Below are 72089 nucleotides of genomic sequence, written 5' to 3' on the forward strand. Positions count from 1 at the left end.
TATTATAATTGTGTTATAATTGTGGCATAAAATTATAAATTACATAAACCATCATCTTCTAAACCTCTGTAATCCTGCTGTAATCCAAGAATTGAACACATAATGCAAAATGCCTCAGATCTCTTGCAAAATGAAGCACTGCATTCAAAATATCACAAACACATCTCTAAAGCAAACATTTGCCATAATATTACAGTTTTGTTCAACTGCTTACACGCAAATACTTCACTTGTCACACAGTTTCTGAAAGCTGGCACTCAAACAGCAGAAGCACACACCAAATCTGCAAAACAATACGCTAATTCTCAGCCTTTGACTCAGCTTAAATTTCATAAAACACTTTTTGCAAAACACAACACACAATTCTCTAACACACACAAATTGAACAGGAATTAATATTACGGCGAAGGTGTTGCGAATGTTTGCTTTTGAGATGTGTTTGTGATATTTTGAATGCAGTGCTTCATTTTGCAAGAGATGTGAGGCATTTTGTGTGTTCGATTCTTGGATATGTGTGTAAAGTTTAAAAAAAGAGGCAATGTTTTGAAAATGTGTGTAAGCAGCTGAGAAACGAACTGTAATTCCTGTTAGATTTTGTGTGCTGTGTTTTGCAAAAGTGCTTTATGAGTCAAAGTCAGAGAATTATATGGTTTTGCAGATTTGGTGTGTGCTTCTGCTGTTTGAGTGTCAGCTTTCAGAAATTGTGTGACAAGTAAAGATTTTGTGTGTGAGCAGTTTAAAAAAAACTGTAACAACTGCTTTATGTAACACTAGTAAAATAAGACATTACTTTTTAAATTACAGTTAAATATTTGAGTTACTTTTTCAAATTAGTAACGCAAGTTTTTGTTTTCCAAATTGTGTTTTCCCATTTATTGACTAACAGCTCTCCTGTTCCAATGTTGAGAAAAATCTGCAGTAAATACGATGGTAACTTTTCTAGAATAAATATGAACATGCATTTACTCATCTCACTTGCACAAAAACTGATTCAGGATTCCTCAAAGGGATAAAAACTGAAATGCAAACTCAGCAAATAACACAAACCCACAATAATTAAATATGTTAATAAATCAAGCGTAGCGTTAGTTCTGGCAGGTCACGTTAGTCAAGCTTGCATCAGCTGACTCTCATGCTGATCTCCATCTACCTATAGGAATACGACACCTGTCTACCCATATATAAGGTCGTCAGTATTATTAGCAGTTTTCACATTGCTCAGTAGCTAATTATCCTCCTCCATCCCCAACTCCTCCTCTGTCAGTCAGGATCCAGCCTTCTGATTCTCTTTTGAATCAGACAAATTTAAAACGTGTGTACATAAAATTACTGAACTTTTTTTAAATCTGCAATACTTTTTGTTGGTTCTGTTGTGTTTACCCTGGGGGGTTATCACTGCTCTCCCTGCTCTCATCCATGCTAGGCTGCCCAGAACAGAACTATACTGCCAATCCAAACTATATGCTAATTGTCAATCATCTTCGATGATAGTGGTCCTCACAGAACTGAATTTACATTTCAGTTTTAGTCTGAAAGTGCTTTAACATGATTGAACATGATGACAATTTATTGATTGATTTAAAGAAATTAATAATTAGAAAAAGCCAAAGATTATTTTTTCCTGTCAGACTTTTTCCTGATCCAGTTTTAACCAGAAGAAAGATCCTCAAATCACATGCTACAGAGAAATACAAAAATAAATAAAAATGTCTTAACATGTAAACACAAACATTAATGTGAATCAAAAGAAATTAAGAACATTCTATTGATTTACTGATTTGGCCCTTTGCCAATCTCGTTCTTCTCCCTTTTCTCATCACATATCAGATCAGAAAGATATTTACACTAAGTATAAATATCTTATAAGTACTATTTGCAAAGAAAATACAAGTATGTAAAATGTAAAAACTGTAACTTGAATGCAATGTAAGTCGCTTTGGATAAAAGTGTCTGCTAAATGCATAAATGTAAATGTAAAATATACTTTTACATAGTGTTAGTAGCATCTGTTGCTATTTGCAGTTAGTGCAAAGATTTTAACAAATGCAACCAAAGTTATAAAGTCTTAAAATAACTTGTGCTGATTGTAGACAACACGAATGTCACTAAGGTGTTTTTAGTGCTTGTTTTTCAAATGCTTGTTTTAGATCTTATGATAGACCATTTTATAATTAAATATCCATGTATGTATAATACATATTTAACTCAAGTACAGATTGAGCTTTAGATCCAGTAAATATGATACAAAGACTAAATAAAAATATGTTTGATGTTTCCTGTAATAGAAAGTGACACAGCGGCCGTGTTCACACAAATTCCTGACAACTGCATTTAGATCTGGAAGGAAACACAATGAGTCTCTATTGAAATGATGCCTGATGTAACGATTAATCTCAGCAGCATTCATGAAGCAGTTACCATGAGAGACTATTGAAATGACAAAAGAGTTCAGCTGTATGAAGCCGGTCGTCCCTGCACATTATCAACAAGTATTGACAAGGAATGTGTATTATAATTACAGAGAGCGTTATAGGCGTAAAACAAAGTTAAAGATCACAATGGAAACAAACACAGATCAGCTGTTCATCTAGATAAGCAGCACTACCTGTTCTTCACACATGTAACAGAACCTGTTCATCTGTCAATCTTTAATTCCTGCAAACCACTTAATGGTTTTGTTTATGTGAGCAATAACACACCTTACAGTTGAACCTGCTCAGCTGCGTATTTCACATGGGCGTTTTATGTTTTTCAGGGTACCGTTTACATTTACTGAAAAGACACACCAGGATAATAAGACAAAGCCATGACACACACTAGGAAAAACACAACAAAAGAAATTATTAAACATAACAAAAGACCACCGCTATTCACCTTTTCAAACCTGTTGCACACACTATATTGCCAAAAGTATTGGGTCACCCCCTTCTAAGGGGCAGTCGTGATCCCAACTAAAGCAAACACTGATCTCCATGATGGTGGCATCATTTTAACCAATAAAACATCAACATCTGATTCTCTGTAATTCTCAATAACAGTAGGTGTTCATCACTAATGCTCAATCATCATTTAATTAGTCACTTAATTATCTCATTAACTTTAATTCTTTGAGGACTTGGGATTTGACTTGAGACTTGCTTGTGACTTGGAAGGAATGTCTTGGTTCCTCCTCTGGAGAAATCAGCTGCTGAGTTCATGGGTGGAATAAACATATGGCAGGACTTTTACTTTCTGACCCCTGGACTATCCACCTCTGGAATTTTGTTCTGACTCCTCTAAACATATATACACTATTTCTACTCATCACATCTTTCTCATCACAATTTATGGAGGTTAAAAGAATCAAACAGCATGTTTTCTTTTTAGATTTCCATGTATATTTACATTCATCACTCAGCAGTTTTCATCCAAACTGACTTACAAATGAAGACAAAAGCATAAACACCAGCGATTCATCAAAAACAAAATAAACATTTTAAGTGCTGCACTGTGAGGTTACAGAAATTAGTACAGTTACATATGCAGAACTGCAGAAATGTACAAAACACATTAGATGCTTAATTTTTATGTTATGCATTGTACTGTTATTTTTTATTTTTTTTGTATCAATATATTAAACAAAATAACAGTTAGGTCAAATTTTACTCTGACAAATGACACAAAACACAAAGTCTAAAGTAGCTGTGAAAGTGAAAGTCTGTATGAATAAAAATTGAAACACAGATTATCTGCTTATCTGTTTCTGCATTAAACAGAAGAACCGGATCCACTGGATTCACTTGCTTTAAAACACTGAACACTTTTCATTATTGTTATGAATACTTACACAAAAGAAGCCAAGCCCTGTGTGTTTAATCTGTCTCAGCTGAATGTTTTACTGAGGTGTTGGTTTTTCTTGTTCTGAAGTATAATATCTCCATTTGGTCTTTGATCAGTGAAACACATCCAACCAAAGATCATCAATTCATGTCAGATTATTACAGAAACTCCAGAGAAAAAGACAAATGAACAAACAAAAAGAATGAATTGCTAATAACAGGATCAGTGTTGAGTGATGAAGGTTGATGTACACTCTCAGAAAAAAAAGGTACAAATCTGTACCTTTTAAATCACGTTTTGGGTACATAATGGTACCATTAAAGGTACACAATAGGTCCTTAGGGTACAATTAAATGTTTTGTTCCCCTAGGAACAAAATTGTACCTCTGCTGTACCTTTTGTACAGTGTAGTCAGTTAAATGGCATTCTATGAACTATACTAAATTTCATTAGGTCAAATGGTAATGTAAAGGTGGGGTAAGTTATTTCTGGTAGCTAATGTTGATATTTAAAATCACCAACACAAACGCGCCCCTATTCTGATAGCTCTGCCCCACACATATACATACGCAACCCACAGAAGCGACTGACAAGTTTTTTAGCATCGTCTTTGAATAGAGGTTCGCGGGGGGGGCGATTTGGCCTGAGAAACTCTAAGGCGGAGATACTCGAGAACGGCCTGGTAAGGTTGGATAGGAGAAGGGAGTTTGAAAATGTAAATTAAATGACCTTTCATGTCTTAGTCATGTCTTACTTTGTTTGATCAAAAATTAAATGGTTTCTCAATCGAGAACTGTTAGGTCTGAGATGGTGGGGTTGATGTCTGGATCGAATTTAGAGGAGATGGTGAGCTCTGAGCATCTCAGAAAACCGATAAAAGCTAAAATGAACATGACATCGAGTGTGCAGGCGGTACTGGGGGGCTGGTAATTAGTGCGGAGGGAGTGTATACATTTTGTGAGTATATCTAAAGTTATGGGTAATCTGGAATCGAGACGAGTTGGCCGGGATCGTTGGATCCCTCTGATCAACATGGAGGTTTGAGAATTGCTTATTTCGGGCGAGGGAGCACCGTACATTAGCTTATGGAAAAATTGGATGCCGCTTAGGGAACCTTTGATGGAACTGACTTGAAGGCCTTTGATGCTGTTGAGGAAAGAGATAAATTAGGTTATTGAGAGTAGAGAAAAAAACAGGGAATGGCATGTTGTAAGTGAGGAGGGGTTTTAATGGGTGAGTTACAGAAATATTAGTTCTGAATAATGAGGTACTGGAGTTGGGAATTGGTCTGCATCTGGAGCCAGCGTCCTGAATTTCTGAAACAGAAAGCGAGACAGAAAGTCAGCAATTGGATTTTCTGAACCTGCAACATCTTTAGGGAAGTCGTGGCCTAATGGTTAGAGAGTCGGACTCGTAATCCAAAGGTTGTGGGTTCGAGTCTCGGGCCGGCAGGGATTGTAGGTGGGGGGAGTGAATCTCCAGTGCTCTCTCCACCCTCAATACCACGACTGAGGTGCCCTTGAGCAAGGCACCGAACCCCCAACTGCTCCCCGGGCGCCGCAGCATAAATGCTGCCCACTGCTCCGGGTGTGTGTTCACAGTGTGTGTGTGTTCACTGCTGTGTGTGTGCACGTTGGATGGGTTAAATGCAGAGCACGAATTCTGAGTATGGGTCACCATACTTGGCAGTATGTCACTTCACTTTAGCAATTATTATGAATTGGTCGCATGCTGAGATGAGTCTACTGTTGCTACAGTAACGAATGTAACCTTGACAGGAACATTCTAAAATTCTTAACTTGGCTTAATTAACCTGCATTAATTGAGTGTTTTTAAAAGCATACACATTATTAGTAATGTACAGACAAGAAGATGAGCCCATAATAAGAACGTTAAGAGAATACTGTATGGACAATTCTATGTAGCCTACAGACAAGCAAATAAGCTTAATAATAAGAACGCAATGCTTTTAAAGCATCAAGCATTTTACCGAGAGAAATATAAGAAAAACACATTGCGTTGTCTTTTAAAACACTGTCTAACGCATTAAGAAACGTCAAGCGTTTTCGGAATGCCCCCTTTGATAACCATGCGCTCTTGTACTGTATCGTGTGGATTTTTCAGCAAATATGTTGCTTCACTTAGAAATAATGTCTACAATAAATAAAATAAATAGGCTAATCACTGCTGATTTTGTCCAGAGATAGGCTACGCTAAACATTTTTATTTGTGTAATTAACATGTTTAAATGATCTAACAACAAGCATTCAACACCGCGAACGCAGGCGGAGCGCCTTAGAAGAATACAAAGAAGAACTAACCTATTCTAAAAATCATAATCTGCTTGGATTAAACTCACTTAATTTTCCTCGTTCGTTTGAAATAAAATAACATTTAATAATATATTATAATAATTTGTTTGTGATTTTTAGTCATGTAGGATAGGCTGTGATATCATGTGCGTTACAAGCATGGATGCTGTTGTGTGTGTGTGTGTGTGATTTACAAAGAAATGTAGAAAATACTAAATAATTAAGCCACAACACTGTATAACATCATTGAACTAAATTATAACAACAACTTTTGTTATGTTGTGATCACGAGAAAACGAGAAGGTAAAAAATAAATAATAATAATGCATGGCCGCTTAGAACTTCCGTAGGCTGGTGAATATTTTTCAGTAGTTTACAATATGACCTCTAGTCAGTAATTCTCAAAGCACACCTCATAGTTCATAGTAAAGCTGTATTAACTATGCAAATGCTGCAAATGTGTGTGCTTTGCTCCATTTGGGCTATAGTGTGGGAAATCTTGTGGTCATCATCCAGAATCTTTAATGACATGTAATGATACCTGTAATGATAACAATTGATGTTAATAGTTGCAGTTTTAAACTAGGTTTAAGAGTTTTCAGAATGTAAAATCTGCTTTCAGACTTTGACTTAAACTATTTCATCAACATATATTTGCTTGGCAAAACAGTGTTTCTGTGACTTGATATCAGGTACAGTGTTTGAAATAAATCTCACCTTGACGTCTAATGTCAGAAATGACACTCGTCAGTCTTTGTGACACACCCTTCACAGTCTCTGGATCTATAAAAGCTGGAAGCAGATCAACATATCCTGGCCGACTGACATTATAATAGTTTGCACTATTATAGCACACAAGAAAGAAGACAGCAGATACCTCCAAATAAACGAAGAAAGATGTCTGACCCCCGTGATGAAGCACTGTCTGCAAGAAGTGAATGTAAGGGAAAGATGTTCATTTTTAACTTTTTTTTTCAGCATTTATATTTGACTCACTATTGGATCCTTTCAGCTCAGGAAAATATTTGATTCAATCTTATTCCATGAAAATAAATTGAAAAGGTGCACAAAAGTTTAATGTAATTGTGTTTTTGTGATGCCTTCCCTAATATTATTTCTTCAAACATTTTCCTCTCATTTTGCACCATACGGATCTTGTGTTTGTGTTAAGATAATTGTACACAGTACAGTGCAACAAGTCTAAGGCACATTATATGTTTCATCAAACATTTAAAAAATGTTCATAAGATTATTTAATATTTTGCAGTGTGTCAGTAGTAGTCTGTTAAATTCTATTTATCTATTAATTCTAAATAGCTATTCAAATTAAAATGTCAGACAATTTGCTTGACAAAGATATCACATTTAGGAAGCATGAATTTGAGCTAAAGTAAACCTTCACAAATGATGTAGCTTCAATACATACTGTAATCATTAATGTTCACGTTCAGAGGATTGTGCAGTTTGAAGCTGAAAATATCATTCACTTCATCCAGCTGTGCTTTGAATTGTTAAAAAAGTGTTATTGTTGGCTACTTATGTATATTTGGGTTTTTTTTCTGTTAAGTTATTTCTTACAATACATATCTAAAATGCTATTTAAATACCACAGAGAATAAAAAGAAGAACATTGGGGAGTCATCAAACAACGAAGGGAAATACTAATTTGAGCGTTCAACTGAAGTGAAGGTAAGAAACAAAACAAGTGAAAAATAAACTAGTGGTAACCAGCAAGCTGATACCACCTGATTCCATGTTATCTTAGTTCTTTTATTACTACAACAATGGTGCCTTACAAACACACAGTTACAACAATTAAAGAAAAGCTAACACTATAAGTAGAAAGAGTAGCTCCAGAGTGCAGTCTGGACGATGGGGCGGGGCGACACATTAAGGAGGGGCGACACATGTCACTCCGCCCACCCCCAATTTCATTGGTTTATAATATAGCAGAGCTTATTGGTGTAGATGTTTGCGCATGAGCTTTCTTTTATATATGTTTTTATGAATGATCTACGCTGTTTGGCTGTACTACAGAAATGTTAAGTGCTAACAACAGCGATTTCAGTTAGAATCAATTAGCAAATGTGTGTTTTTTTTATTATTTATGACGAATTAAGATTACGTTCCTGTCAAACGCTTGGTGTTGGCATCTCCGAGTACTTCGGGCAGAACAGAGCTGTGTAATGTGAGCGGCTCATGAATTAAGTCTGGGGAACAAATTCTTAATTAGTGGCCATGATATAGTCCTACCTATGCTATAGCACGTTAAATGAAGTCAGATATTATTGCACTTTTCACAGCACACAAAGTACTCATTGAGCAGTTTTAGCTGGGCGATGTTGATAAAAATGATCCTCTATTTGAGATTTGGCTGTTTTGTAGTCAGAATCAGAATCAGAATAAGCTTTATTGCAAGGTATGTTTACACATACAAGGAATTTGTTTTAGTGACAGTAGCTCCACAGTGCAACAGAATGACAGCGACAAGACAAGACACAGATAATAAAGAGAATAATATACAAATATACAAAATAGACAATGTACAAAATAGCAAAAAAACACAATATATATAGATATATAGATATGTGCATAACTGTACATAATTGTCTATATTATATATTGTGTTTTTTGCTATTTTTACATTGTCTATTTGTATATTTGTATATTATTCTTTGCCCATTCATTATTTTAGGATCGGTGGATAAGCACAAACTTCGGAAATGATGATCATTCCCTGTAGTTCAGTAAAACATAGGACAAACACGCAAATGGTTTTACTTTAAAGAACAACTGCGGTGACAAATAAGACAATAATGTGATTATTATTAATAATATTAATGTGATTATTATTAATAATATTATTAATAATATTATTATTAATGTGCTTTAGTGCATATTTAAGCAATACATGTTCATATATGTTCTCTGTAACATTTTTATTTATACTTTTATATATAGGCTATGCACAAATTAAATTACTGGTTTTGTGGCTCAATCCTTTAAAAAGAATCAGGAATCACTGTACTATATTAGACCTACTGATTTTAGATTTTTAGTAGGCTAATTATTATAGTCATTATATCTTTAATAAATAAAAAAATATTAATCACAGAGACGTTCTCTTTTAATCATTAAAAGTGCTCACGTATATTGCACAGATTTACAGCTCTGAGTGATTTAATACTGGATTGTTCTGCAGGTCTATATGGCTGCAATGATCGAGTGTTAATGAATCTAAATTCATCCCGTACACAGATTAGAACACGCACACAATGAGGGTGTGGATACAGAAATAGCTGGATTTTTAAAATCTGATGTTAAATGGACACTTATTTACTATAAGATAGAAACCTTTAAAAATGGTATCAGGGGTCAGAAAGTAAAAGTCCTGCTTTATTTTTGTTCCACCCATGAACTCAGCAGCTGATTTCTCCAGAGGAGGAACCAAGTCATTCCTTTCAAGTCACAAGCAAGTCTCAAGTCAAATCCCAAGTCCTCAAAGAGTTCAAGTTAATGAGATAATTAAGTGACTAATTAAATGATGATTGAGCATTAGTGATGAACACCTGCTGTTATTGAGAATTACAGAGGATCAGATGTTGATGTTTTATTGGTTAAAATTATGACACCATCATGGAGATCAGTGTTTGCTTTAGTTGGGCTCTTGACCTTTGACTTCTGTGTTAGATCTCTCTCTGTAGCGATGCATGTGTTGTTGTAAAGCAGAGAGGTCAGTGCTATACAGTGAATAGATATTAGCTCTTTTTATATGGTGAGACAGTCATCATGAGCTGGCATGCTTATAATCAAATTGACTATCATTTCATTTATATATTAAAGTTTTTCATAATAAATCCTGTGAAATCACAGCATGCAAAGAAAGTGTTGCTCTAATAGTTATGATCAGTGAGTTTCAAACATATCTAATGCATATAAAATATTGAACTTCATCTCTACTTAAACACACACGGAAATCAAGAACCAGCATATGAATCTCAACAATGGTGACAATCAACAAAATGCTTCATGCTGCAATGCATGCTGGGTAACACCATTGTAAAAACTCCCATCCTTCTCTGTAGTATGAAAAATTGTCACCACTGTTGAGAATTGTATGATAAATGTTAATGTCTAAAAGACTGAGCCAACAACAAAAAAAAAATGTTTCCATTCTCCAATATTGAAGCATTACTATGGAAATGTTTGTTATTGTAGTTTTTTTTTTTTTTTGCTGTTCACCTGAATGTCGATCAATAAACCAAAAAGAGACACCACTTCATGATGTTCGTTCATCATGAGTTATAATCAGAAAGTGTAAGTTAATCTGCTAAGGTTTGATCCAGCATTGCACAAACAATTGCTGTGAAACAACATTGCAACTACTTGGAAGCAAATTGCTTTGAATTAGTAAAAGGGTCAAGAGACCAACTAAAGCAAACCTAGACCACAATTATGGTGGCATCGTGTGTGTTTTTTTTTTGTTTTGTTTTTCAGTTGATTCCATCCAAGGCTGTGACTGAAGATGTTCTTAGGTGCATTCGACTTGAAGCGGCACTGCGCAGAATGACATCAAAGTACCACGAGAGTGATAAGAGAGCAGACTGATCCTTAAGCTTTCGAATCGCTCTCGCGGTACTTTGATGTCATACACTGATCATTCTGCACAGCGCCGCTTCAAGTCGAACACACCTTATGTGTTCCTCTTTTCTTCAGTGATGTTGATTGTTAACAGCAGGTGTTCATCACTAATGCACAATCATCCTTTAATTAGTCACTTAATTATCTCATTAACTTTAAACCTTTGAGGACTTGGGATATGACTTGAAGACTTGATTTGACTTGAAAGTCCCACCTCTGCTTTTATCCAAAGCGACTTAGTCTAAGTGAATTCTAACAGTACATGTAGCAATTAAGGGTTTTTGATCTACATTACAAAATGCGATAACCTACATTACATTACAATGTAAAAACTTTAATGTCTAAATTCATCCATGATGTTTTTGTCTTTACTGGCGACTTCAAGCAAGGTTTTTTTTTTTTCATTTCATGTTATCGCCAGGATTCCCACATCAGTGCTGTATCCATTATTATAAGGATACAATAAGCACTGTAACATGATATTAAGAGTTTATTTGCAAAAACAGATACCTCCATGTTTTTTAATTTTCAAAAATCATGTTTTTTAAATTAATGAGTTTAGCCACCACACGTGTTGATCGAACGCCCAGATGTTCAGTTACCAAATCAACATTCTTAAAGTCTGTTCCTGCTAGCCGCACTAAATGTCCAAGGGTTATTACACCAGAACGGAGTAAAATTCCTTCAAGTGCTGGGTAAGGTCCTTTACTTGAAATATCCAAGCGAGAACCATGGATTAAAGGTTCTTGTAATAACCAGTACAAGGAATCTGTATTACTCAGTCTTTGCGCTATAAACAACGTCCAAACTTTAAAAAAATTACGATAAAAAATGGGTAACTTAGACAAGTCCATCTTTTTAGGATGCAACCAGAACAAAGGCTTGTCTAGGCCTAATCCTTCAAACTTCTTCAGAATTGCAAAAGCTGTGGATTTCCAGCTTGAGTCTACTTGTCCTGTTAAAAGTCTCTGTGCAAACTGGAGTCGGAAAGCTGCTGTTCTGCTCTGTAAATGAATAAGTCCATGTCCTCCCTCTTCTTTAGGCAAGTACAAAACAGCTTTTGGGACCCAGTGCAGCTTATCCCAAAAAAAATCAATTAAAATTGACTGAATTTTTAACAAAAGATCTGGTGGAGGATCAATACAAATTAAGCGATGCCAGAGAGAGGATGCTACCAAGTTATTAATAATCAATGTGCGCCCTCTATACGACATTTTTGGAAGCAAATATTTTCATTTGTCGAGGCGACCTTTTATTTTTTCAATAATTCTTTCAAAGTTTTTTTGTACCATAATTTCACTTCCTAAAAACACTCCAAGGTATTTAAAACCTTCTTTAGTCCAGGTTAAACCATCTGGGAGATTTGGTTCTCCTCTTACCCAGCTCCCAACCAGTATCGCTTCGCTTTTACACCAGTTTACCTTCGCAGAAGAACACATTTTGAAATCCTTTAATGTTTTGATCAACAAATCCACATCTTTCTGACAGTTAATTAAAATAACAACATCATCAGCATAAGCTGATAATTTCAGTACATTCAAACTATTTGAAATATACACTCCATACAAATCTGTTCTTAACTTGTTTAAAAGAGGTTCTATTGACAAAGAATAGAGCATACCAGACAAGGCACACCCTTGTCTAACACCTCTAAACACTTTAAAAGGAGCGCATAAGTCACCATTAACTTTTAATATACTTTCAACTTCACAGTACAAAACCTTTATCATAGAAACAAATTCAGGATTAAAACCAAATGCTGCTAAAACATTCCATAAATAATTATGCTCAACTCGGTCAAAAGCCTTTTCTTGATCTAATGACACTAGACCAAAATCTAAATTGAGACTCTTACCTAAATCCAAAACATCCCTAATAAAAGAAATGTTATCAGAAATTTGCCTACCAGGTACACAATAGGTCTGGTCAGGATGGATAACTTGTTCCAAAACTTCACCCAATCTATTAGCCAAAACTTTGGAGAGCAATTTATAGTCACTGCACAGCAAACTCACGGGCCTCCAGTTTTTAATATCATTCAGATCTCCCTTCTTTGGCAACAGAGTGAGAACCGCTCTACGGCAACTTATGGGGAGCCGCCCACTGGCTAAACTTTCCCCAAGCACCTCCAGCAGATCCGGACCCACCTCCGGCCAGAAGGACTTGTAGAAGTCAACTGGGAGTCCATCCACTCCAGGCGTTTTGCCACACTCCATACTTTGGAGGGCTCTTTCCAACTCTTCCAGAGTTAAAGCTTTACTGAGCCCAGCATTAGCTTCTTCAGATAACTGAGGTAAATTATTAAGAAAGACAATACCATCAGTTTGTTCATGAGTGAGTTCACTTTTGTACAATTCCTCATAAAAACTAATTGCTCTTTTTCGAATGTCAGAAAGGTCTGACAACTAAATTCCAGCTTCTGACCTTAAGGCATGAATAAACCTTCTCTGTCCATTTTTTTTCTCCAAATTAAAGAAAAATTTTGAGGGTGCATCCATCAATTCTACGCTTTGAAAACGTGATCTGACCAGAGCTCCTTGTGTAACTGTGTCTAGAAGTTCAGCTAAATAATTTTTATTTTTATTAAAGGTCTCAAAATGGGTCAAATTGCCTATATCAGCAACCCCCTGAAGTTCTATTAATTCATTCTCTATTGTTTTCATTGAACAGGTTATGTCTCTCATGAAATTGCAAGTATATTGTTGGCACAACTGTTTAATCTGAAATTTTGCAATGTCCCACCACTGCTGTAAGGACTTAAAAGAAGATTTTGTAGTTCTAAAAAAATTCCAAAATTCTTTAAAAATATATTTAAAATAGTTATCACATAATAAATTATTATTAAAGTGCCAGTAAGCACTTTTTGGCTTAATGGAGCTCAAAGACACAACACACTGTATTAAACTATGATCAGAAAAGCTTACTGGAACAATTGGACAGCTTCTGAAAAAACTAAGCTGGTGTTTGAAACCATAAAACCTATCCAACCTTGCTAAAGAAATTAAGCTATCATAAGCAAGAGTCCATGTATACTGCCTCTGAATACCATGAAAATTTCTCCAAACATCAACAATCTCATGTGATTTCAATAACTGAATGAGCCGCTTTCATGAAGGCATATGCGGTTCAACATGGTTTCTATCTAAAATGTGCTCAGTGCAATTAAAATCCCCTCCTAAAAATAATAAATCTTCAGAATTGCAATGACATAAAACATCACTCAGTGTATCTAGAAAAATCATTCTTTCCAATGCATTATTGGGAACATACACACAAATAAAAACAAAAGAACGATTTTCAAAGGAAGCTATAACTTTTAAAAGTCTACCTTTTATAATTTCATCAACCTGATAAGAACAGGGAATAAAATTCTTGGAGAATAAAATGGCAACTCCACCACTGGTTGTGGTCAAATGACTTAACACAGATAAACCATCAAATTATCTTGCCCAATCAGAAGAATTTGATTCATCAGTATGTGTTTCTTGAGCAAACAAAACATCAATTTTCTTCTGTTTTATTATCTCAAATAATTGAAATCTTTTTCTTTTCCCTTGCCCCATTTATATTTAAAGAAGAAACACGAATTTCTCCCATAAATGTGAAGAGAAATAACCAAAGCAGGTACAACCAAAAGAAAACACAAAGAGAAAAAGGATATTTACGCATTATCATTACTAACACTGAGTCCAGGTTGCGCATTAAGTTTTGCAAGAATTTTCTTCAGTCGATACACTTCCTGGTTAGTGAAACCTCCATCACTCCTAAAAGCCTTTGCTTTATCAATAAACTGCAACACATTCTTTTCTCGCATTTTTTGTCACTTTGAGAAAAGCCTTTATATCTTCTACACTGTATGATCGGCTGGAAAATCCACTCTGAGGTAAACTGCATGAAACATTGCATTCAGAAAAATCGCTTTCACTCTCTGTATCAGTCTGACTCAAGTCACAATCATCCATTCTTTTCACCTGTTTACCAACATCATGACGTTGTTTTAGTCTTCTCTTTTGAGGTTTTTTAAATGCACAATCTTCTGAATCAAACACAGAACAGCGATCCTCCTCTATACCGGCTAAAAGTTGCTCAACTGCAGCGGTCGAGCCGTCGCTGTTTTGCGACTCGTTCACTTGACCCGCTGGCAGATCGCTCACCGCGGAAACTACATTTTCCTCCACCTCAGCGGCACCTGCACTCTCCCCTTCAGTAGTCTTATCTACCAGCACAACATCCGTTACTCTTCCAGCGTCTACCACTGCTATCGATTTTTGTGCCATACTTGTTCCAGGCACCTCAGCATCATTAGACAATACAGCGGCAACATTCTGCATTTCCTCGTCACGAACAACGATATTTTCCTCACCAACCGGTGGAGGATTATTATCATTCTTATTCAATCTGACTGGACAAGCGCGGATAAGATGCCCTGTTTCGCCACAACTTAAACATTTCATAGTATTTGTTGTGGCGAAAATGACATAGTTAAACTCATCATGACGGAAATTTAGAGACAGATCTAGATCGTCCAGGTTGTCTTGGAGAACCATATAGACATAACGCCTAAATGACACAATGTGCTTCAAAAGTGGCGACTTGCACCCAATTGGAATCATTTTTATAGGAGAAACCAATTTACCATAACGAGAAAGCATTCCAGTCAACATTTCATTTGAAATAAAAGGCGGCACATTAGAAAGAGTCACTCTTTTTGAAGGAGTAGAAAGAGGGAGCACTTGGGTAAAAATACCATTAAGCACTACTCCAATTTCTACCAACTGATTCGCTAAATCAATTGTCTTCACAAACACAACAATAGCGCTATTCATGCGAGATACAGACAGAATGTTCTCCGGCCCAATCACTTCTCCAACAGCCAGGCTACAGTCTTCTATACTAACCGCTGAGTCTATTTTAACACCATGACGATGCGTCAAAAAATCAAACCTCTCACTACCTGAGGCAGCCATGCTCCCAGTATAAACCAGGAGCAGACGCCCCAGAATATTAAACACCTCCTTATCTCCCCAAATAAAAAAATAAAACAAACCTTAAATTTAAATCACCCCCCAAAAAACAATACAAAAAAAGATAGAAAAATAGAAAGATAGAAAAGATAAATTTCTCGTACCTGACACGCACACCAAACACTCAGCTCACACTCAACGCTCCGCCCACTCACTCAGCACATGCGCACAGAGAGAGAGAGAGAGAGAGAGAGAGAGAGAGAGCGCTCTCGTAACAGAATGGATGGTATGTCTTTAGCAGAGGTGGATAGTCGAGGGGCCAAAGAGTAAAAGTCCTGCCATATGTTTATTCCACCCATGAACTCAGCAGCTGATTTCTCCAGAGGAGGAACCAAGACATTCCTTTCAAGACACAAGCAAGTCTCAAGTCAAATCCCAAGTCCTCAAAGAGTTAAAGTTAATGAGATAATTAAGTAACTAATGTTATTGAGCTGCACCCCAAACAAATTATGAAGTAGCTTAATAAAAGTTTCTACACCTTTCCTCAGCGTCTTACAAATGTGTCTCTGAGACGGAAACATACGTTTGACTTTTCTTTTATATATATATATATTGTTTTAATGTGAAATCAAAAGTTCCCACATTGATTTGCACCCTGGCCTGCACAATCTCATCTGATCTACTATTCTCTTATTCTAAAAAAATCATAACCCACACTTCTTCAGAAACACTGCTTTATTTTACAGTTATTTAATTATTCTGTCTTAAAAACTAAACTAAAAAAATAAAAAAATAAAAATAAAATACAATAAACTTAATTAAACCATATACAAATGTGCATGCCTGTTTTGCAGACATGATGTATATTCATATTAAATGGCTTCTGTAACAAGAAGAATGTAACGCAAGACCTGATTTGTTGAGTCTCAGAATGAATAAAATATATTTGTTCTACAGATCTTTATTACAATCATTTGTAACCACAAGAAGGGCATCATTACCTGAAACAAAGAAGATGACAACAAACATCCAAGATGTTGAGGAAGGTAAAAATATATTTTCTAAAGATTACATTGGTGTTTTATTATTGACAGTATAATGCCAGTATTACAGAAAAATCTAATTCAACCAAGAATTACCCCCATGAAATGACATATTGTCTCCACATGTGCAGGTGCTGAGGATTTACAGAAATCCTCCTTCAACTCTTCAAAGGAAAACATGAAGGCAAGTGAGCATATATATAACTTAACAATATAATTTGCTATTTAATTCACATGCATTACACACTGGTGGTCAAAATGTTTGAAATAAGACTTTTTATTTTTATTTTTTTTATCCATTTTTTTTTTTAGAAGGCTGAATTTATTTGATCAAAAATACACTAAAATAGCCTAATAATATTATGAAATATTACACTTAAAATTGTGTTTTTACTAGATATTTTAAAATGCAATTTATTTTTGTGATTAAAGCTGTGATTTTCAGCATTAGTCTTCAATGTCACATTCCTTCATAAATCATTCTTATAGGCTGTTTTGTTATCATCAGTTATTATTTGTAATCAATTATTACTAATGGTTCTTATTATTATCAATTCTGAAAACTGTTTTTGATTTATATTTTTGTGGAAACTGATACTTTAACTTTTTCAGTATTATTTGATAAATGCAAATTTAAAGAACAGCATTTATTTGAAATATAAATAATTTGTAATAAGTATAAATATCTCTTCTTTACTGTCACTTAAATAAATTTTATGCAACCTTGTTGACTAAAAGCATTCATTTACAGGCCTATATATGTTTAATCGTACCCTAGACTGAATAAAAATGTATCACATTTTCCACAAAAATATGAAGCAGGACATCTGCTTTCAACATTGATAATAATCAAAAATGAGCAGTAAATCAGGATATAATAATTATTTCTGAAGGACCAAGAGAAAGGTACCATAAAATCAGTCCTCGTTCTGCACTGCATTTCAAATCTACTATGTAAAAATTATTCTAAATCATTTGCTATTTGTCATATACAGCAGGAAAGACTAATTATAATGTAAAGAAGTATGCCAGTCATTCATTAATGTTAATGCTATAAGAAAAAAAAGAGACATTTTATTTCTTTATTGTGTTATATTTTTTTATGTTAGTGGTGTTAAAAATGCTCTGTGCATAAGCTGGTGGCTTTATGGTGTGGTGTGTTTTGGATCAGGTGTAGTGTTCTGTTCTGTGCCAGAAAGTCCGGGCCACTTTTTAGCCCGAGTCCGCCCCTGGGAAATAGTCAGAGGCAGACAATCCAGGGGTCAGAAAGTAAAAGTCCTGCCATATGTTTATTCCACACATGAACTCAGCAGCTGATTTCACCAGAGGAGGAACCAAGACATTCCTTTCAAGTCACAAGCAAGTCTTCAAGTCATATCCCAAGTCCTCAAATAGTTAAAGTTAATGAGATAATTAAGTGACTAATTAAATGATGATGGTGCATTAGTGATGAGCACCTGCTGTTATTGAGAATTACAGAGGATCAGATGTTGATGTTTTATTGGTTAAAATGTTGCCACCATCATGGAGATCAGTGTTTGCTTTAGTTGGGCTCTTGACCTTTGACTTCTGTGCTAGATCTCACTCTGTAGCAATGCATGTGCTGGTGTAGAGCAGAGAGATCAGTGCTGTGCAGTGAGCAGCTGATAATTGTTGTCATTTGATGTGATAATCATTAAATCAGTTTACATCCAAAATATTTTTTTTATTTAAATGTTCAGGTTTTCAATTACTAACCTTGTTAAACTACAGCGTGCAATTATGGAGTTGCAATAATAGTTATAGTGAATTAGTTCTAATTATACTACGGGGCCGTTGAATGCTTGAATCTGATTGGCTGACGAACGTTCTGAGGTGTGCAATTATTTTCAGGGAAACGCACGGCGAACGTAGTTCCAGGCAGCTTTCTTGACCGCATTACAGTTCCATATCACTTCGCATCGTTGTCAGCGCTGCCCTGACGATTTTATCAGTTAGCCTAGTGTAGCAACTTAAAGGCTACACATGACATTTCTCACTAGCGAGGTAATAACAGCGCTGCATCTTAAAGCAGACTTACAGTTTAGAGACGGTGCTTCAGAACACTGTTGAGGGACACACAGAGGTAGCTTAATTCATACAAGCTCTCTCTCTCTCTCTCTCTCTGTTTCTCTTTCTCTGTCTCTCTCGCTCTCTTTCTAATAACTTCATTATTAACTGCATTAGTCTGCTATCAACGGCTCAAGCCTCCATTGCCAGCTTTAAAATGACGTTTTGGAACTAGCAAAAGAGTCGTTGGATGAGATGCGGAAGAAATAATCCTACTCACAACAGTGATTTAAGTAGAAAAACCGGACGAATCCCTTGAAATATATAATCTGATCGATGTCTTGAGGTGTGGCAAGCGTAGTATAAGCGGAATAATTGACTCCGGACCGTTGAATTATTAGAAAAATAATGCACACCCGAGGTGTAACGGCCACTCCACTTCGCGTCGTGGCCGCATCACCACCACGGGTGTGCATTATTTTTCTAATAATTCAACGGCCCGTCGTCAATTATTCCTTACATATACGTGATAAATACTTAAACTTTAATACTGTTTAGACACACACAGATACATCAAGAACCAGCATATGAATCTCAACAATGGTGACAATCAACAAAATGCTTCATACTGCAAGGCATGCTGGGTAACACAAGAGTAAACAACTCCCATCATGCACTGCAGTACGAATAATTATTGTCACTATTGTTAAGGATCGTATGATAAGTGTTCACGTCTAAAAGCCTGAGTGGTATATTTATTATTTCTTCCAATATTTAAGCATAGGCTAATGGGGATATTTGTTTAATGGGATTTTTTTCCCAGTTCTATATCAGCTGAATCTCAGGAAATAAACCAAAGAGAAACACCTTCATTATGTTCATTCAAGTGATTTAAAAGCAGAAAGTGTAAATCCATCTGCTACTCACAAGCTTTTAGGTCAGCAAAGTGCAAGTGTTTGCTTTAAAGTAATATTGCAATTGCTTAAAATAAAACAATTATCAGTTATTAAAAGGGTCAAGAGCCCAACTAAAGCAAACACTGATCTCCATGATGGTGGCATCATTTTAACCAATAAAACATCAACATCTGATCCTCTGTAATTCTCAATAACAGTAGGTGTTCATCACTAATGCTCAATCATCATTTAATTAGTCACTTAATTATCTCATTAACTTTAACTCTTTGAGGACTTGGGATTTAACTTGAGACTTGCTTGTGACTTGAAAGTAATGTCTTGGTTCCTCCTCTGGTGAAATCAGCTGCTGAGTTCATGGGTGGAATAAACATATGGCAGGACTTTTACTTTCTGACCCCTGGACTATCCACTTCTGTCTGTAATATATCTGTATTTTGTTTACATACCCTTCTCTGTCACCTCACATACACAGTAAAACCCCCAGTGTTAAATCAACACTCCCAGTGTTTAAAAAGTAACACTGAAGCGTTGAGTTAATGAGATAATTAGTTTAGTAATTGAGTGAAGATTAAGCATTAGTGATGAACACCTGCTGAAAACAAACTGAATCACTGAAAGAAAGAGAATCAACAACAGAAAAATGACAAGACAATCAGAAATACAAGAAGTACAACTGACTTCAGCCACAGCCTTAGATGAAATCAACACAAGATAAAAGACACTAAATTTCTCAAGATTTCAGCAGAACATAATTAAACAACTCCACAAACAGTATTACCAACTTCACGTTACTAACCAGATTGCCTTCAGAGCTGATTACTACTGGCTTTTTGTTCCCTTCTTTTGTCATAACTAACATGTCTAAATCAACACAGTGACAGCAGCCAAAATTTCAGTAATATTTTAAGACAAGGGTCAAGGGTAAAGCAAACACTGACCTCGACTATGGTAATTCAAACAAAACTAAAACATCAACCTCTAAAGTCAATCTGGTTAGTAATGGGTGAAGCTGGTAATACTGTTTGTGGAGTTGTTTAATCATCCTCTGCCGAGATCTTGAGAGATTTAATATCTTCTTTTATCTTGTGTTGATTTCATCTAACGCCGGTTTCACACTGCAAGCGTAAGCAGGGCGTACGCAGCGCGCAAGCAGGACGGTAGCAGAGCAGAAGCAGCGCGTATCCATTTTGCATTCACACCGGCAGCGTTTGCAGCGCGCACCTGAACCGCGGATTTTGTACAGATTTCTCAATAATGGGTAATAAGTTAGCTTTGTTTTATTTATATTTAAAATACATTACAGATGGAAAACTGTATTTTTTTTTAAATAAATTACGAAATATAAGTTTGTTTTCTAGTTTCTTTTATGCTTTGTTTGCGTGTAGTGAGAGTTGTTGACAGAAGGAAGGCAATCGCGCTATATATGTTGTTAAGAAGACTACGACAAAGGATGAGACGCAGACTTTGGGTACACTCTATACAGTTTACACAATGTAAGATGAAGGAAGAATAGCCTACCTTCCTCCTCAACTTGAAACATTTAATTGTATACGTATGTATCTCATATTTCTTATACATGTGTGATTATTGTGTGAAAAGTATCCATTTTTAAATAAATGTTTTTATTTCATCAGTGTTGCTTCTTTACTGATTGTAATACTTCAAAAAGGCTACTGATTGGATTTGCATGGCTGAGGCCAACACAATGCTTTATCCTGAACATTACATTAGTATTGACAGTGCTTTTGAGGTTGTCATTAACCTTGCACAGTAATTGCTTTTACATATTTTATATATGTGTAGAATAATTTAAATACTAATATTTTGATATATGAATTATGGTATAAATTACCTATTTCATTACAAAAAAAACATTACTAAGAAAATCATTTGTAGTTTTTATCTATCTTATAAACAGAAAATTTACATACATTACCCATCAAAAACATATAGAAAATCCAAAAAATGTCTGTAATAATTAACCTTAAACTTCTTAATAGACACGTTTTTTAATGATCAATTTATCGAGAATTAAGTCTGAAATAGACATACAGTATAGTCTACAGCTTAGATGTATGTAGCATGTGTGACCTTATTCTGTCTATTGTATTTAGTTAATTAGCTATTAATTTGTTCGTGCGTGGGCATGCTAAAAATTGAAAACAAAAAAGTAAGAAAGGTTATTACTTTCTGCACCGAGTGCTGATGCAACTTCCTCCCATGCTTTTTCCTTCGCCTGCAAGTCTTTATATAGTAAATTATGAGGATCATAAATAACTGTATGCTTCTCAACCTCCACGATTAGACGAGTGTCGTCCATGATTGTCTTCTTTGCATTAGCACTAGTACCGTCATCATGATGTCAACATGACACCTGTTCTTACGGCAACTTACTATATAGTTATAACACATATAATATAATTAATACAATTAACCAGTGACTTAAGATGAAATAACAGTATAAATTATTTAAACTAATTTTAGTGATTAGAGCAAAAACTTTATTTTATTTAGTTTTTTGTAATATATAGTATTATTGTTTTTTTTTTACTGAAGTTTATACTCTATTTACAACATAGTAGATGTCATTAATTTACATTCTGGGTAAAAATTTCACTTTTTCGTGTGTATTTTGGGTCCGTGTACGTTTTGATAGTTTGTTTTCCAATTTGAAACGAAATAAGCAGAAACGAGAAAACGGCACCTTTATTCGTTTTTTCGTTTTTTTAAAAAAAACGAAAAAACGAGATTTCGGCTTGATTTTTCGTTTTTTAGTTCAGAGGCATAAAACGAATAAATGACTTCCAAATTCGTTTCCACATGTGGGCGGTCCTTAGACGCCCCCTTCCGCCGATTGGTCAAGCAAATCTGAGCATGTGACGTCATCAGTAGTCGCTCAGGTCTGTTCAACAAAATAATAGTCCTCTAACATTACTATGGCTACCGATTCTTAAACTGTACAGGGCAGGTCCTGTTGGGCTTTCCTCTGTGCAACTTTACGCGTTTCACAGAAATCTTTACATCAGAAATATTAAATATTAGTCTGCCACCAGCCCGTTTTATTTAGCTGTGCAGAGTTAGATCTGTGTGGTGAAGCTGTGCTAGACAGCGCCGAGCTAGAGAGGATCACTGACCAGTGTTCAGTCAGCAGTCAGAACTTGGGTACCGATGATGGTGAAATACATTTGTACTGAAAATGACCCGCGAGTATGATTGACAGGACGATAGCGGAGGCAATTAAAAGCACAATATAACTTCTGTTAACAAAACATAATTTTTTTTTTAATATAAGTGGCTTTGTCTTTGTTTTAATCAAATAATTGTGAACCACAAACTGAGCCTTCGTTTTAAAGGGCGATTTCCAAATATATTTTATTTATTTGTTATAATATGGGTATTTTATGTCACCCGTCTTATTAGTTTGATTATACTAGGCTATACGGGAGTTTTTTATTGTACTATTTTACTGTTGTTTTTTAATTAACAATATATCATAACAACTTATAAAGATCAAAATCTACAGAAGAGATTAACAAATAACATTGGTGTTGTCATAAGTTAACTAATCAATGGGAAAATTTCCTCACCGGCACAACCCTATTCTTAATGTTGGCTACATGTTACAGATTTAATGTTGAGCACATAATGTTAAAGGCTTCTTAAATACCATTACACTCGGTTGAAGAGTCAAGAAGGTTGTTAAATTTACTGTAGATTTCAATCTGTCATTAGTTGGTGACCCGGTGTAATTATAATAGCATAAATAAAAACAAATACACGTAATAGGCTTTGTATGCCAATAGGCAAAACACATCTGCTTTTCCTCTAGATCACTTTACTATGGAAGCCCTATGGAAGCCCGTTTCCGCCAATGAATAAAAAATAAAACAAGGTAATTGCGACTTTTTATCTCACAATTCGGACTTTTTTTCTCGCAATTCTGACTTTATAATTCGCAATTCTGAGATATAAACTCGCAATTTTGACTTTATAACTCGCAATTCTGAGATATAAACTCGCAATTCTGACTTTATAACTCGCAATTCTGACTTTATAACTCGCAATTCTGAGATATAAACTCGCAATTCTGACTTTATAACTCGCAATTCTGAGATATAAACTCGCAATTCTGACTTTATAATTCGCAATTCTGAGATATAAACTCGCAATTCTGACTTTATAACTCGCAATTCTGAGATATAAACTCGCAATTCTGACTTTATAACTCGCAATTCTGAGATATAAACTCGCAATTCTGACTTTATAACTCGCAATTCTGAGATATAAACTCGCAATTCTGACTTTATAACTCGCAATTCTGACTTTATAACTCGCAATTCTGACTTTATAACTCGCAATTCTGAGATATAAACTCGCAATTCTGACTTTATAACTCGCAATTCTGACTTTATAACTCGCAATTCTGAGATATAAACTCGCAATTCTGACTTTTTTTCTCAGAATTCTGACTTTTTTTCTCACAATTGCGAGTTTATATCTCACAACTCTGACTTTCTCGCACCATAGCAAACCACTCTCCGTGTAAGGCTTTGCAGTACTTTGTTCAATTTGCTATATTTGAACTATATATTGAACTAGATGAATGTTGCGTCCGAATATGATTTTTGAACAAACATAAAAATGACTCATTATTCTTTATTTCTGTGTTTTGCGCTCGCGGTTGGACAGTAGCCTATTACCGCCGGGCTTTCAGACAAAACATTTTTCATTTCTTTATAGTTCTGAGTTTGAGGCAGCTTCTATCACGTTATTTTAATAACAGCTGTCAAGTAAAGCGCGTATTATTGTAACACGAGAGTGGATATATATGAATGCACGCAGGTGGATTTCCTTCACTCTCGCATAAAGCGCGCTTTCATCTCTATGTTCTTGCTATAGAATTATCTTATCTCCTGTATTTAATGTTGTAAGATATCGACCAAGCAAGACATCCCCAATGAAAATTATAAATAAATGATAAATAAATGAAAATTTAGTCAATTATATATGAAGAATTCAGATGCAAAAGCGTAAATGCCATCTGCAATTTTCTTCTAAAATTTGTATTTTTCGTTTATATTCAGTTATTTTACTTTAATGACAATGAAAAGAACCTGTACCTGAGAAAAATGCTCATTTTAGAAGAACATTTCAGATGGCACTTAGAGGCTTTTGCATCTGAACTCTTCATATAGACTACAGGCCTATAATATTATCGTTGCTATAGACAATGATAATATAAGTTGGTCTCGTTCTGGTTGCAGTTCTGGCTGTAAACTAGTGTAAAATCTTAGAAGCATATTCAGGAAAACGTTTATGAAAATGTCCAAACACAGGAAGTATGGAAGCCCGTTTCCGCCAATGAATAAAAAATAAAACAAGGTAATTGCGACTTTTTATCTCACAATTCAGACTTTTTTTCTCGCAATTCTGACTTTATAACTCGCAATTCTGACTTTATAACTCGCAATTCTGAGATATACACTCGCAATTCTGACTTTATAACTCGCAATTCTGACTTTATAACTCGCAATTCTGACTTTATAACTCGCAATTCTAAGATATAAACTCGCAATTCTGACTTTATAACTCGCAATTCTGACTTTATAACTCGCAATTCTGACTTTATAACTCGCAATTCTGAGATATAAACTCGCAATTCTGACTTTATAACTCACAATTCTGACTTTATAACTCGCAATTCTGAGATATAAACTCGCAATTCTGACTTTATAACTCGCAATTCTGATTTTATAACTCGCAATTCTGACTTTATAACTCGCAATTCTGACTTTATAACTCGCAATTCTGACTTTATAACTCGCAATTCTGAGATATAAACTCGCAATTCTGACTTTATAACTCGCAATTCTGACTTTATAACTCGCAATTCTGAGATATAAACTCGCAATTCTGACTTTATAACTCGCAATTCTGACTTTATAACTCGCAATTCTGACTTTATAACTCGCAATTCTGAGATATAAACTCGCAATTCTGACTTTATAACTCGCAATTCTGACTTTATAACTCGCAATTCTGAGATATAAACTCGCAATTCTGACTTTATAACTCGCAATTCTGAGATATAAACTCGCAATTCTGACTTTATAACTCGCAATTCTGACTTTATAACTCGCAATTCTGACTTTATAACTCGCAATTCTGAGATATAAACTCGCAATTCTGACTTTATAACTCGCAATTCTGACTTTATAACTCGCAATTCTGAGATATAAACTCGCAATTCTGACTTTATAACTCGCAATTCTGAGATATAAACTCGCAATTCTGACTTTATAACTCGCAATTCTGAGATATAAACTCGCAATTCTGATTTTATAACTCGCAATTCTGACTTTATAACTCGCAATTCTGACTTTATAACTCGCAATTCTGACTTTATAACTCGCAATTCTGACTTTATAACTCGCAATTCTGACTTTATAACTCGCAATTCTGAGATATAAACTCGCAATTGTGAGAAAAAAAGTCAGAATTCTGAGAAAAAAAGTCAGAATTGCGAGTTTATATCTCAGAATTGCGAGTTATAAAGTCAGAATTGCGAGTTTATATCTCAGAATTGCGAGTTATAAAGTCAGAATTGCGAGTTTATATCTCAGAATTGCGAGTTATAAAGTCAGAATTGCGAGTTATAAAGTCAGAATTGCGAGTTATAAAGTCAGAATTGCGAGTTTATATCTCAGAATTGCGATTTATAAAGTCAGAATTGCGAGTTTATATCTCAGAATTGCGAGTTATAAAGTCAGAATTGCGAGTTATAAAGTCAGAATTGCGAGTTTATATCTCAGAATTGCGAGTTATAAAGTCAGAATTGCGAGTTTATATCTCAGAATTGCGAGTTATAAAGTCAAAATTGCGAGTTTATATCTCAGAATTGCGAGTTATAAAGTCAGAATTGCTAGTTTATATCTCAGAATTGCGAGTTATAAAGTCAGAATTGCGAGTTTATATCTCAGAATTGCGAGTTATAAAGTCAGATTTGCGAGTTTACATCTCAGAATTGCGAGTTATAAAGTCAAAATTGCGAGTTTATATCTCAGAATTGCGAATTATAAAGTCAGAATTGCGAGAAAAAAAGTCCGAATTGTGAGATAAAAAGTCGCAATTACCTTGTTTTATTTTTTATTCATTGGCGGAAACGGGCTTCCATAGGGCTTCCATAGTAAAGTGATCTAGAGGAAAAGCAGATGTGTTTTGCCTATTGGCATACAAAGCCTATTACGTGTATTTGTTTTTATTTATGCTATTATAATTACACCGGGTCACCAACTAATGACAGATTGAAATCTACAGTAAATTTAACAACCTTCTTGACTCTTCAACCGAGTGTAATGGTATTTAAGAAGCCTTTAACATTATGTGCTCAACATTAAATCTGTAACATGTAGCCAACATTAAGAATAGGGTTGTGCCGGTGAGGAAATTTTTCCATTGATTAGTTAACTTATGACAACACCAATGTTATTTGTTAATCTCTTCTGTAGATTTTGATCTTTATAAGTTGTTATGATATATTGTTAATTAAAAAACAACAGTAAAATAGTACAATAAAAAACTCCCGTATAGCCTAGTATAATCAAACTAATAAGACGGGTGACATAAAATACCCATATTATAACAAATAAATAAAATATATTTGGAAATCGCCCTTTAAAACGAAGGCTCAGTTTGTGGTTCACAATTATTTGATTAAAACAAAGACAAAGCCACTTATATTAAAAAAAAAAATTATGTTTTTGTTAACAGAAGTTATATTGTGCTTTTAATTGCCTCCGCTATCGTCCTGTCAATCATACTCGCGGGTCATTTTCAGTACAAATGTATTTCACCATCATCGGTACCCAAGTTCTGACTGCTGACTGAACACTGGTCAGTGATCCTCTCTAGCTCGGCGCTGTCTAGCACAGCTTCACCACACAGATCTAACTCTGCACAGCTAAATAAAACGGGCTGGTGGCAGACTAATATTTAATATTTCTGATGTAAAGATTTCTGTGAAACGCGTAAAGTTGCACAGAGGAAAGCCCAACAGGACCTGCCCTGTACAGTTTAAGAATCGGTAGCCATAGTAACGTTAGAGGACTATTATTTTGTTGAACAGACCTGAGCGACTACTGATGACGTCACATGCTCAGATTTGCTTGACCAATCGGCGGAAGGGGGCGTCTAAGGACCGCCCACATGTGGAAACGAATTTGGAAGTCATTTATTCGTTTTATGCCTCTGAACTAAAAAACGAAAAATCAAGCCGAAATCTCGTTTTTTCGTTTTTTTAAAAAAAAAACGAAAAAACGAATAAAGGTGCCGTTTTCTCGTTTCTGCTTATTTCGTTTCAAATTGGAAAACAAACTATCAAAACGTACACGGACCATTTTGTCCATAATCAATGCTTTGTCACTTTAATTGAGCGTAAGCGGCGCAGCAAAAATAGACTCGGCGCCGAAACGATCGCGGCACTGCCGCTCCTGCTCTGCTCCTGCTACGCGCTGCCGCGCCGCTCCTGCGTGCTGTGTGAACGCTCTCATCCGTTAACATGGGCGCCGAAAAAAATACGCCCTGCTTACGCTTGCAGTGTGAAACCGGCGTAAGTCTGTGACTGAAGTCAGCTGTAGTCCTGTATTTCTACTCGTCTCTTTTTTTTCTGATCTTTCTCTTTCTTTCAGTGGTTCAGTTTGTTAACAGCAGGTGTTCATCAATAATGCTCAATCATCACTCAATTACTAAACTAATTATCTCATTAACTTTAACACTGTTTCAGTGTTACTTTTTTAAAACTCTGAATGTAGATTATATATACACTGGAAGTGTTGATTTAACTCACACTATTTAAAAAAAACAAGCAAACAAAAATAAAACTGTCTAACAAAAACTGTACAATTTAAGTAAAATATCCTAACTTAAAAGTGCAAAAACTCTTTAAATTTTACCAGTAAATAATTAAACTCAAATGACTTGCAGCAGCAAGCATCATCATTTATTACAAACCAGTCTGACTTTATTTCATACAAGAGTTCATGTTAAGATTTAACAGAGTTTCATATGTTGATGTTTTATTGAAAATAGTAAAGTTTGATGTCACCATGATAGAGATCAATGTTTGCTTTAGATGGGCTCTTGACCCTTGATTAAAGTTTTAGTTTTTTTTTCTTGTTTTCATTCTATATTTCGCAAGCACATATGTTAAAGCGATAAATGTGAAGGGAAACAGGTAAGGTGATGTCAGCTGCTAATTGCTAGAGCTGTAGTAGTCAGCAAAAAGCCATTAAGAATATCTTATTAAGAGGCTTTGCTGATTTCTTAAGCAATTTGTTTATATATATACATAACTATATTCTGTATGTTTGTGACTTTATGACAGAAATATTGCACAAATTTGAGTTTCAGTTTTTAATTTTAAGTCAGTATCTGGAAAAAATTTGAGCTTTGACTTTTAGATGCACAGAGACAGTAAGAATCAGCATATGAATCTCAACAGTGGTGACATTCAGGAAACTTTTTTTTGAGAATCTATAGGTTGTTTTGTGATGTTCAGAACTGATGTGTTTATCTGAATATTTGATCACCATTGTTGAGATTCATACACTGATTCTTGATGTCTGTGTGTGTCTGAAGTATCCTGCCAGACTATGTTCTACATGATGGCTTTCCAAATCTTTTCAAAATATTAAATAATCAGAGACCACACTGTGAAAATAATATTACATGAAGATAACAACTTTATTCAATGAGAGGATGGGATGAGAACTGCTTCTGCTTTTTTCTATAACAAATGTGCTTCAGAAACAGGGTTACAGCTGACAAAAGAGAGTAGAACTTAACATAGAAAAAATATCAAACATATAAAAGTTTATCACTGATTTAGTATCCAAATACAAATTATCCGTTAAAGAATTGAAGTCTTTTAAATTTTAACCATCTCGTTTCAAGATAGATATTTTAAACAGCACTTAAAATCAGTCTGTAACAATTTATAATTAAACTAAGAACTTCTCACAAGCCCATAATCAGAGGTGGGTAGAGTACCCAAAAACTGTACTCAAGTAAAAGTAAAAGTACTTCTAGAAATATTTACTCAAGTAAAAGTAAAAGTAATCGTCTTAATAGTTACTTGAGTAAGAGTAAAAAAGTATCGGATAAAAAAAACTACTCAAGTAGTTAGTTACTAGTTACTTTGGATCATATACTGAATATAGTCTATTTTTATTTCGATATATAGATTAAATAAATATACTAATAATAATATACACACACACACTGCCGTTCAATATATATATATATATATATATATATATATATATATATATATATTTTTTTTTTTTTTTAATGTAATTTATTTCAGTGATGCAAATCAGAATTTTCATCAGCCTTTACCCCAGTCTTCAGAGTCACATAATCCTTCAGAAATCATGTTGATTTATTATCAGTGCTGCTCTTTTTAGCTTTCTATTCATCAAAGAATACTGAACAAAATGTTACAGGTTCCAAAAAATATTAAGCAGCAAAACTGTTTCCAACACTGGTAATAAATCAATATATTATAATGATTTCTGAAGGATCATATGACTCCGAAAACTGGAGTAACAGCTGATGAAAATTCTGATTTGTATCACTGAATTAAATTATATTTTAAAGTAAATTAATGATATATTATCCTATAACCTCTGACACTGAAACCTCTGAAAACGCCTCACATGACTGCTCTGAACATAACTAAACAAATGCATATTGACGGATCTTCTGTTCTGCTAAATGTAAACAAATGTAGCCTATATTTTTGCAAGCGTAAATATTGTAAAATATGAATATTAATTGTGTCTAGAACAGCTCGAACGCCGCTGCACAAAGCTAACGCGGGTGTTAATTTCATACTTTGTGACAGCTTATTTAATGTATAAATTATACATTGTATTCAATGTAAGGTACATGTACAACAAACTGGTAATGTCATAGTGGTATCGTGGCCTATACCTGTGGAACAGTAGACAGCACACGCGGTGTTCATCTAATAAAAGATCTTCATATAGCTCTAGCAAACAAGCCTTTGAAGATTTGCTTTCAACTGACTGTAGATCCAAAGCCACGTCTTCATGTTCTTAATGTTCTTGATGTTCTTAAATGATCTGTTATCTGAGTGAGAACTGCTTCAGCGACTCAGCGCGTGCGGCAGGGAACTGAACGAATCATTCAAACTGATTCGCGAACCGATTCACTGGTTTGCCAACTGGTTTGATAAAGCCTTTAAACAGAATCGACTCAAAAGAATGAATCATTCGCGAACGGGCATCGTTCATTGCCCAGACAAAAGTAGACGGCGTGTTTGGAATAAACCGAAGCATTTTTAACTTGTATTGCATTAAGATACAGTAACGAGAGGAGAGTCACCCACAGTAACGAATTAAAAGTACAGTTTTTTCTCTAAAAATATACTTGAGTAAGAGTAAAAGTACCCATTTTAAAATATACTCTAAAAGTATTAGTTACCCAAAAAATGTACTCAAGTAAATGTAACGAAGTAAATGTAACTCGTTACTACCCACCTCTGCCCATAATAAATGTCACATTTAAATGTTGTTATTTTTGCGAAGTAACTCCAGATTATGTTTGCTTTCTGCTCCTGGGTCAATGTACGTTTTGATAGTTTGTTTTCCAATTTGAAATTAAATAAGCAGAAACGAGAAAACGGCACCTTTATTGGTTTTTTAGTTTTTTTGAAAAAAACGAAAAAACGAGATTTCGGCTTGATTTTTCGTTTTTTAGTTCAGAGGCATAAAACGAATAAATGACTTCAAAATTCGTTTTCCACATGTGGGCGGTCCTGAGGTCCTGTTAATTGCCTCCGCTATCGTCCTGTCAATCATACTCGCGGGTCATTTTCAGTAAAAATGTATTTCACCATCATCGGTACCCAAGTTCTGACTGCTGACTGAACACTGGTCAGTGATCCTCTCTCTCTCGGCGCTGTCTAGCGCAGCTTCACCACACAGATTTAACTCTGCACAGCTAAATAAAACGGGCTGGTGGCAGACTAATATTTAATATTTCTGATGTAAAAATTTCTGTGAAACGCGTAAAGTTGCACAGAAGAAAGCCCAACAGGACCTGCCCTGTACAGTTTAAGAATCGGTAGCCATAGTAACGTTAGAGGACTATTATTTTGTTGAACAGACCTGAGCGACTACTGATGACGTCACATGCTCAGATTTGCTTGACCAATCGTCGGAAGGGGGCATCTCAGGACCGCCCACATGTGGAAAACGATTTTTTTCATTTATTCATTTTATGCCTCTGAACTAAAAAAACGAAAAATCAAGCCGATATCTCGTTTTTTTAGTTTTTTTCAAAAAACCGAAAAAACTAATAAAGGTGCCGTTTTCTCGTTTCTGCTTATTTCATTTCAAATTGGAAAACAAACTATCAAAACGTACACGGACCCTCCTGACAGTTTTCTCTAGGTCAGGATCTATAAACCGTTTTTCTGTCCTGCAGATCTTCAATGACCCCGTTCATGGTCACATTGAGCTGCACCCCTTGCTGGTGAAAATGATCGATACTCCTCAGTTTCAGAGACTCCGACACATCAAACAGCTGGGAACTAAATATCTGGTGTATCCAGGCGCCACTCACACTCGCTTCGAACACTCCATTGGGTAACTTTTTCCTCTTTTTTGAGACTGGACCTTTGCATTATTTTTCCTTGAAACACATTAATACTGTTTGTGTTTGCATGTGTTAGCGTGGCACATTTAGCAGGATGTCTTCTCAAGACTCTACGTGAGAATCAGCCAGAACTCAACATTACCAAACAGGATATCCTGTGCGTTCAGATCGCTGCCCTGTGCCATGACATGGGTGAGTACCAAACATTCATGTGAATATTTACAACATCTTTAAAGAAATCATTAAAAGCAAACTGGTGTATATGTCATTGCTATTTCTTTATATGTTGGTTTAAACTGTTTATTTATTTATTTTTGTATTTTTTTCCCATAGTCAATATATGGACAATGGGGTAATAATTTGCACAGTGTCCACTTTATTTCCCTTATGGGTCTCTTTTAAGGTTTTTATTTTATTTTAGTTTTTTTTAGAAGAATGAGATTCATAATTGAACTTATAAAAACAATAATTATGTATAATAAAACATGTTATCTTGTCCTTTCAGGTCATGGTCCTTTCTCACATTTGTTTGATGGCATGTTCATCACTGAAGTCCGGCCTGGTAAGTGTCTGAGTTTTCTCACTTCAGTGATTTCAGCTTGGCATTTAAGCAAGCAATAATCAGTATTTATTAAAACTGTTGAATATGTAAATAAATGCATTTAATGCTAAACCACAAGCAAGGCAAATACCCAGTCAGCAATTTGATCTCACAGTGATCTCACCATGAGCAGGATAAAAAATTAAAAAAATACTTGTGATGAGGTCACAATGTGAGGTAACAGTGAGCTAAAAGTGTAATCTCTCAGTGCCCTCACTGTCTGCTTATACTAATGTGAGGTCAAAGTGCACTCACTGCACAGAGACTAGGTACCCAGCATGAATTGCAGCATGAAGCTTTTGATTGTCACCATTGTTGAGATTCATGCACTGATTCTTGATGTTTCTCTTTGTTTTTAAATTACACAGTAGTTCAAAATGTTTGTTTTATGCTTTTAAAGTCCTTCATGAATAATTATGTGATTGCTGGCTCTTCTAGTGTATAATCATAGAACTATTATTATTAAAAAACTTTAGTCTAATAACTTCTCGCAAGGGATGCATACTGAATTTAGGTGATGATTGTGCTGTTCTCATCAACAACAAATTAATATCACCTGGTTGCGGTCTCTTTTTGGTTTTCCTTGCCATAAAAATTGTGCTTTGCAAACACAGTTACAGCAGCCAAAAAGTCTAATGTTTTAAAGAAGTCACATGATGTGATTTCAAGCTCATTTAAACACGCCCCCACATGTCTATGTCACGATGTGGAAATATTTGCGTAACACCACCCAAATGTTCACGCAAAGAAAGAAGGCGTGGTTTCAGTAACCACAGTAGTGTTGATGCATCTGTGTCAGGGAGATGCTGTGTTTCTAGGTGAAAGCAAACACACTTTATTTGGCCTTCTGAAAATATATGCATTTAGGAATCATTCAGATTACTTCCAACAGAACAGCACAACCCAGAACGCATTTTATGGATGACCGTTTCGTGAACCTAGGAGAGGAGGTAATTATGACTTTGCTATGACAATCTGGCGCTTCTGAATCCAAGTACTCCAGAGTGCAGTCTGGACGATGGGGCGGGGCGGGGCGACACGTTGGGCGGGGCGACACGTGTCGCTCCGCCCACCCCCAATTTCATTGGTTTATAGACCCGAGCACGCGCAATCCTTTGTGTACAATTTTGTAAAATTGATTTGGACATACTACAGAAATATGTTCTAACTCTAGAATCATAGGCTTTAATTATTATCTGTTTAGTAACCATAGTAATTTTAGTCAGATGAATTCATTATTTAAAAATAAACTTGAGCACCTCCGGGTTCTTCAGGTTGTAGCGCTTCATTCATATTTCCTTGAGGATCGGAAGGCCACGGATCAGCACTAAATTGGGATTTTATACGCAAATGGTGATAATTTACTGTATTTTAGACATGGGCAAACACGAATATAATTTCTTATATAACGTGAATATGTTTTAAAGTATGTTTTAAAGCACAACCGTTTTTTTTTTTGTTATTTATAGAGATGAATTAGGTTTATGTTGCTCAATGCGTCACAAACTTGTAGGTTATAAAGTGCAAATAAATATTTTCATGAGAACCTCAATGTTTCCTTGTTTATATCTCAATAAAATATTTGAGCATATCTCTTACAGTTTTTTAAAATGTCCTATCTTATAGTAAATAAGTGTCCGTGACGTCAAATATTAAAAATCCGATAATTTCTGTATCCACGCCCTCATTGTGTGTGTGTGCGTGTTAATCTGTGTACGGGATGAATTTAGATTCAGTTATTAACACTCGATCATTGTAGCCATATAAACATCAAATATTAAATAACTCGGCGCTGTGAATCTGTGCAAAAGGTGCGTGCGCACTTTTAATAAAAGACCTTCTCTGTGATTAATATTTTTATTTATTTATTAAAGACTATATAGCTACTAAAAATCTAACATCTGTAGGCCTAATATAGTACAGTGATTGGTTCTTTTTAAAGGATTGAGCCACACAACCAATAATTTAATTTGTGCATATAGTCTATATATAAAAGTATAAATAAAAATGTTTAAATACGCACTAAAGCACATTAATAATAATATTTGCTGTAGGTCAGATTTAATAACAGCTCTTTTAGTAAACAAAAACATTTAGGCATATATGCAAATAAATAAATAAATGAGTGTGTGTTTCAGCAAGGTTTTTATTCCCATTATCCACACATCATACCCCAGTTCACGCTGATGGGCTATTTGGTATTATTGTCTTATTTGTCACCGCAGTGTTGTTCTTTAAATTAAAACCATTTGCGGGTTTGTCCTATGGCTTCCTGAACTACAATGAATGAAGTTTGTGCTTATCCATCGATACTAAAATAAAGAATATGCTACATGTAAATATTAATTATACAAAACAGCTAAATCTCAAACAGTGGATCATTTTTATCAGCATCGCCCAGCTAAAACTGCTCAATGTTTAAGTATGTCTGCTTCGTGTACTGTGAAAAGTGCAATAATATATGAGGTAATTTAACGTGCCATTAGGACTATATCATGGCCATGAATTAAGAATTTGTTCTGAAGACTTAATTCGTGAGCCGCCGCCGCTCATATTAAACTGTTCTGCCCGAATACTCGGAGATGCCGCCACCAAGCGTTTGATAGGAACTTACTCTAACTAATTTGTCATAAGTAAAAAAAATAAAAATAAAACACATTTGCTAATTGATTCTAACTAAAATCGCTGTTGTTAGCACTTAATATTTCTGTAGTACAGCCAAACAGCGTAGATCATTCATAAAAACGTATATAAATGAATGCTCATGAGCAAACTTCTACACACCAATAAGCTCCGCTGTATCATAAGCCAATGAAATTGGAGGTGGGCGGAGCGACACGTGTCGCCCCTCCTTAATGTGTCGCCCCGCCCCATCGACCAGACTGCACTCTGGAGCTACTCTCTGAATCAGGGAGTCTATGTTTTGTTATTAGATTAAGTATTTGCTATTGACTTCAAATGCGGAGTTTTGCGCATTGTGTATGTGTGAGAGAGAGAGCGAGAGAGACAGTCACATTTCAACATATCAGCTATTTTAATCATGGCTTGTGTGTGTGTGAAAGAGGGAGACAGTCACACATCGCGGCTTGTGTGCAAACACATACGAGCTTCATCACTGTGTCTATCACGCGACTCTGTTCCCCTCTCAGGTTTGAACTGATGGTAAAACTAAGGACATTATGTACTGTTTTTACTTAATTTTTTAAAGATGAACCTCGCGATTACAGAAAGGGGAGTCACATTTCCGACGAGTGCTTGTGGTGTTCGGCCAATCACAATGCACTGGTTCAGTTGGCCAATCAGAGCAGACTGTGCTTGTTGGAAGGAGGGCTTTGTAGAAAACTAAGAGTTTGAGAGCGGCAGGGCATAGAGGAACTACAATAATGTACAGTTTTTGAAAAATAATGTGTTTTTTGAACATTAAAGCATGTCAACATATTCTGTAACACAACCATACCCCCCCCCCCCACTCAACATTTTGAATTCACAATGAGTTCATATATTACTCACACTGTGTGGATCACCATATGACAATGGTGTGACGTCACTGTGATCATTGCATGATCTCATGTGTTGATGTTGTTGAATTTTCCATGTTCAAAATAAATTCAGATAGACCTTTATTAACAAGTTAACAAAAGGCCAAGGAGATGTTCGAACAGCACTCCAGAGTCTCAAACTCACATATATACATCCTGAAGTTTTCACAGCATTCCATATATGCACCGTTGTATTTTTGGACAGGTCTCTTTTACCATATATGAGTTCTTGAAGGATGATCAATCATTGTCATGTATGCACTTCTAGGTCCTGAACCTTTCCATATATGAGTGTTCCTCCAGCCTAAAATCGTTCATTCTATTCTAGACTCACTGCAGCCCTTAACACACAGTTGCTTCACACAGTCAAACTAGATCAGGGGTTTTCAACCTTTTAGGACATGCGCCCCCCCAAGTTTGTCTAATTTCACTCGCCCCCCAACCCCAAGCCCAAAGTGTGTGAACATCATTCACATATTGTTTGCTGCGTTTCCAGTGCGTAGCATTAAGACACATAAACATATAACCAGCTTACCTGATTCAGTGTGATGGCTGAGCCTGTTTCTGAGATAACAACATGCCAATCCGTGGTTGGATTTCTGACATGACTAACCGTAAATCATTTTACACCATTCTCACTGTCGCCTAACAGCGGGAGTCATATTGCCCCCTAGCGGATGGCTGAAGATTTGAAAGCTCGTATTCATAAATCTTCAAGGCAATGTCTCTGAATTAATTGATGCTCGCGCCCCCCACAGTTTGAAAACCCCTGAACTAGATAATAGTAGATAATAGTAGAATACAAATAGGCATAATTCTATGTATTATATTAATTCAAGATTAATGAAAATCTTCTACATCGACTGGGTATAATGTATGTAAAGAATGATGGAGATCAAATTACTTTCATTGTACATATAAAACATACAGTCACATCATTGGAGATTTTCTTTTCTTTGTATGTTTCTTTTCTGGATGCCAATGAAATGCATAATATGAATAATTTACAAATCACAATTATTTAATCAAGAATTAACAATTAGGTAGTTCATTCATTTTGAATAACTTCTTCAAAAATCTGATAGCAAACAAAATATTTTTTTCCATTGCTCAATAATTGTTGTGGTCTTTATTAATTCAGAGTAGTAGTTTGTGTGTCTGTGTAGAGACAGTTAATGAGTCAGTGCATGTATGTACATGATTAAATCTGCCTTACATAATACCTAAAATCTCTTTTCATTTCTCAGATATGCATTGGGAGGTAAGCATCATAACTCTCCTGTGTAGATACAAATATATATATATATATATATATATATATATATATATATGTGTGTGTGTGTGTGTGTGTGTGTGTGTATGTATTTCAAAGTCAGTGAGCTACATAGAATATCAAGTCAACACATGCAAACTTATTTAATTTCTTAAAACATGTGTCTTTTTGAATTTAGCTGTTAAATATGGTAGTAGAAAAAAAGAAACGACTGTGACTGCAATTACTGTAGAACGAGTGTAAACTGGAAGCAGTAAATGGCAGTAATGCAAAACTGTCACAATTTCATGAATTCTATGCTCTGAACATCCACCTTCAAAGTTGATTCTTCAGAGGGCATTTATAATAATAATAATAATAATATATATATATATATATATATATATATATAAACTACAAAGCAAGGTTATGTAATTAATAAGGCTCTCACAATGAACATGTTAATTTTGCAATTAATCCTTTTCAGTTTAATTAATTAATTGATGAAGTTAAAGAAAATAGCATAGCATCCTTTTTGTTTTCCTTTAGCTATTGTTATAGTAGACTATGTGAACATGCTATCAAGCACAATAAGACACAAAAGAGAAGTTTATTCGGTACTGTGCAGTTTTGGTGAGAGACCTCATAAACACTGTCTTAAATGAGTTTAAAACGCCCAAATGATCGTAAAGAGTTGTGAGAAAATCGTCATGTGCATCAGGTTTTAAAGTGACAGTGTTGCTTTTAAAGTGAAACCTGCTGCAGTCTGTCATTGATGGACATCAAAAACCAAAGTAAAAGAGAAATCACTCAACTGCTCTAATTGCTGATTAACTTTTATAGCTCAAAAAAATACTAATATATATTCAATTTATAGTTGAATCTTATGTGAAGATTCTTTTAAGTTGACTTAAAAGTTATATTTTTTAAAAATGTAAAAAACGATGGCTTTTAATTATACTATAATGTTGAATGGCTGTAATTAATGGCTAAAACTGAGGGAAAAGTGCATTTAATAGAAACATTAGTAGCATTATTGGTATCACTGATACTGGCCTTCATTAATAATAGCCTAGTTAGTAAAAATATGCCATTAAACTTATATTTAAAATACACATTCTTTATGTTGTCTCTACATTCATTTGGAGATTCAATGTGAAATTATGACAATATAAATACATTGCATTAATATGTTATTAATCACGATTAATTGCAGAAAAAATGTGTGATTAATTAGTCAGGTTTTTTAATCGATTGACAGCAATAGTAGTTAATGTGTACACTAATTTTACTGATGAGTATTTATGTTGATCTTCTGAAGCATGAGCAGGCCTCTGTTGACATGTTTCGCTGCATGAAAAGGAGGAATGGACTAGACAGAGAAATGAAATTCTATGGACTGAATCTACCTGAAGACATCAAATTTATTGAGGAATTAATTCTGAAAGGACAAAAGGATGGCCAGGTAAAATGTGTTTAAGCAGCTGTTTCAGCATTTATCATGATACAGTGTTTAAGGTGAAAATATGTTCTATCTTGCAGTGGTCAATGAAGGGCAGGACTGAGAACAAGTCATTTCTGTATGAGATTGTGGCAAATAAAGTGAACGGCATTGATGTGGACAAATGGGACTATTTGGTTCGGTAAGTATTATTTTAAAGTGATGTTTAAATGGTTTGAACAGGTATTGAACAGCTGAAGATAGAGAATAAATGTGGCCCATTGTAAGTGTATTCATGTTTTATCATCTATTGCATTAGTGTTATTCCTCTCTTATTTTACATACAGAGATTGTTATTATCTCGGCATTCCATGTGGTTTTGACCATCAGCGTCTGCTGAAATCTGCTCGAGTATGTGAGGTGAACAGGAGGAAACACATCTGCTTCAGAGACAAGGTGCCTGTTCATTTACCTGTTCATTTACACCATCACTATGTGTATGATTTTGTGTTTTTGTTCTTCACCAAGAGACTCAAAACTTTTCACTTATAACTGGCCTCTTCTAAGAAACTTGGCTACACTTTGCAAACAGTCATAATTTGGAAATACCCTGATTTTAGCCTCTGATTTGAACACTGTTGGAAGGGGTGTATCTGCTGTCAGACTATGGAAATGCCCATTGATATGATTGGCTAAAATCTTTGCATATGACATAAGTATTACATGTGGAGCTCTCTCAAACTGCCTTTTTACTATTACAGCTTTCGAGATTAACTAATCGTGAAAAGTGATTGTTATAGCATTACATGTAGATCTACTCCCATTGCATAAAAGGTTGCAGTGCTGCAGACACGTCTACTGAGCACATGTGTGACGGGTCCCGCTCGCCTGCTCCGAGCAGTTCTTGAACCCTAATTTTTCACGTGGAAGGCAGACGAGATAACCAGGAGGCTAAATGGCTACAGCCAATAACGCAACTCTTGAGATCAAGGGAGTGAGGTTTACCTGCAGAGCACCTACTAGCTGGCCTCCGTTACACTCACCCCCCTAAACCTCACTCCCATCCGGGTCACGTCACCATTGTAATGGAGCGTGTTTCCGGCGTGGGAGGCGGACGCGCTAACCAGGAGGCTAAATGGCTGCAGCCACTAGTCGATAGTACATCGCTTGAGGAGTGAGGTAGTGAGGGGAGTGAGGTTTACCTACTAACTGACCTCTGTTACCCATGGTCTAATGGTTAGAGAGTCTGACTTGTAACGGGAAAGTTGCGGGTTCAAGTCTCAGTACCGGTAGGATTTGTAGGTGGAGGCAGTGAATGAATGAATCCATTACACACACGACTGAGGTGCCCTTGAGCAAGGCATTGAATCCCGAATTGCTCCTGGATGCTGGAGCAAAAATGGTTGCCCACTGCCTGGGTGTGTGTTCATGGTGTGTTTGTGTGTGTGTGTTCACTACTCACTGCTGTGTGTGTGTGTGCACTTGGATGGGTAAATGCAGAGCACGAGTATTGGACACACATCACGTCATTCACTCATATAGGGGTCACAGTGCTCTTCTTACTGCTGTGTGATTTCTGCAATCTCATCAAATAATTTCATCGTAGCTAACAGTGAAAACCTGATGTAAATTAGGTCACTGATATTGTGAGTTTGGCAAAAAGACTGATAGATCTTTGATCGCTTTCTGTATATAGAATAAAAGCAGGTTTTTTTTTTTTACCAAAAATGTCTTTCTTTACCAAACAAACAGACATGATTGATGGACAGACTTGAGTTGTTCAGAACTTCTTGATTCCACATGACAGTGTCGAGGGGAATTGTGATGTCACAATTCTCCTGATTTCAAATCTGGGCATTTCAGAAGGGTAGAAAACAATTATTCATAATAATTGTTAAAACATTTGAACTGGGGTTTGTTTTTATTCTACAGTAACCTCTCATCTGTGTAAATATCAATTACATTTTTATTCTCCTTTTCATAACCAATTTAATCATTATATAAAATGTTACAATAATAAAATTTCACTTATTGTCATTAATGTTGTATTCTTTTCAAATGCTTATCAACATTTTTTAAAAGTATTACCACTTTTATATAAAAATATTGTCTTGAATACAAGTAAAATTATGTTGTTGGTATTTTAAATAAAAATGTACACAGTTTCTATGTTCTAGTCTGTTAATCTGTTTCTCTCACAGGTGGCTGAGAATGTTTATGGCATGTTTCACACCAGATACACTCTTCATCGTCAGGCCCTTCAGCACAAGATCGGCTACATCATTGATGTCAAGTAGGTTTTGTGTGAAAGAGCACATTTATTTATTATATTCAATCTTCTTCATGCATTACATTATTTCCCCAGATTTTCCTGCTTTTTACACGTGTACGTGTGTTTCTCTTTGTACATTAGGATTAAGGATGCTCTTGTAAAAGCTAATGACAAGCTGAGTTCAGATGGCAAGATCTCTGATGCCATAGACAACATGCTAGAGTACACCAAACTCACAGGTCAGAGAAAGCATGGGTACAAATCAAGAGAAATTATTCTTTAAAGGATTTTGACTTTTGTATTTAATGACAGCATAATTGTTGACGTCATATTAAGCTGGGTCCATATACATAATACATGTTATGCTCTTTGTTTGCTGAAAGGTAAAATTCAGTTAGCCATTTCTCCTGTCTTTTAACAGATCACGTCTTCGATAAGATCCTGAACCAGTCAGACTCAAATCCAGATCTGGATGAAGCCCGAAGCATCCTGCAGGACATTGTCAACAGACGGCTGCCAAAGTTTGTTGGAGAGGCCCGACTGAAGGAAGACAAATTAAAGGTACCTTACTGGTCCAATAAAACACATTTACTTTGTGTAAAAGTTAATAATAAGACTATAATATTAAATTAAATGCAAGCAGTCAGAGTGTTACAACTGCCCCCTTGGTGGGGGGCAATTGTAACAGTGTTTGGGGGCAATTGTAACAATGCATAATAAGTCATATTAACCCACTGTATCTCAAATAAAAGCTTACCTTCCTAAAGTAATCCCTTTACTGCTGTAGTATCTAATATTTTTTTTATTATTTTAGATGCCAGGCATCATTTGCATTCAAAAAGCAGAAGTCTATTTCTATTTTTGCAGAAGACTAGGCACCTATTCTAGTGGTAAACCAGAATAGATTTTAATCATTTAAATATATATTTTACTCAAATACATTAATCAGCTGTTGAGTCAACAACAGTCTTTAACCAAACTTTAATGAAATTTTACAAGATAGACATATTAACAGAATAACCCAATGAGATCCTGTGGAGATAATATTCATAGTATTTTTTTTTTAAGATTAAAAAGCAACACATTGTTTAATGTATAACACTAATAATTTTAAAATGTTGTTTTACATTTAATTATGTTTATTTTCTAACAGAATAGTACGTCAACACATTTAAACAAGGTGCTTAGACTGGGCCAAATGATCATGTTGCAGCCATGATAAAATCTCGTATGCTAGCTTGCCACATTTCTATTAGCATCGGTTCATGTTACTTTTTTATAAATAGAGATATAATGTTTGTACGTTTAAATTCACAGTCATCTAAACTTTAGACAGCAGAAGAAAAATACTGTACATCCAAAAAGTGACTTTTCATACTACAAAATCAGTATTTTGTTGAAAACGTCTGCTGAGGTGAAAATGATTTACTCCTTTTCCACAGGCAGAGAGAGAATCTTACTGAGCATGTGCTGATGAAGTGTCATCACTATAGCTTGTTTCTGATTGGAGGAATTGAGTGTGTTATATTTGCCCCCGGTCTCCCTGCTTAACCTTGTGTAAAAATGTCCAAATATAACAGATTTACTTTATGTTGGTAATTGATATCTAACATGGATATTTACAATGCATATTTCTATTTATAATAAATGTCCAAATGTATTTGACTGGGTGACTCTTTTTCCTTCAAAAAAACTTTTAGAAAATGCTGACAAAACATTGGGAGGACAAGCTGAACCTCCACAAAGCCAATCTGGATCCTGAGGATTTACGATTTTGTGTAAGGAATTGAATTTAAGCAGATTTGTGTAGTTAAATCAGATTAATGTGTGTGAATGTGTTCCCTCACAAGTCGATCACTTTAATGCTGTGTCACTGAGTAGCTGATACTGTGGAGTGATGATCACTGAAGCCTGTATGGATTCATGTCACTTCATTGGCATACGACACTCCACACATATAAATGAAACACAGTAGCATTTTAGTTCAAATTTTTTTGTCAGGGTGATGATCTTTAAGCCTAACTTACTGCTTTATCACCATATGCACCTATTTCATGAAGATCTACAGACCTTTCCAGTCTAAAACTTGTTTAACTTTGACCATCTCCAAGCACAGACTTTCCATCGCATTTAATTATGAGCTATTAATGAAGCATCCCATTCCCTCCTGTCAGGAACTAAGGTTATGTCTATAATCGAAAAATTTTCTGTTTTATATGGTTCTGCATTATTTTACACATTCATGCATATAGTGTTAGTGTTTGCATCATAAAATTAATATTTAATGAATGATGTGTTATTGAAGATTACTTAAATACTTAAAAATCATTAAATATAATTTCCCCTAAGTGTCTGTTAGACTTTTTTTAATATTTTTTTTTATTTACTCTAGTATTTTCATGTATGATTGATTAGTTGATCCTCTAATTATTGTTAGGAAAACATGCTGAAATGCTTGAGAGTGCATCCTGAGGAAGCCTTCAAGAATGCAGTGTATCAGGTAATAATCTCATTTAGCTCAGAAATAGTGTGAGACTGAATGATTAGTATGATTTAAATTTGTAGTTTATGTGTAATTTATTATGTTTTCTATTAATATGTATGTTTTTATGTCATGTCCACACGTGATTTGTCAGTTAAGCAGATATTGTAATTGTTTTTTCAGTTTGTCGTGAGGGTTGCTTGATATATTATTACTGAATATATATATATTATAAGAAATGTTATTCAAGAGGAATTTATGTTACCAGATTAATTTATATTACTTTAATTAAGTGAGCTTGCATAAGATGAACTGTTTTTTAACCCGTTTAGAAAGTACTGCTGCTCAGTTTGGGAGATCAGCCCGATGAAGCCTTCAAGATTAAGGTAGTCATTCTCACTTGTCTCAGACATTTATGGTTCAAAATAGTCATGTCATAATTATACATTTCTTAAGGAATTATCAATTATTCAATTATCTTCTATCCATACATAAATAAACAAATGACATTTACTCTAACCTTTAAATGTTAAAGTTATTAAAGAAGTTATTAAAGCACCATTCAACAAAGTACCTGTTTTGATATAAATTCATGACTAAAGTTTTATTCTGATCAAAGTTTGTTATTTATTTTTTTAAATATATGTATAGCTGTAATTTTATATTTTATGTTTTATATTAAGATGTGTCTTTTTATTTGATATTCTCACACATGGTGTGGCAGTTTTATCAGATTCATATTTTGTTTTCTTACTCCTCTCATATTTAATGTGGTAATTGCATATGACTGATCCTTAATTCCTTTAGGAAATACAAAGCGCCAGCTTGAAAGCCCAGCCTGTTAAAGCCTTCAAGATTCAAGTGTATAAGGTACTCTTTTTTTCTTATGGTATAGCACATGCATTTTATTTTTCAGGATACACAGATGAATAGAAAGCTCAAAAGAACAGACATCTTTAGTAACATTATAAATGTTTTTACTGTCACATTTGATCAGTCTAATGCATCCTTGCTGAATAAAGATAATAATTAAAAAATATCTTACTGAACCCAAACTTTTGAACCAGAGTGTATATTTTCCTTCTGAATGATTTTTGTTTACATTTTTTTCACTTTCCATATATTGTGATAGAAATTATTGAAGGATCCCTGGAAGAATATGCTGTTGAAAAATCAACAACTGACGGCTACGGACTTTGAAATTTATGTATGTTTAAACAGTTAAAAAAATAAAATAAAATAAAATGTCAGTTTATAACTCTCATCTGTTCACACTTTCTTTTTATGTCCTGTGTGAAATCTCTTCTCATTTAGGTTCTTGACATGGGTTTTGGTGAAGTGGGCAAAGAGCCCATTGATAATGTTCATTTCTACAGCAAGAGTGACCTGAAAACAGCATTCAAGATGAAGAAGTACCAGGTATGAAATCTGACTCCCCTCAATCATTTATGACACTGAACTATTATTCATGATTATGATTCTCTTGAGCATTAAATTGTCTGTTTAATTAATTTGCTACTAAAATAGACAGACAGATAGAGAGACAAAGAGACAGACAGACAGACAGACAGATAGATAGATAGATAGATAGATAGACAGACAGACAGACAGACAGACAGACAGACAGATAGATAGACAGACAGACAGACAGACAGACAGACAGACAGATAGATAGACAGACAGACAGACAGACAGACAGACAGACAGACAGACAGACAGACAGATGATAGATAGATAGATAGATAGATAGATAGATAGATAGATAGATAGATAGATAGATAGATAGACAGACAGACAGACAGACAGACAGACAGACAGATGATAGATAGATAGACAGACAGACAGACAGACAGACAGACGATAGATAGATAGATAGATAGATAGACAGACAGACAGACAGACAGACAGACAGACAGACAGACAGACAGACAGATGATAGATAGATAGACAGACAGACAGACAGACAGACAGACAGACGATAGATAGATAGATAGATAGATAGACAGACAGACAGACAGACAGACAGACAGACAGATGATAGATAGATAGATAGATAGATAGATAGATAGATAGATAGATAGATAGATAGATAGATAGATAGATAGATAGATAGATAGATAGATAGATAGATAGATAGATAGATAGATAGATACTGTATAAGCTCTTCAGGCTTTACAGATTTAGTGATGTGTATATACCAGAGTTCATCTCTAGGTAAGTGAAAGTATGATTCCTGGTTTGAGAGAGGCTGGTAAACAGGTTGTGTTTGGTTTTGGTCCCTGCAGGTGTCCAGTCTCAAGCCAGAGAAGTTTCATGAATTTCTTGTGAGGGTCTATTATGATCCAGAGGACCAGGAGCATCAGAGGAAGGTCCTGCAGCTAAGTCCAGAAGCTAAGAAGTGCTTTCATGAGTGGTGCAAAAACCCTGAAAACAAATTCATTGATTGCGAGTCTGAATCAGGTAATTTAGGAAATTGTGCTGCTATATCTGCATTTGTGTATCTATATTAATGTTAGTGTATCAGCTGTGCTGCATACATTTTTACTTTCTGTTTTTTATTCATTTACATATGTTAGCGGATGCTTTTATTCCGAGTAATTTCTACTTCTAACCAGGTATAATGTGATAAAGATTCATGAATCTCTTAATTTGACTTACGGTGGCCAGACATCCCTGACAAACACAAAAAATTAGGGGACACATGAACACCCTACATTTTTTTTCTCAACATCAGCATGTGCATGAACTATGTTTCACTCCAAAAACTGATTGTGCTACAAGTAATCATTATCCATCACTCTGATGGGTCATAAAACCTCCATCATAATATACTTTTTGTCTGTCATGATTGTTATAGTTTCCCAGATAATACTGTTGTTATTACTATTGTTGTTGTTATGTGACTATTGTCATGTTTTTTCGAAGAAGGTGACGATGATAAAGAAGAGGAAGAGAATGAGGAAACTTCTTCAAGCAAGGTAACAAATAAAAAGAAAGAAAAAAGGAAGAACTCTGTCTATTGTGTAACCAGTGAAGTTTAGCTGATAGTGCCATAACATCTCTACATTTTTCAGGCAAGATTTATGATTTTTACATGTAATTTCATTTTTCACTTTAGAGCAGAAAGTTTAAAGCATTTATAAAGCATTTACATGTCTGACCTCATACAGTGTTTGTAGATTGTGACAAACATCTGTGATACAGCTGCTTTTAGAAACTAAAGAAGATCCTGCAGGCTTGGTGAAGTTACTGTAGACAGTTCATGGCAGGCTTTCTGGAAGCTTTAGAAAGTAGATGAAAATACTTTTTTTTTCTCCTTCACATGTGCTTTTGTAGTATTTGTTTGTGAGAAAATATGAGTGGGTGAGAGGGTCAGTCTGTTGGGTATTTATAAATAAAAATAGTTAATACCAGTGGAGGTTTGTGAAGTTACAGGGCCTTTACTGTGATTCATGTTATTAACCCTCAGATTCTCCTCATTTCCAGTTTACTCTTACTGTCTTTGGGGTCCATGCGAAAAAAAAAAAAAAAGCTTCAATGATGACCAAAATTAAATATAAGTTGCTTCTGAATATTGATCTAGGTGTGAGAGGCAAAATCCTGCCATCTGCTGGTTGAAAAAACAAAGACAATCCCTGTAACTACAGTTTTAGCACTAAAGTGTTTTGACTATATATGTCCAGCAGAGGGCCATAGAGATCCATTCATTTTCTAGATGTGGCCAACTGATCATAAAACAAGTTTATATTTATTTTAATTTATTTATTGAGAAAATACATATTTAAACAATAAAATACATTTAAAAATAAGTATTTTTGAGAACAGTTAGAATTTGTTTTTGATGTTTGGGAACTTCTGGAGTGTGTCATATATAATTTCATATAAATTTACAATAATATAATTACAATGCCACTAAAAAATATGAAATAAATAAAACTCAGATTGTATCCACAAAACATTTATTTCAATAAACTAAATGTAAAAAAAAAAAGAAAACATTAACTTTAGAGTAAGAAATTATATATATATATATATATATATATATATATATATATATATATATGAAAAATGTAAATCAAGCCAATAGCTATAAACACACTCTAAAAAAAAAAAAACTTGGGTTCCCTTTCAGTCAGTCACTCCGAGTCACATCAGTGACTGATGAATTGGAATCTCTCTTAGAGAGATGAAGCCACTTTGAGTGTACACTAAACGAGCCAATGTACTTTGGCATACGATGATTGCATCCAGCTGCCACTGATCGCAGTGCGAGCATTTTTTTTTTTTTACATACCTTCAGAACAACCGAACCAAGTCCAGTTTTTTGTGTGTGTGTGAATTTAGATAGATAAAGGGACAAAACTTGCAAAATTTCATGCCACTGAGCTGAAGGGAACAATGTTTTTTTAATGAGGGAACATCAAATGAGGTCCAAACAGACCCCAAAGACAATATAAAGGTAAAAAAAATAATCACTGTTTCACAATGAATTGGATGCCCTATGAAAAATAGCTGACAAATAGAACCAAATATGGTATTGGCATAAAGACGAAAAAAAAATAAAAAAATAAAAGCATTATATTAAAAATCAAAAGCTGCCGACACAAACATTATATGACACCTAATGCTCATAACAGTCTAGTTGAACACATCGTAACTGATTAGCAAATGTTAGCAAAACTGATTAGCTGATTAGCAAAAAAAACACACTTGCCAATGATTACTTGAAGTTAAAATGCTTTCCTGTTTAATACATTCAGCAATTACAGTCATGCAAAAACATATTTTGGCCTGTTCAGTCTTTTTGTTTCAATTGTTCAGTTACATACATCACATAACGTTCAACTTAATGCTTGAAGGTCTCTGCAACGCCTTATCTGAAAGACCACATCCATCAGGTAAAAAATAAAAATAAACAAACTGTTTGGTTTAAAGAATCTGAACTTCTCAATTTATATTTGATTCATAATGATCTGCACTGTTAATAGATTCAGCAGTGATTCAGGGCTCTGAAGAATGGAGCTCAGACTCACGCTTTGCTTGTAAATATCAAGGAGTTATTTCTGACCCCATATGGCAAAGAAATATATGTTTTTGTGGCCAAAATATATTTGAAATATATGCTAAATATATGTTGCAAACAGTGAAGCTCAATGAAACATATTTTTGAAATAGTAAATATATTTAGTTTCAACCATCATATACAAAAATATATTTCTAAATGTATTTATGTGGCAAGAAAATGCATTTTTTTGGACTGAAATATACAGAGGTCAAAATATATATTTTTAAATGCTTTTTAAAAAATATAATTATATGTGGCCAAATATATATTGGTAGAAAATATATTTACATAAATATATTTTAGCGAATATATTTTTTGGCCATTTTTTGTATATTTTCAAAAATATAATGTAGAAATCTATTTTCAAAAATGTACAAAAACACATCAGTAGAAAATATATTTCTGTAAATATATTCTGAAACATATTTTAGCAAATGTATTTATTTAATTCATTTTTTTGAGTATAAATATATTTTAAAAAAATACATATTTTAAATATATTAATATATTTTCAAATATATTTCCCCAGTCATTTTAAATGTTCTACAAAACACTGTAAAATTACTAGCATCTGTAAAATTAACAATTTAGCTGTTATTTTAAGTATTATATCATTATAATTCTAACTTTTATACAGATAAATACTGTGTTATTCATAGAGTATTTCTCTTTTTTCTTAAATTTAATAGAAATGTATGTAAAGTTACTAAAATAATGTAATTGTAATTTATAAAATCACCACCAGATGGTGCAAATGGCAGCATTTTTCACACTATTTTAAAAACAAACAAAAACTGTCTAACAAAAACGGTAAAATTTAAAATTTTACTTAAAGTGCAAAAACTCTATTTAAACTTTAACAATAAATAAATAAACTCAAATGACTTGCAGAAGTAAGCAAACCAGTCTGACTTTATTTCATACAAAAGTTCATGTTAAGAATTAAGAGTTTCAGATGTTGATGTTTTATTGAAAATAGTAAAGTTTGATGTCACCATGATAGAGATTAGTGTTTGCTTTAGCTGGGCTCTTGACCCTTACTTAAAGTTTTAGTTGTTCTTTGCTTGCTTTAACTCTGTATTTTTCAAGTACAATTGGGAAGTCGTGGCCTAATGGTTAGAGAGTAGGACTCGTAATCGAAAGGTTGCAGGTTTGAGTCTCGGGGTGGCAGGAATTGTAGGTGGGGCGAGTGAATGTCCAGCGCTTTCTCCACCCTCAATACCACGATTGAGGTGTCCTTGAGCAAGGCACCGAACCCACAACTGCTCCCCGGGCGCACTGCGTGTGCATTTGTTCACTACTCACTGCTGTGTGTGCGCACTTGGATGGGTTAAACGCAGAGCACCAATTTCGAGTATGGGTCACCATACGTCACGACTTTAAACTTTGAATTTTTAAAGCAACAAATGCAAAGGAAAATGTTAAGTGATGTACGTTGCTAATTGCTGTTGGTTTAGTCATCAGTAAAAAGCCATTAAGAATAGCTTGTTAAAAGGATAGCTTTGTTACTTAGTTGAAACAAGTTGTGTGTATATACATACAACCTGAATTTTTGTGATGTTGTGACAGAAATATTGCACCAATGTGAGTTTCAGATTACTTTTTTTTAAGTCAGTATAAAAAAAAATATATCGAGCTGTGGGTTTTAGATGCACAGAGACAGTAAGAATCAGCACATGAATCCCAACAGTGGTGACATTTAACTAACTTTTTTTTTTTTTTTTTTTGGAGAATCTATAGGTTGTTTTGTGATGTTCAGAGCTGATGTGTTTATCTGAATATTTGATCACCATTGTTGAGATTCATACACTCATTCTTGATGTCTGTGTGTGTCTGAATTATCTTGCCAGAATATTTTCTACATGATGGCTTTACAAAATTGAAATATTGAATAATCAGAGCCCACCTTATGAAATAGCCAATGCAAACATAACTGTTTGTTGTGTCAGGAGGAAAGGCTGTGCTAGTTCTGAATCACTAATGGAGAATACAATAGTAGGATTTATTTTGTGCCTTTTAAATCACAAACTGCGGACTTTAAAAGCTTACGACGGTGAGAGTGTTTCCTTTTTCATCTCACACTGGTTTTCCTCTGCAAGAACCTGACCGTTATAATGAACAATGAATACACATTTTATCAGTCAGTTCTATTTCTGCTGTAGGCCTTGATTCAAATCTGTTAGGGCAATAAACTCTGTGAACTAGGGCAATGCATTTTATGAACTAATATTTGTTCTGTCCTGTAGATCTTCAATGACCCCATTCATGGTCAGATTGAGCTGCCTCACCTGCTGGTGAAGATCATTGACACTCCTCAGTTTCAGAGACTCAGACACATTAAACAGCTGGGAGGAACATACCTGGTGTATCCTGGAGCCACTCATACTCGCTTCGAACACTCACTGGGGTAAAGTAAAAAAAAAAATATATATATATATATACATATATCTGCAGTATACAAATGAATGAAGGCTTAGAAGTTTTTACAGCTACTGTAAACTCTGCAGGTATGTGGACGTCATCAGACTCCTTTGTGGTAGATGATCAATAATACAGTGATTGCAGTAAAACTATACATTTTCTCTAACAATGTTAAATTAGGTATTATGAACAAACTATACTATTTCCTGTACAAGTATGGCAAATTTTCCTGAATTAATTCACCTTTAGCTTTGGGGTCAGTATGCTTTGCACACTGGCTGGAAGTAATCATGCCATACTCTTCAATACAGATTGTGTATATTTTAATATTGTGCCTTTGCATTTGTAGCATAAGTCATTTTCTGTGACACTGAGTCCATTAATATTAGTAGTTTGATCTGTGAAAACACTCATTACATAGATGGATGCTCTTTCGGATGCAATGTCCAGACCCTTTCCTCCATAGAGCTAAAAACACATTACAAACGAACATTATCAAACTGTTGCTCATGAAGAGGGAAGTCTCATAACTCCTCAATGCAATTCATTTTCACAAGCAATGCCTCTGAAAAAGCAGCAGTCGTAGGATTAGGACAAGTGTTTTCATGAGCAACATAAACATATGCTAACATCTTGAAAAACATTTTCACGAGCTACAGACTGTAATGCTGTTGAAAGACACAGACAGTTGATGTGCTCAAGTTATTCTCTTTAACTCTTTGACAGTAATTAATGTCAGGCAACACGTTTGCAGTTGTTACAGTGCTCTTTCTACCCACGACCCTTCAAAATGATCATCAGGTTGATTCAAATGTTTTAAACATGATTAGAATAATCTCATAATTCTGGTGTTATCGCAAAACTCAATCTACCTAACCAGATTCTGAATCAGTGAGTCAATTGGTCAAATGATATAAAAACTGTATTTATTCTATTTTGTTTAAAATTATGTATTTTCTGTGCGAAGGATGGCACATTTAGCAGGATGTCTGCTCAAAGTTTTGAGAGAGAAACAACAAAAGTATATCGAAAAGATAGAGAAGGATGTTAAAAAGCCTGGAAAGAAACAGGATGAGCTCAAAAAGAAACAGGAGGAGCTCAAAGAGAAACAGGATGAGCTCAAAAAGAAACAGGAGGAGCTCAAAGAGAAACAGGATGAGCTCAAAGAGAAACAGGATGAGCTCAAAGAGAAACAGGATGAGCTCAAAGAGAAACAGGATGAGCTCAAAGAGAAGAAGAATGAGCTCAAAGAGAAGAAGAATGAGCTCAAAGAGAAACAGGATGAGCTCAAAGAGAAGAAGAATGAGCTCAAAAAGAAACAGGAGGAGCTCAAAAAGAAACAGGAGGAGCTCAAAGAGAAACAGGAGGAGCTCAAAGAGAAACAGGATGAGCTCAAAGAGAAACAGGATGAGCTCAAAGAGGAACAGGATGAGCTCAAAGAGAAACAGGATGAGCTCAAAGAGAAACAGGATGAGCTCAAAGAGAAACAGGATGAGCTCAAAGAGAAACAGGATGAGCTCAAAGAGAAGAAGAATGAGCTCATTACTGAAAAAGACATGCTGTGTGTTCAAATCGCTGCCCTGTGCTATAATTTAGGTGAGTGATAGCAATGTACATCTGCACAATTAAGCAGTATAAAAATACCTTTATGTCTGTACATTTTTTTTCTTTAATGAAGGACTTATTAAAAGGCATATTAACATATTAAAACTATGTAGGCTACAATGAATGTGTTCACAAGAAAGATTTCATTTATGCATTTTTTTTTAATCGTTTGTGTAAAAAAAAAGAGGAAAGTTGGAATTCTGCATGTTTTTTTAGGCCTAAAGGTAAAGGCCTAAATATGTATATTATATATTTTGTGCTTCAGTGATTTTAATGATTTAGCAATAAGATGATGAGATCAAATAATGTTCACAGAAACTTAATCTGATCCCCTAAATCTGATCCTCTTTTACATTTATGTCCAAACATCATGTGAAAGTGGATTTTGCATCCTTTACACCCTTTAATGTCAGACATTAGATATGATTCATGTATTTCATTGAATGAAGACAGTGTGCAATATATGAACCGCGAGTTGATTTTGTATATTTTAGTATATTTAGTATATTTTATGTTTTTATCTTTAAGGTCATGGTCCATTCTCTCATCTGTTTGAGAAATTCATCGATAGAGCCCGGTCTGGTAAGAGTCTGAGCCTCTCTCTTGACTGATGCCAATGTTTGTGGTCAGCTGTGTGTTCAATAACTGTTAATTATTTAACAGTGCTATTTGGAGCTAATATTTATATAAATGTTACTACTTTTTTCTCTAGTACCATGTACATACTTACCTGAATACTTATCTTTAGATGCAGAATCAGAAATTTTAATTTCATTCAGTTTTGAATTATCACGTTGGGTTCTTTCCATTGATGACTTTTATTGTCATTTGAAGAAGATTGAAATCAAACAGTCACTGATAGCCTTTCCTGTTTACATTTACTGCATACTTATATGCAGTAAATGTAAATAATTATGTCTATGGAAAATGCCCATAAACCATGGAAACCTTACATGTGAGGTGTGTGTGTGTGTGTGTGTGCGTTTGTGTGTGTGTGTGGAAAAAACTATTTCACTAATATAAGGGTTGTCATGCACACAGTTTCAATTCATAAGTCGGTTCCTGTGAGCTGATAAACGTCATGATAATAACCCCTGTGTATTCTCTTTTTTAGATGGAAAGTGGAAGGTAAGCATCATGACTCTCCTGTACAAATATACATGTATTACAAGTAACATTTTAAACTCAGTGTATTGTATTATACATGACTGTTCTCTTTACTTAGCCTTATTGTGATGTACTCAGTCATCTAACACAAATACATTACAATACATAAAACTATATAAAAAAGCATAGAAATGTGATGTCCAAAACAACATTGAAAAGGAGCTTAAAAACAGGAGAATTTACAGCAAGGCTAGGGAAAACAAGCTGCACAAATTAGGTTTAGTGAATATTGCACAATGAATAATTTTGGTGAACAGAGTAGACGTTTTTGGAGCCTTATTGCTCAAGCTGCATTTAATTGGCTAAACGAACATACTAAACATAAACATTCCTGCTGAATGTAAAAGCCATGCAATCACACATGAACAGTCCACATTGGTGAATGAGAAACTTAAAAAAGCATTGTTTGCTATGCTTTCTTGTTTACAATACAGCCAAAGACACACTTATCCAAATAACACCTAGCAGTAGCAATCTAGATAGAATCAGTATTAAAATTAAAATAAACTCTACCTTCAAAATTCAAAAGACTGTCTTCTTCTAACAAATACATTTTCATACTTGAACTAGTTAACCCTGGGTAAATACATTTAAAATAATTTAATGTGATACACAGATAGTTAAATATAATCTATTTAACAGTCATTATTTAATATAAATATAATTAGATGCTCCGTCTTCATGAATTCTGTATTATTATGTTTATGGTTGTTTATACAGTTTAATTTATTTCCAAAATTTATATATTTTCTCTCTGTCTTTCTCTAGGTGGCCTCGATCTGGATATTTCTGGACATAGTAAGGAATAAAGGACTAAACACAGAGCTGACAGAGGATGATCTCACCTTTATTCAGAAGTTAATTGATGGGGATGATACTGCAGCTCCAGAGGTAAAATACTATAAACTGCAATATCAAACAAGTTATGCAGTGTTTAATTTGAGCATTAACAATATTTTAATTATTATTTATTAGAACAAGTCTTTCCTGTATGAGATTGTGGCAAATAATTGGAATGGCATTGACGTGCGAAGATGGGACTATTTTGCACGGTAAATAAACAACATTTCAGAGATTTTACACATAGAATTACTTTTTTAAAGTGAAAAAATGAACAAAACTGAACAAAAAAAGTGCTTAAATGCCCAGTGGACAATTGATGTGGAAAATATATCAAATTGACGTCAAACAACAGGTCAGATATATTGGCCTACATACATTAAACCAGTTTCAGTGTGGGATTAACTTCTTATTTTCACCCAATTACCACTGGAAGAAATTGCTGTCTAAACTGACTTAAAATCATGTTACAGCATCATAATCAAGCCTTTACTAGTTTTAATAATTATACTAACTATTTGACGTCAAATTGATATCAAGGTGCCCGCTGGGTAATTTACATTTTGACTCTTATTTTCAAAATATATTCATATTCTTTGTATAATGAATATAATCTATGGATCTGATAAGCAATATAATTTTTTTGTTAATTTATTATAAAGTGTTACCTTTAATTTAGTGCACTTTAAAATAGGTACATACTGTATATACAGAATTTATTAGATTTTTTTTATTAATTTTTACTTTTCAATATTAGTATACAAATAGCATTTTTCTACTATCAAAACGCTTTACATAAAAAATAATAACAAAAAAAATAAAATAAATGAGAGAGATGATGCAGATGTTGTCCACTCATGTGTCCACCATCACTAGTGTAATTCAAGCTGATTTATTTTACATGGATTTGGTCGCCTCATGGTGTCCGCCATGATTAGATCACATGAGCAGTCTAATATTAGTATCCCCTCATGATTGGACACTTTCACTTGTGGAATAAATCAAATAAACCATGACTGGATAAAGCATTTCTATAATAGTATCAATAACTGAAAATGGTCACTGATGTATGATGCCGCATGCTATTAGGTGTCAGTATAAAGTCAGAGATCAGTCATATCAGTCAACAGTACTGAACTCACTCATGTTCTCTCTTTCAGAGACTGTCATTATCTCGGCCTTCCTAACAGCTTTGATCATCAGCGTCTGCTGAAATCTGCTGAAGTCTGTAAAGTCAACGGGAGAAATCACATCTGCTTCAGAGACAAGGTACATGATACACAAGATCCCTCATCAACCAGTGCTTATTCAATGGCTGATTGTTTTCAGTCTGTGTGATAACGCTGCAAAAAAAAAAAAAAGTAAAAAAAGTAAAGTAAAGTCGTGACGTATTGTCAAGTATGGTGACCCATACTCGAAATTGGTGCTCTGCCTTTAACCCATCCAAGTGCACACACACAGCAGTGAGTAGTGAACAAATCCACACACACACACACACCGTGAACACACACCCGGAGCAGTGGGCAGCCATGCTGCGGCGCCCGGGGAGCAGTTGGGGGTTCGGTGCCTTGCTCAAGGGCACCTCAGTCGTGGTATTGAGGGTGGAGAGAGCGCTGGACGTTCCCTCCCCCCACCTACAATTCCTGCCGGCCGGGGGCTCGAACCCGCAACCTTTCGATTACGAGTCCGACTCTCTAACCATTAGGCCACGACTTCCCCCTGCAAGTGTCACATCAATATAAAACAATACAATGTTGACTTTAGTTGCTCTGTGCAATGAATGACAGTCACCCAATCATGGGTCAGCTTACAAGTTTCCACTTCAGCTAAATTTAAGAATGAAATTTATGAATGAGAACCTTTATATTTCAATATTTGCAACTTAATGTAAGTCATACTCATGTACAATTCATCCTGTCTCTCACAGGTGGCAGACAATATTTATGACATGTTTCACACCAGATACACTCTGTATCAGCAGGCCTACCAGCACAAGATAGTCAACATCATCGAAAAAAAGTCAATTATTACTTTATTTTTATTCAGTTACAATATATTTTATAGTGCGTTATTTTTTTTGTCATTTACTGTTTCATTATTATTATTTTTTTCATTAGAATCACAAAAGCTCTCTTAGAAGCTAAAGACACGCTTGAGATCTCACCGATTTCAGCCCTTTCACCAGATGAAATCAAGCAGAAGATCAAAAATATTACAAGCATGATGCCACCATCTGAAGATGAAAATACTGCGAAGTTCATTAAACTGACGGGTAAGTTGTAAATATGGAAAAAGTTTTAAAGTTCTACTTTAAAAGTTTCCGTCAAATTTTTAAGAGTTCAATTATTTTTAAGAGTTTCCTTCAAATTTTTCTTATTATATCAGATCACATCTTTGAGGAGATCTTGTACTCCAAGCTGAAAGATGCCCGAAAAGAGCTTGAGGATGTTGTGATGCGACGCCTGCCGAAGTGTGTGGGAGAGACTCGACTGAAAGAAACTGAAGAGAAAGACGAAGAGGCCTTCAAGGTAGAAGAAAAATGAGAAAAACACAATGTTTATTTAACTGCCATCTTCAAGTTAGTTTTCTTCCAAACATCTGGGAAGTATTTACAATGATGTTAAAATATCATCTTATCATGTTTGCTTTTTTCTTCACTGCTGATGGATTTCTGGTTCATTGCTGTGAGTAATTCACTAGTGCGAATATAATTATAGTGAAGCATATCATTAAAACTTCATTTAGAAATAAATTCTAATCTTACCCTTCTAAACTTTACTTTACGCTTATAAATTGTAATTTTGTATCAGTGAATGCAGTTTGTATTATCACTCCATTGAAATGATGTGCTGGTTTGTATCCCAGTTTGCTGGTAAACGGGTGGAAAACTGAAACAGTGTCAAGATCACAGAAAGGAAAGAATTAATAGACAGATATTTTAAGGAAAAATCTAACCGAATGTTGTGTTCCTTATCAGAATCATGTCCCTTTTTAATTCTTTTTTAACCTTAATTAAATTAAATTAAATATAACAGCAATCTAGAATGCTCTATGAATGAAATGTCCCATTAATTAGTGTCAGTGAATGCATTAACAAGCATTAATAACAATGAACAATATATTTGTTACAGAATTTAATAATCTTTTTTAACGTTAGTTAATAAAAATACAGCTGTTTTGTTAGTTCATGTCAGCTCAGGTCCAGTCAATTCTATAAACAGATACATTTTATTTTCATACTGAATATTCAAATTAACATTAATAAATGTGAATAATATGCTAAATTAGTATGCTTTATGAATATGTTTCATTGTTAGTTCATGTTAGCTAATGTAGTTAACTAATTTTAACAAATGTACCTCACTGTCCTCCGATAAATCATCCCTTTCATTTTCTCTGCCATCTCATAATTTCAGATATTACAATCAATAGAAACGTGCAGTTAAAAAGCAATCTTCTTGTTTATTGGGGAGGGACATACACAAATAATAACACACTCTCATTATTTGTTTTTATTTGTTGAACTTAAATCTGCTTTTCTACAGGTTAACTGGTATAAAGCAGTGGACGAGTGGAACAAACTTCATCCAGATCTGGTCTTGTATAAGAAGGATTTCAGCGCTGAAGTACGCTGTGCTCAAAACAACATTTCCAGTCTTTATATTTTTATCACTTTTTTTTTATAAAAAATGTAACTGTAACATTGTAAATCTCCTCTCACAGGTGATTCAGCTGGATTATAATAAAGAGGTTAAAAACCCTTTCAGCCGTGTCTATTTCTACAGGAAGAAGCAGCACAATGAAGGCCACAAGATAAGGACATATGAGGTACTCACTCCACTGTGCTGCTCAAGTAACTTACCATTTCAAAAAGTATCAACATATTAGAAAAAACGTATTCTAGAATAACTAATTCTGTGAGGGTCACTATCATCAAAGATGACTGACAGTTAGCACACAGTGTGGATTGGTTCTGTTGAGGCAGTCTAGCAGAGAGAGCAGCGATAAGCCCCTTAGAGTAAACAGAACAGAACCAACACAAAAGTGTTAAATATATCAGAATCTTGTTATTAACATCAATTTTAATATAACAACACATTTCTGGGGATGGAGGAGGGTAATTAGCTCCTGAGCAAATCAGTAAATCGGCTGAATAATACTGAATAGACCTTATATAATCACGCTATGATAGTGTTTTCATATAGCTAGCTGAGTCAGCTAATACAAGCTTGACTGACGTGATCTACCTAAACTAACTGTATGCTTGATTTCTTACAACACTTAATCAAGTGATTGCCCAAGCAATAAACGGCAGCTTGTATTCACAGTAAATATTTTCATTAATGAGCTGTTTGTGAACTAACAGTTGGCCTACACTGTCAGACAAAATGTGGAAAAACTGTACCTTTAGTGATACAGCAGCTTGACGTTTTTTCTTAAGGTCCTGTGAGGGAAGATCAAAACGATTTTAAGGGTCCTGGTCAGACAGGGAATCCAGTAATTTCAAAACAGTAAAAAACAAATATATTTGTTAGTCAAAATTAATTTGTTCCAAAAGTGATTGATAATAATGAGGTTAAAGGGATAGTTCATTATGCCATTAATTACTCACCCTCATGTCGTTCCAACCCTGTAAGACCTTCATTCATCTTTGTTTTCTTTTCCCACAAAAAACATTCTCGTGGCTGTGTAAAATTACAGTTGAACCATTGATGTCACATGGATTATTTTTTGGGTCTGGGAACATTTCAGTTGTGTTGCTGTCTATGGAGGGTCAGAAAGCTCTCAGATTTCATCAAAAATATCTTAATTTGTGTTCTGAAGACGAACAAAGGTCTTATGGGTTTGGAACGACATGAGGGCGATTAATGACAGAATTTAAATTTTTGGGTGAACTATCCCTTTAAGTTGAGTGGTATACAGATGGTCATATAATAACTTTTATTTCAATGTAACATACAGATTTACTCACAAAAAATACAACCCAGGGTAAGTCCAGGGTAACCCAGGTAAACTTGCTTTGGGTAAGTCAAAGCAAGTTTCCTAGATCTGTAATGACTGACCAAAAAGTTATGTTTGTTTTCACTTGTATCACAGGTATCCAGTCTGCTGCCGAAGAAGTTTAGTGAACATGTTGGTCGAGTTTACTACACAAAAAACTCTGATGAGGAGGAGAAGGATGCTAAGGAGTGCTTTAAATGGTGGCGCCTTGGCAAGGTGAGTGTTTGTGGTTTGTTTGTCATTCCTGCAGTACTGATACACACAGACACAGTGTATAAGCCACACAAAACACACAATATAATGAGCACATAAGCTATGTTTCCATCACCCTGTTTTAATGCACATTTGAAGTATTGCATCAGAAGCGATTAATGGAAATGTTAAATTGCAAATAAAAATCCCTTAATTCGCCAAAAAAGGTTTTAACGCTCACTTGAGGTGGTTTTTGACTTAATTGTGCGAAAAAAAAAGGGTTAATGTGAATAGTGGGAGATGGAAACGCATTTGCTGAGTAAATTCCTCCATGTGCATCAAAAAAGTCATGTGACTTTGTGCTATGGGACAACAAAACCTGACTAACCAGCTGATCTTGTTGCACAGCATCTGAAATGTTTTTATGGTCATTCTGAAATGCTTGAGCAAAGTCTGTCATCAAAATATTTCTGTATAATTACTGTCTTACACGACTGCGTTCCCAAACAGCAGGCATCCACCACCGAAAGCATTGACCGCAGTTATTGTGTTTCGTCTGCTCGCTCTGAGGCGCAAGTCATTTATTATATATGAAAATGATTATATTCAGTAGCTTCTCATACTTTTATTAGTGATATATAGTGCCAGTTTATCAGGAAGTGACGATCTTGTTCTCTTTGACTCTTTGGATGGAAAGGTGCTTTTTCGCAAGTGTTTTATGCAATATTTCAATTTTGTGCACAAGTTAAATTCACAACTTCGGATGGATATCCCAGCTATAGTCAAGGTTTTTTGATGATGGCTCAAAGACAGCACAATTACCTTGATTCAAAGAAAAAAAAAAAGCTATCTCACCCTCCTTTTCCTCTCTCTTTCTCTTCAAGTGTGTAATTGACCTGTACGATCAGCCAGAGTTTAAAGGCACCAAGTGTGTGATCACAGGGAACTGTCCATCATTGCACCGCTGCAGTATAACAGAGGTCCGCTCCTGTAAGGTGATTCGAGGCATCTGGAAACTCTGGAAGGGTCGAGACTACAATGGAGATTTTTACCTACTGAAGGAGGGAGAGTATCCCAATCTTAAGGCATTAGGTGATGGCAACCCCACTGCTTCTGCTCCTTCTCCTGCTCCTGTTCCTGATCCTGCTTGGTCTCTTGAATGTCTGCGATTTACGATCCAGCTCTATCAAAATGAAGATTTTGAAGAGCCAATGTATGAGACAACAGTTGACCATCGTTCTTTGGACGGCACTGGTTTAAAAGCGGTCCGCTCTTGTAAGGTGCTCAGTGGTGTCTGGGATCTCTATGAGGGTCCTGACTATGCTGAACCCAGTTACCGACTGCAGAAGGGGGAGTATCCAAATCCTGAAGCGTGGGGCCATGGCAACACTGCTCCTGCCCTGTCTCTTAAACGTGTGACATCTTATAAGATCCAGCTCTATAAAAAGGAAGATTTTAAAGAGCCAATGTATGAGACAACAGTTGACCATCGTTCTTTGAACGGCTGTGGTTTAAAAGAGATACGCTCTTGTAAGGTGCTCAGTGGTGTCTGGGATCTCTATGAGGGTCCTGGCTATGCTGAACCCAGTTACCAGTTGAAGGAGGGGGAGTATCCCAATCCTGGGTCGTGGTGTGCCACTGACCCCACTGCTCCTGCTCTGTCTGTTAAACGTATGACAGAGTAAATTCTATAATATCCATTCATCTGTTGCCCTCGTTCATCTTTAAAGTAGGCCTGTCAATTTAGAGCATTCATTTAATGTTTAATTATCATTTCTTTTAAATTTTATTTTCTCTGCAAATGGTAATATCTGCAATGAATCGGGAATAACTTGATTAATTAGCATATCATGCAATTAATTTGATTTAGCAGATGCTATCCAAAGCGTCTAGAAAAGGAGTAACCCCAGGATTGAATGATTACAACTGATTGACAGCTATTGAAGCCACATGTGCCTAAATTAGATTATTTTGTGAATGAAACGTGTGGCAGATGCTGCTGACAAAGAAAAATTAGTGATGAGAAAATAAAATCATGAAAGTAAATCAATCTAAAGAAACAGCTATTAAACTAAAGTGGGGGAAGATTTTAGCTTGATTTTAGTTCTTCACAAATACAGTAGACAGATATTTGGGGCTAATAGCTGATTTATTTTAGTGTTTGAGCAGCTATCTATATGCTTGTTATTATTATTATTATTCACAATGTGGTGCTGGATGTTGGGTGAATAGGCACCAGTTAACAGTAGATAATGGTGAAGGGTTGTGTTATATTAGAAGAGGTTTGTTTGGTGATGGATAAATATAGGTAACTGATGGACCATTTGTTTTTTGGTCATTTCTTTGAGTGTGTGTAAAGTAGAGATCTGGGAACAGTTCTTGTGAGATATTTTGGGGAGATGCTCATTTTTAGAGATTGAATTTGATATGGAATCAAAGTCTTTCTTCATCTAATCTTTTACCTTTTAGGATGCAGGAGTTCAGTTATATCTTTCTTGTGTGATTACTGGGAAAACAGGTTCTTAGGGGGAAATATAATGCATTTCAGCTTGTTATTCTCAATAACTGACAACAATAAACTGTATTGCATCAACAACAATGGTGGAGCAATTATTTATTTCTTGTCTAATAAATGTTTGTTTTATTTTGAGTATTACTTCCTCTGGTTCATAGATATGTTTGTGATTAATGTATCACTAATTAATCTGTTTTCATACACTAATGAGAGAGTTTCTAAAGTCTAATAAAACCAGTTGGACAGATTTGAACAAACATCAAAATAAGATAGTGAGAACCAAGATATGCTGAATATATTTTATTTGTTTTTAATGCACACAGCTGTCATCTTTTAACAATATTGCAGCATTTTGATAAAATATGAAATAAAAATTGCTCAATATAACAGCAATTTACCTAAGACAAGAACACATTTTGATTTTAGGTTTTAGGACAGCTTTGATTAAAGGTTTTGATCCACTTCAAATGTTGACTAATGTAGATTTTGTACATGCTCTTGATTTTTAAACTACTGTACAAATGACCAACATGTTTACAGTTTGCAGCTTGTTTAGACCTGATTTTCAGTTAATGAATCTGAAAAGAGTGCTAAAATAAGACTGAAGCAGCACTGCAGTTCATTAGATAATTAAGTTATTAATCTAGTACTGATTGAGCTTTAGTGACAAACACCTGTAAAACAACTGCAAATAAAAGACATTAAACCTCTGAAGATCTCAGCAGAGAATGATAAACTCCACAAACAGCATCACCAGCTCCACTCATTACCAGACTGACTTTATTTCTGTCAGACGTCTAGAGAAGATCTTTTTGAGAATTATAGAGGTTCAGATGTTGGTGTTATTGAAAAGTATATTTGTCACCATTATGGAGAATAACATTTGTTTTAGTTGGACGGTTGGCCCTTAAAATGCTAAAATTAGTTTTTCTCTGGCTGTTTATAACTGTATTTGTTACGGCAAGACAAGCAAGAAAAGCTGTGATGATGAATATATAATCATCATGTAAAGACCTGATTCTAGAAACTGATATCTAATGGTATAGATCAATGGTTCTCAAACCTGTCCTGGGGCAGCCGCCACATATTTTGTATGTCTCTCTCATAGGCCACACCCAGTTCAAGTCTTGCAGATTCTACTAATGAGCTGATGAGTTGAATCAGGTGTGTTAAAATGAGGGAGACATACACAATATACTGTGGTTTGGGGTCCCGAAGACAGGTTTGAGAACCACTGGTATAGATATGATAGTTTCACTTTAATAACACCTGTTATGTGAGTGTACATATCAACATTAAACAGTTTAGAAGAATTTAAAAAAATATCTTTCACAAAATGTTTTGAGCTCCCGTGTATGAATCTCAATAACGCACACAGACATCAAGAATCAGTGTATGAATCTCAATAACGCACACAGACATTAAGAATCAGTGTATGAATCTCAATAACGCACACAGACATCAAGAATCAGTGTATGAATCTCAATAACGCACACAGACATCAAGAATCAGTGTATGAATCTCAATAACGCACACAGACATCAAGAATCAGTTTATGAATCTCAATAACGCACACAGACATCAAGAATCAGTGTATGAATCTCAATAACGCACACAGACATCAAGAATCAGTGTATGAATCTCAATAACGCACACAGACATCAAGAATCAGTTTATGAATCTCAATAACGCACACAGACATCAAGAATCAGTTTGTGAATCTCAATAACGCACACAGACATCAAGAATCAGTGTATGAATCTCAATAACGCACACAGACATCAAGAATCAGTGTATGAATCTCAATAACGCACACAGGCATCAAGAATCAGTGTATAAATCTCAATAACGCACACAGACATCAAGAATCAGTTTATGAATCTCAATAACGCACACAGACATCAAGAATCAGTTTGTGAATCTCAATAACGCACACAGACATCAAGAATCAGTTTATGAATCTCAATAACGCACACAGACATCAAGAATCAGTTTGTGAATCTCAATAACGCACACAGACATCAAGAATCAGTTTGTGAATCTCAATAACGCACACAGACATCAAGAATCAGTTTATGAATCTCAATAACGCACACAGACATCAAGAATCAGTTTATGAATCTCAATAACGCACACAGACATCAAGAATCAGTTTGTGAATCTCAATAACGCACACAGACATCAAGAATCAGTTTGTGAATCTCAATAACGCACACAGACATCAATAATCAGTGTGTGAATCTCAATAACGCACACAGACATCAAGAATCAGTTTGTGAATCTCAATAACGCACACAGACCTCAAGAATCAGTTTATGAATCTCAATAACGCACACAGACATCAAGAATCAGTTTATGAATCTCAATAACGCACACAGACCTCAAGAATCAGTGTATGAATCTCAATAACGCACACAGACATCAAGAATCAGTTTGTGAATCTCAATAACGCACACAGACCTCAAGAATCAGTTTATGAATCTCAATAACGCACACAGACCTCAAGAATCAGTTTATGAATCTCAATAACGCACACAGACATCAAGAATCAGTTTATGAATCTCAATAACGCACACAGACCTCAAGAATCAGTTTATGAATCTCAATAACGCACACAGACATCAAGAATCAGTTTATGAATCTCAATAACGCACACAGACCTCAAGAATCAGTGTATGAATCTCAATAACGCACACAGACATCAAGAATCAGTGTATGAATCTCAATAACGCACGCAGGCATCAAGAATCAGTTTATCAATCTCAATAAAGCACGCAGACATCAAGAATCAGTTTATGAATCTCAATAACGCACACAGACCTCAAGAATCAGTGTATGAATCTCAATAACGCACACAGACATCAAGAATCAGTGTATGAATCTCAATAACGCACACAGGCATCAAGAATCAGTGTATGAATCTCAATAACGCACACAGACATCAAGAATCAGTTTATGAATCTCAATAACGCACACAGACATCAAGAATCAGTGTATGAATCTCAATAACGCACACAGACCTCAAGAATCAGTGTATGAATCTCAATAACGCACACAGACCTCAAGAATCAGTGTATGAATCTCAATAACGCACACAGGCATCAAGAATCAGTGTATGAATCTCAATAACGCACACAGACATCGAGAATCAGTGTATGAATCTCAATAACGCACACAGGCATCAAGAATCAGTGTATGAATCTCAATAACGCACACAGACATCAAGAATCAGTTTATGAATCTCAATAACGCACACAGACATCAAGAATCAGTTTATGAATCTCAATAACGCACACAGACATCAAGAATCAGTGTATGAATCTCAATAACGCACACAGACATCAAGAATCAGTTTATGAATCTCAATAACGCACACAGACATCAAGAATCAGTGTATGAATCTCAATAACGCACACAGACATCAAGAATCAGTTTATGAATCTCAAAAACAGTAACCAACAATAAACAACCAATATCAGCTGACCACCTTTGAATCTAGTTTTCTTTGCTAAAAACATGCCTTTGAAATACATAGTTGCAAAGAAACCAAATATAAAGATCAGCAAGAGTCAAGAGCTCTATTAAAGCAAACATTAGTCACCATAATGGTGAATGGACTCGGTGCACAAGATGGCACCCGTGAGCATCAGCGATGCTTACTTCTGGTCTTGCGACGTTAACATAAGCAGTAAGGGAAACTTCCATACAAAAGATATATATAATCAGTGATGGGCCATCAGGGGAAGCAGGGCCTTCTCTGCTGGCCCCATAAAAAATTAAATTGTGTGAAAAGTGTTTTTATTGATTATTTAGGTGTCCTTTTCATTTATGTAATGTCCACTAAGTTGCCTGTGATTAGTTTTGTTGAGGCTGAACTGGAATATCCTACATAAAAAAAGTCTGAGGCCAGCACTACAGATGGTGCTACCCTTTTGTTGAAAGATGTCACATCTGATTTGTTACGAGCATTAGTGACAGAATCATCAGCCAATTAAATTTTGACGTTCTCTGTGTCCAGCTACGTGCCCAGTGCTACCCCCAGCATTAGACCACCTCTTTAATCAGGGATTTCTAAGGAATGAAAGTGAAAGTAAACGAAAATAAAATGACAGCTACAGTCATCGGCGCCTACACCAGATCTGGTTGCCGATCTACTACAATAGCCTTTTTTGCAGACAAACGAGAATAACTGAGAAAGGAAGACCTACACCCAAAGTGAATTCGCTAACAAAGGCCAGAAAAGGTTTTATGCGCCATTTCAAAGATTGCAACTATGAGTGCTATGAGTGGCTGACAGCTAGCACGAGCACAAGTTATTTTGTTGGCTGTGTTTACTTTTAAATCCGAGTAAAGTGGCATGGAATGACAGACCCATGGACTTTATTTACAAGTGACAGGTGAGTGCGTTATTATTTGAAGAGTATTGTATCATGCACATTGTTATGGAGGTGTATGTGGCTTCTAAACATCATGCTTTTTGTTTTATTATTTTATGGTATTATTATTATTTTTTTTATATATGTATCTGTGCATTAAAACTACCATCCCCACAATAAGAATGACCCTGAGTCAAATTAAGATAAAGATGTGTTCTCACGTCTGGAGTGTTTATTGAACCAATCAGTAAATCCAGAGTCAGCGAGAGCCTCATTTGATTGGCTGCAAGAAGAAGGTCCCGCCTTCCACTCCTGCTTGCAAATCTGAAATCAGTGAGAGAATCGTGCCAAAACTGCAAGCACAAAGACGCAGACGTAAATGGCGGGTTATTTGGGGAACATTGCCCTACGCACACAAGAAGTCATTTAGACAGTTGCAATGATTTTTTTCTCCACACAGATATTGGTTTTACTCGGTCAATCCATATTGCAGCTCTTGATACGGTTGTTTTCGCTTGCAAAACTCTGTGCACAGGCTTGCAATACTTTTGGATGTATTTGGGCGAAACAAAAGTGCCAAAAGTGTAAGCGCGGAAAAATGGAAGTCAGAAAAATACAGATCATATTTATTTTGCCTTAGCATGAAGTTGCAGTTTCACAATACATGAATTACACTTACAAAAATCAGTAATAGGCTTCAAATATTTTTTTCTTACGCTTTTTACACTTTCACAAATCTTACCCTGCTCATGCAAATCTTTTTGACGTCATTTTACCTTCATACGGATCCGCCCTCAAGTCGGCAGCTCCGCTGTACAGACTCTGTTCGGCCATTCGCCCAGAATCTGTCATTTTGCGGACTCATTACTGATTTGGTTCTAGAATATTATTTCAAGTCTATTTTTGCTTGTATTTCGTCAAATATATTCCCCACCTCTCCTCCTAATGTTGTTTTAGTACATATGAAATAAACTAGCGGACTCGATCCGAACGCACTTGTTTTCTAACAGTCGCGTCTCAGAAATCAGTCCTCCTCAGAGTGAAGCTGCGGCCGGCAGGGGGTAGAGAGACGGAACACAGTAAGAATACTGTTTAAATATGCTTTATTTGTACAGTTCCCATTAACATTAACGTTATTAAATAGTTAATTGCTTTGTTGTCATTTTTAATTCTGAAATTGCATCATGGAAGGTCGAATTACGTTAGCTCTTCAGCACATTAGCTTTATCATAGATTTTGAGTAATAACAGGCCAGTTTATGAGACAGGGTAATTTTTCACCCCTCTACAGGAATAACTGCAGGTGATATTATGCTATATTTTTCATTGAAATTTAGTTTTGGAATATTAGCTATTATTATTATTAGTAGTAGTATTAGTATATTTTTGTTTATATATATTTTTTGAAAAATATATTCCCCACCTCTAATGCGGTTTCAAATTATTTATATGAAATTGAAAAAAAAAGAAAAATAAATAAAACATTTATTGTGTATTTTATGTGTGTGTGTGGTCTTTACAGCTCATCCAAGTGCTCCAGACTGGTTTTTGAGTCTACTTCATCCTTCAGTGTTCTGCTTCATCTTTTAAAGTAAGATTAAATTGAGTTTTGAACTTGATTTAGCCGACTATTTTGTCAAATACTGACAATGATCCACACTACAGCTTTTACATGGAATAAATGTGCAATGTCAAAAGAGTCATATCAATAGAGAATAGGAATGTGGTTGTCACAATGGCTTACATCGCGACTCCCCTCCCCCACCTCGGACAGTCTGATCACCTTTCTTTGTTTCTCACCCCCAAGTATTCACCCCTCATCAACCGTGTGAAGCCATCAGTGAAGACCATCAAAGTGTGGCCAATGGGAGCAGAGTCTGTACTTCAGGACAAGTTTCAACACACAGACTGGAGTATGTTTGCTTCTCAGGCTGCCAGTGGCTCTCACACGGACATTGACATCTATACCACCTCTGTACTGGACTACATCAATACCTCCATTGACAGTGTCACAACAGAGAAACAGATCACAACGTACCCTAATCAGAAGCCATGGATGAACAAGGAAGTGCGGCTCTTGCTGAAAGCCCGCAACACTGCTTTCAGATCAGATGACGCTCAGGCCCACAGCATATCCAGGGCTAACCTGAAGAGGGGCATCAAGAAGGCCAAGCACTGCTACAAGCTAAAGGTAGAGGAGCATTTTTCCAACTCTGACCCCCGGCGCATGTGGCAGGGCATCCAGGTCATCAGTGACTACAAGCCATGCAACTCCACTCCAACGGTCACAGACGTCTCCTTCCTTAACGAGCTAAATGACTTTTATGCTCGCTTTGACAACAACAACAAGGAGACAGCCACCAAGATCACACTCTCAGGAGACCATCAGACCCTCAAACTCACCTCCACAGATGTCTGCACAGCATTGAGCCGGATCAACGCATACAAGGCTGCTGGCCCCGACGGCATTCCTGGACGTGTGCTCAGGACATGTGCAGAGCAGCTCGCAGGGGTCTTCACAGACATTTTCAACCTGTCACTCACCCAAGCAATGGTGCCAACATGCTTTAAGTCGACATCCATTGTGCCAGTGCCGAAACACTCCTCCCCAACGTGCCTGAATGACTACCGCCCCGTAGCACTCACACCCATTGTTATGAAGTGCTTTGAGCGACTGGTCCTGGCACACCTCAAGAACTGCCTCCCACCCACACTGGACCCACACCAATTTGCCTATAGAAGCAATAGAAGCACTGAGGATGCAGTAGGCACAGTACTGCACTCGGTACTCACACACCTGGAAAACAACAACACATATGCACGGATATTATTTGTTGATTTCAGCTCAGCATTCAACACCGTCATTCCCTCCAAGCTGACCACTAAACTTGGAGACTTGGGTGTTAACACCTCCCTTTGCAGCTGGATTATGGACTTTCTGACCAACAGACCTCAGCATGTTAGGTCAGGCCTCACCTGCTCCACCACCATCACACTCAACACCGGCGTACCACAGGGCTGTGTGCTGAGCCCATTTCTCTACTCCCTCTACACCCATGACTGCAGGCCTGTGCATGGATCCAACTCCATCATCAAGTTTGCTGACGACACCACAGTGATTGGCCTCATCAGAGACAACGATGAGACTGCCTACAGGGAGGAGGTACAGCACCTGGCTGCATGGTGTGCTGACAATAGCCTGCTCCTCAACACCAGCAAGACAAAGGAACTCATTGTGGACTTCAGGAAGAAGAAAAGTGGAACGCATGACCCCATCCACATTAACGGGATGGTTGTTGAACGTGTCTCCAGCTTCAAGTTCCTGGGAACCCACATCTCGGAGGACCTGACCTGGACCACCAACACATCCAACCTAGTCAAGAAGGCTCACCAACGCCTCTTCTTCCTTAGGACACTGAAGAAGAACCACCTGTCTCCAATCATCCAGCGGAACTTCTACCGGTGTGCAATTGAAAGCATCCTGACCAACTGCATCACAGTTTGGTATGGGAACTGCTCAGCTGCTGACCGCAAGGCACTGCAGAGGGTGGTGAAAACCGCCCAACGCATCACAGGGACACCACTCCCTGCCATTGAGGACGTCCAGAGAAAACGCTGTTTACGTCGAGCTCGCGGCATTCTTAAGGACTCCTCTCACCCTGACCATAGACTGTTTAACTTGCTGCCCTCTGGGAGGCGCTTCAGGAGCCTCCGATCAAGGACAAGCAGACTCAGGAACAGCTTTTTCCCTACAGCTGTTTCCCTACTAAACTCTGCCCAATGATACCCCCCTCACACACCACTACAAACTCTTCACCCCTCCCCATCATTAAATCGATTAAAAAAACGAAACAAAAAAACAACCAATCTACACTGATTACTATGTACTGTAAATTTTTATTTCTATGCACTTTCAATGTTCATTGCACTAGTGTTTATATATCTTAATTTATAGCTTATTCATATCCATTTGTAATTATTTTCATAGTTTTTGCTCATAGTGTACATACATTTACTGCACAACCCATCTGTATAGTATGTTCATATCACCCATCTGTATATCATACTGATAGTATTAAAAACTTGTAAATTATGTCCATAGTACTACTGTACATACATTTACTGCACAACCCATCTGTATAGTATGTTCATATCACCCATCTGTATATCATACTGATAGTATTTAAAAACTTGTAAATTATGTCCATAGTACTACTGCCTTATCTGTATATTTCTGTACATATGTAACATATTGTAGGCACTGTATATCCTGTACCTCTGCTTATTGCACTTCTGGTTAGATGCTAACTGCATTTCGTTGCCTTGTACCTTACATGTGCAATGACAATAAAGTTGAATCTAATCTAATCTAATCTAATCTAATGGCAATGCATTCTGGGAATTTAGGACACAGGAGCTACAGCAGAGACTGGATAGTATTGAATGTAGACGTTGTATGTTATTTTATGTTTATATTATTTTAATTAAGATTGTGTTGGAGTGGTTAAGGTTTACTGTATCATCAATTGCCATAGCCCTTCTCACAGCCGAGTGAAAAAAAAAGCTTTTTCCGTAATAGAAAGCTGAAAAAGCAGAGGTATTTCATGCAGACATAGTCAAGGGCTATGGCAATTAATGATACAGTAAGAATTAATCATTCCAACACGATCTGTTGAGTCATATAAACATAAAATATTATAAAAATGTCTACATTCACTACGGAACTCAGATGAAAATTATTCTGAAATTCAGTATGGTAAACAACTAAAATAAAATGTGGCCTTATAATTGATATCTGGAGATTTATTATATTATAGATACAGTGATTTGCATTAAACTGTGAGCGCTCACACCACAAATAAAGAAAGAAATCATATATGGAAAAGCTATCTGCGGCAGCTTGTTGATACCTGGCC

At 35.5% G+C, this 72089-nt stretch overlaps 1 protein-coding gene across 1 annotated transcript; it reads left to right on the forward strand.

Moving 5' to 3' along the window:
• Positions 1 to 6946: 6946 nt before the first annotated feature.
• LOC306872230 (deoxynucleoside triphosphate triphosphohydrolase SAMHD1-like) lies at positions 6947 to 57102 on the forward strand. Its single transcript, XM_079420725.1, has 29 exons — positions 6947 to 7071; positions 7744 to 7820; positions 16694 to 16782; positions 16911 to 16963; positions 32235 to 32395; positions 32482 to 32597; positions 32911 to 32967; positions 37793 to 37806; positions 39119 to 39262; positions 39340 to 39440; positions 39586 to 39694; positions 41440 to 41531; positions 41652 to 41749; positions 41932 to 42071; positions 43211 to 43288; positions 43948 to 44010; positions 44325 to 44378; positions 44800 to 44862; positions 45125 to 45199; positions 45307 to 45411; positions 46278 to 46452; positions 46918 to 46970; positions 51304 to 51464; positions 52446 to 53074; positions 53612 to 53671; positions 55019 to 55141; positions 55226 to 55302; positions 56251 to 56359; positions 57018 to 57102. The coding sequence occupies exons 3-26, from the start codon at positions 16752 to 16754 to the stop codon at positions 55057 to 55059; spliced, it is 2673 nt and encodes an 890-aa protein (XP_079276851.1). The 5' UTR covers positions 6947 to 7071; positions 7744 to 7820; positions 16694 to 16751; the 3' UTR covers positions 55060 to 55141; positions 55226 to 55302; positions 56251 to 56359; positions 57018 to 57102.
• The last annotated feature ends 14987 nt before the right edge of the window (positions 57103 to 72089 follow it).

The sequence above is a fragment of the Barbus barbus genome (genome assembly GCF_936440315.1).
Source record: "Barbus barbus genome assembly, chromosome: 7".
In the NCBI taxonomy this organism is placed as follows: domain Eukaryota; kingdom Metazoa; phylum Chordata; class Actinopteri; order Cypriniformes; family Cyprinidae; genus Barbus; species Barbus barbus.

What these genes read in the sequence shown, in the direction of transcription:
- LOC306872230 (XM_079420725.1), top strand. Translation starts at nt 16,752, where the DNA reads ATGACAACAAACATCCAAGATGTTGAGGAAG. An exon ending in CTTCAAAGGAAAACATGAAG is followed by an intron (nt 16,964 to 32,234) that starts GCAAGTGAGCAT and finishes TCTGTCCTGCAG; the next exon opens with ATCTTCAATGACCCCGTTCA. An exon ending in TGAAGGAAGACAAATTAAAG is followed by an intron (nt 42,072 to 43,210) that starts GTACCTTACTGG and finishes AAAAACTTTTAG; the next exon opens with AAAATGCTGACAAAACATTG.